Source organism: Gorilla gorilla, chromosome 15, assembly GCF_029281585.2.
Source record: "Gorilla gorilla gorilla isolate KB3781 chromosome 15, NHGRI_mGorGor1-v2.1_pri, whole genome shotgun sequence".
NCBI lineage: Eukaryota > Metazoa > Chordata > Mammalia > Primates > Hominidae > Gorilla > Gorilla gorilla.
The window spans coordinates 17,671,229-17,734,903 of record NC_073239.2 but is presented as its reverse complement, the minus strand read 5'-3'; the positions used below and the strand labels follow the sequence as shown (position 1 = coordinate 17,734,903).

The following is a 63,675-nucleotide window of genomic DNA, read 5'->3' as shown; positions in this document are numbered from 1 at the left end:
AGAAATGTGCTTGTCCTCTCAGGGAGCCACTGTTTAGCCAGCCCCTCCAAGACAGGTTCTGTGAGGCTTGGTTCAGCCCCATTTACCTAGAAATTAATCATTAAGCCAGGCTGTTCTTCATTAAGAAGCCAATGAAGTCGGTCTGCCATAGTCCCAGAAATATGGCTTGTGAAAGACTGCTTGAGTTACTCCAAAAAGAAACCAAATCATAGGCACTTAGAATACCCTGAGAAAGCTCAAGAAAGGGGGGAAATGGCATGAACACTTGGCAAAGAAAGCTCAGCAATTTTCTTTTTAATTATTGAGATAAGAGAGTGAGTTTGGTTTCATTTAGCTGTTCAAATAGAAATCTATTTAAATATTTAAACAGAAAAGCCTTCTGATCTACCATCCTGCCCTCCTGTAACAGCTATGGCCTCTCCACAGAGATAAATTTTATAGTGGATTTGATTTGAGAAACTTCTGTTTTATGGGTTAGAAATTGATTTCAAGAGCCTTCAGCAGAGTAAAATACACACAATTGTGTATTTGCTTTGGGGGTAAGTCCACACTCCCTTGCAGTACAAACTAAATCTCCTGCTGGTAAACACTAGGATGTTTGGTGTTTGAATTGCTTCTCTTTTAGAGATGTGGTCCTGATAATCTCTTTCACAAACTATTAAGGGCCCAAACCCACCACGAATGCCTGGCCCTTACTTCCTGGGCATCATCCTGCGCTGTGTTTCTTCATTCTATTTGGACAAATAAAATTCAACAACATCAAACCAACAAATATTTGTTATATGCCTACTTGTTGTCCCCAGTGAAAATTTACTCTCCCAGGTGGCTCCTGATAATCAGACAAATCTTGCTGCTTTCTTCCATAACCAAGCCCATTCCAGAATTTAAAGATTTCTTTAAATTATACACCCTTCAAGAAGCAATTCCACAAGACGGGGAAAGGCAGCCTGTCACAGCATTTAACCCATCAGACATTTTATGCTTCCAGTGTTTTACTCTGCCTAGAATGTCCAGCCCATTTTTTCTTCCAGCAAAATCCTTTAACCTTAAAGGTCTAGCTTGATTCTCAACACTTCAGCCTCCCCTGAAGCACCACCTCTCTGAAGATGTAAGTTTCCCTTCCCTGATCATCGTTTCCAATTTCCTTGTTCCTACTTCAGGCAGAGCTCTAACATTGTATTACAATTTTCTGTTTACCATGTCTGCTTTTCCTCTTTAAACTATGAGTTCCCAAGGAAACAGACTGTCTCACAAAATAATATTCCCAGTACCTACTGTTCAATAAATAAATACTGAGTGAATGAATGAATGTAACAACCCCTAGAGAATCCAATTTGTCTGTATATTTTTATATGTACAATAAAAAGATTAACAGATCCAAAAAGACAGCATGAGAGCTTTATCTCAACTCTTCACAATATGTGATAAAATAGAATCAAACAAGTACTGTTTTAATTAATACCTAACAGAATGGCATTTATTAATATTTCTGTAGAGAGTAGTGTGAAAGCAGCAATTTTCACTTTGAGATTTCTCATGGGGAAAAAAAAATCAGCTTTTCAAGAAGAAAAGTAGATTTTCCTAGCAGCTCAAACTTCCTTTCACCAAATTCTGTTAAATCGAAACAGCTAGCCAAAAGCTGTTGCACATTTTGTCACCCCAAAGAATGTGATTTTTTTTTCTTGCTACGTTGGTGTGAGCTTTCCCACATTGCTTTATTTGACTGTGTGTGTGCCATTGGTGGCTGAGAAAAGAAAATCTCAGATATCATTCCTTGATTCACCAATTATAAATTTTGTAAAAATTTGTAAAAATACAAATTGTAAACTTGTATGTTCCTAGTTAATTTAGCATTTTATTACTTTAAATCATAGTTCTCTTCCTTGGGAAGCTAATGTCTCCTTAATTATGAATTGTGCTTTTCCCCTAAACTATTCCCTGTTATTATTCCTGAACATTCCACACATAAATTCATTCTCTGACCTTTTAGATTAATCCCTTTGCTGTTTAAGATCAATTCTGTCTACTTCCTGGTAGCCAGCAAGCCTGTTGGAAAAATATATTCATTCTTTCAAGTCCACAGTAGCACAAAATGCATTCCACAAGCTAGTATAAAACCATTTACAAACCAGAGGCTCCCAGGCTGGTAATTCAGCAAAGGTCCAGGCTGTCACTAATCCATCACGTAAACTGTTCACCTGTGAAACCATAGGTTCCGTATATGGAAATACAAAGCTAAGTCATTGTCCTCATAATTCAGGTTTTTTCAACTCTAACCTCATTACCTGAATATTTCAGATGAATGTGGGGGTTAGGTCAGCCTGAACAGTACAAGTAGAGATGGTAGGTTAATATCTTTGCAATAGCTAATGTCCATCTTTCATAGGCAAATCAGTATACTCTGCCCAGATTGACACTTCTGTTTCCAACTTAAAGATTTGTTTAACTGATCCATCTCCAAAAGTCTACGACTAAATTCAACCCTTAGGCAGTTTGAACATTTACAGTTTTGTTGAACTTAGCAAAATGATCATTTATGTTGTGCATACTCCAGTTCTCAAGGCTGAGTTAATGTTAATATCACCTTGATGTGCTAAGATCTCCTAATGATGTGGTACCCAAAATCAATCTTCTTGTGTGCTGATTAGAGATTGATGTGAATTGAGTTATGACTTTATTCATGATAGACACAAGACAAAGCTTTGGTGGTTTCAAAAAGGAAAAGACCAGCCTTGACAACATGGTGAGTCCATGTCTCTACAAAAAATACAAAAATGTGCCAGGTGTGATGGTATGCACCTGTAGTCCCAGCTACTTGGGAGGCTGAGGTGGGAGGATCACCTGAGCCCAGGAAGTCAAGGCTGTGGTGAGCTGTGATCAAGCCACTGCACTCCAGCCTGGGCAACAGATTGAGACCCCACCTCAAAAAAACAAAAAGGAAAAGATTTTAGAATATCAAATATCTTTTATCTCCTAAGTTAGATGCATAGGCTAGCTTTTACTCACAAACAAGGATGAATACACTCTACCCGTGCATCTGTGGCAACCAGACACTATAGTTCCAAGGTAGAATTATTATATAAAGTTGAATTTCTTTTTTCCTAAGCTGCTTGGGGTTGTAAGTAGAACAAAAACCTATATTCTGAATTTAGAAACTGGAAAAGCAGGTGTGCTAAAAAACAGAACATGATGGACAGCATAGCATTAATCTTGTTTTTGGACTTATTTCCCTCATGGAAAATTTCTTCACAAAGAGAGATTTACTGAGGGAGAGTCCAGTCCCCATTGTGCTATAAGAAATTCAGGAGCTTAGATAGAGAGAGGCCATGTAACAAAGTTAGGATATTTGGTTGTGATGCAGGGCAGGGGGTTTAGGAGATCTAAAAATCATATTAAAAATTTAAAACACTTTGATTTATCATATATTTGATATATGATTTATCAAATTAGCAAAACATTTACTTTTAATAATGCTTGAAGCTAATACTGCAGCTACTGTAGTTATGAATAATTTAAATTTGAATTTACATGTTTAATCATTTCTGTCTAAAAAAATAGCAAAATGCAATGTTAGGTTGACTGTTTCTCTGATTTCCATGTAAATTACCAGGGTTAGTAAATTTGCTTGTCACTTAACAGAGTCTAGAATTATTTAATTACTGAGTATTTCTTCCTATTTTTTGTATTTCTCTTATAAGGTCTTCTGGAAGAAAAACTTTGTAGTAATATAATACCTGGCTCTTTTGACATATTGGAGTAAAGATTACATCTTTAAATCTAATAAAAAACAGATTATTTAAACAAAAATTAAACCTTGAATCCAACTATCTTATTTCAAATGTTTGTTTTCTTTACTTTTACTGTTAATAACATCGTCTTAGAAGCTTAATAAATTTTCCTTTGTGTTTTGCTCAGTGCATTTGACATATTTGTTTTAGGTAAGATCTCTTTCAATTTAGTTGAGATTCCTGTTCTTTAAAGGAAATGGGCCAGGGAAAGGTGAGAGGGGAGTAACAGAGCTGTCTGAGGAATTGTAGAACTTGAGATGATAAAACAACAGGTGGTCAATGAGTTTTATAAACCTATACCTGAGTACAGACAAGAAAAGCTGTGCTCTAGAAGAAGACAAGCCCAGAGGTCATCAGCAAGTTGTGCTGTCTCGAGAGTTCTGTGTCAAGGGGGAAAATGTTCTCAGATACCAAGAAGCTGACCCAAGCCAAAGACCACACTTAGACCAAACTTTTATGACACATGGGCTTCATCCTGTTACTATACTTTTCCCCTCACTTTTCCATGAGGTACCACCAACATGTTCTCTTATTCACTTATGTATTCATTTAGCACATGCCTGTTGAGCATGAAGTGTGTGCAAAGCACTGGGCCATGCACTAACGCCATAGGCATGGCTAGCCCAATGCCTGTACCTTGAGCCCCTTATGGAAGTCAGCAACCTGCACATGCTCAGACCCCTACCCACACCAGGAAAAAGCACACTGTCTCCCTCCAAGTGTCAACATCAAACAAAAAAGTTCCACAGAAACCACTTAAAATCAGAAGACAAAGTTGAAGCCGTATATGTTGAAGTTGTTGTTAGACTTGCTGCCTGTTTCTCTTCAGACCAGCAGTTTAACCTTCATTCTGGTAATCAACCCTTTCTTTATTTAGTTCAATATCATGGTGCCTGGACCAGGACTTATATTTTCATAGCTAATTACAAATATACACATATTTCCTTAAAGGTATATAAAATTATTATCTTGGCCTAGATAAGTTTAAAACCCTTTGTGCTTAAATTCCCCTATGGTTCACTGGAAGTGCTGTAGCCAGTGTCCTCAAGGTAGTGAAGAACCATGATGGGCAAGAGTAGATGCAGGAGATAACACGTGCAATGATGAAAATATCTTTGTTTCCTTACCCTGCACCAGGCTTTGTGCCATGTGCTGGGGCTACAAAGATAGATTTGACCACAGGATGAAAATAATCACAAGTTAAATTCCTGCCTCAAGTTTCTCATGCTTTCTCAAAGCACACAGACACATCGACACTAACCATGCAATCAAATGGACATATAAAGACACATATGAACTGGATACTGCAAAACGGAAGCATTACAAAATTGATCTGAAAACAGAAGAGGAGTCAGAGAGAGTTTCACAAAGTAGGCGACAACTAACTCAAATCCCATCAGACAAGTGGGAGCTTTCTAGATAAAAAGAGTGGAAAGGCATTCAAAGCAGCGAAATAGCCTATTGCATTTGGAGAATTGGGGAGCAGTTTGATGTGGCTACAATAAAGATGTGGCAAGGGATCAGGCTGAAAGGTAAGCAGAGATAAGATCCCAATGAGCTTTGAATTCACCACTAAGGATAAGCTTGAGTTTGGGGTTGGAGAATTACATAATTAATTTGGGTATGAAGCTAGAGGTATAAATTGGGAGTCTTTGATTTATGGGTTGAATTTGAAAGTGCAATACATTATATAGAGCTTGTGAGTTAGAAGAGAGGCTGAGAATCTAACTCTTTTGAGCACCGTCATTTAAGAAGCAGGAAGAGAAATAAGAGTCCACAGAGGAGTTTTTAAATGAGCAGCCAGAAAATAAGAAGAAAATCATAAATGAGGAAGAAGGCACAAAAAGGGAGTTTTGAGAAGGAAGTCTCTAGCAGTGCAGTGAAGAGGTCAAGTAAGATGAAAACATAAGATTCCAATAGACTCACCAAGCAGATGATCCCTGGTAGAATAGGAGAGAAGTCAGATTGCAGGAAGCTAAGATAGAAATAAGAGATGAAGGAGTGAAGACAATTCAGCCATGCCTCATAAAGAAACATAAGGCTAGAGAGGACCCAGGAGCCATGAGGTTTTGTTCTGAAGATAAATGAAACTTAAGCATTACACCAGGGGAGAGGAAGAGGTTCAAAATATGAGACTTAAAGAAGGTCACTGCAGAATTGAAGTGTCAAAGGCAGTAAGAGCAGACAGGACTGCAATGTCAGCAGAACATTGGACTCTAAGAAAAAGAGAAGAAAAGAAAAACAGGAGCAGTTGAAGACTATTCTAAAAAAAAAATCAGTGTTCAGTGAACAGTGTTTATTCCTCCTAGGTCTGGTGAGAAGAAAGGTCTAGGGTAAGAGACATTAGGAAAGTCATAAAAGTTGGAACAACTTGGCATAGGAGATAGCAAAGGAAGTTCAACAAAGGCACTTTGGAGGATCACTGGGTGGTTTTGAGGGTCTACTTAGGATTAGAGATCCTACCTTTTTCTAATGACATTAATCCACATTGCTCTGGGTTTCCAAGAATAAAAGGAGAGATGAATTGATCCGGGTTTGGGCATCGCATGGCAAATGAGCAAGAGAGTTGAAGGTGCTAGCAAGAGAAGCTTAAAAGATGCAGGTGGAAAAGGGAAGGAAATTAATCTAGCTGATGTATGTTACTCAGAAGGCAAAGGGAAATGTCAAGGAACTAGAAGTCTTCACAAATTCAAAGAACAAAGAGGATGAAACTTAGAAAGTGAGACAACTGTTAAGGACAAAAAGCAGTAGTTCAGAAATAGATGAGTTCCTAGTTCCTAGTGGTGACCAGATCCAAGGTGTGAGCATGAAAGTGAGTTCTGGGAGCAGAGTGAAGGTATAGACATTGGCATTGAGATAAATGAACTCCAGGCTACTGATTGTGCATACCAACTGTATGTTTCTCAGGGCTTTATTTATTAGGTGCCAAGCATAACACCTCTAACAACCCTATGAGATAGAAACTATTATTTTCATCATCCTCATTTTACAGATGAAGAAACTGAGACACAGAAAGATGAAGCAACTTGCCTAAAGTCACACGGCTATACTAGAAGGACTAGGGATTTAAGCCCAGGCAGTCTGGCTCCAGAATTCTTGCTCCCAACACTACACTACACAACTTTCCCCAGAATGGCACAGTAGCATCTTGGAGCTATAAGCAGCATGGCTCAAATCAGGAGATATTTTTTAGGAAGGTGGAAGATGAATGATCACCTAAAATATAACTAAATGCCCTCCCTAATATCTGCAGCATTAGTACTGCATTTATTGAGCTTCCACTATGTGCCAGTTTGTGCTATTTTAAAACAATTGATCCTAGTATAGCAGCTATAGAGCTAGGATTTCATTTTGTCTGTATTCCTTCCCTGGAATTTTCACAAAAGGTTTTTGTTATTTAAAAAAAATGATAGCCTGGTATTCAGCCTGCTCGGTAGTAGGATCTTAAGTTGAATGATTCTATAAAAATCCACTGTCTAGCAGCCAAATATACTCATCTGAGAAATAACTGAACAATTCACAGTAGACTCAAATGGTGCTGCATCCACCGGAATAACCAGCTGGTGATAGTTTACTTTACAGCCCACCTACAACAAAACTGAGAAGTTGCACCTGACACTAGTCAACCTGGCCATCCTAGAACTATCTATACTGCAATATCTTAGCACATCCTAAGGAAAATATTTAGAGATCACACTCATTTTTTAACTCAGATTTTAAACACTCTAGAATACTGCAGCTATGTGAAAGAGCTCCTCCTCACTCAAATATTCAACTACATCAAGTTGCTTTTTTCCGTTTTCAACATTTTCTGAGAAATTATACCAAGAGTTGTGGCTTAACTGTCAGCATTGCATAAATTTTCTAGCACCTGGGTTATCGGTGGAAGTAGGATGTCAATATAATGTCATAACATACTTTATTCAATATTTGTGGTAATAAACTTCAGAATGAATTATGACATACCATAATTTTTCTGTGTTAATAAAGGATGGAGTTGCCTGTGTTTAAATTTTATAGCCTCCTTTTAACAACAGTTACAATTTCATTGGTCTTCTTCCAAAAATATTTGTAGGAAGTATCTTATCCCGTCCCACCCTCCATCAGAAAATACTAAAGTCAAAATGTAGCCATAGTAAGCTAAAAATGTAAAGTTAAGAATCATTATTCTCTACAATGTGAATTATCAGGACTTGCTAATCAGCCATAGGAAATGCAAACACTGGCATTGAAATAGGAATTTTTGGAAGGCAGGATAGCCTAGAGGCTTCAGTTTGAATTTCTTCATTTGTCTGAATATGTTTCCTTGTCCATAAAATAATGACTTCTTCCCACGATTTTTGTGAGAATCACATTTATTCAAGCATTTGCCACACTGCTTAATTTAGCACAAAACTAGATAATATCATTTATCTTTTCGTCCTTTTCATTTGACTTCTCAGCAGCTCTTGTCCCAGTGGCCCTCGTTCCTTCTTGATACACCCTCTTCTCTTGGGTTTTCTCATATTTTCTTTGTCTTCTGATATCTTAAGGACTCCTTTGCTGGTTCTTCTTCATCTATGCAATCTCTAAATGTCACATTCCTTTACAGTTCAACACTAAGTCCTCTTTTATTTTTCTCTCTCAGCTCTCTCACCAGGCAAACTCATCCTCTCGCAGGCCTCAAAGAGTACCTACCTGCCAAATTAACAGCTCATTTCTCTCCTCTTAGTTTCAGACTCATGTATCCTTTGTAACTACTTGATATCCCAACATGGAGATCTTACAGACATCTCAAAGCCTCACGCTCAAAACCAAGTCAGGGCCGGGCGCGGTGGCTCAAGCCTGTAATCCCAGCACTTTGAGAGGCCGAGGCGGGAGGATCACGAGGTCAGGAGATCGAGACCATCCTGGCTAACACGGTGAAACCCCGTCTCTACTAAAAATACAAAAAATTAGCCAGGTGTGGTGGCAGGAGCCTGTAGTCCCAGCTACTCAGAAGGCAGAAGGCTGAGGCAGGAGAATGGCGTGAACCCAGGAGGCGGAGCTTGCAGTGAGCAGAGATCGCGCCACTGCACTCCAGCCGCGACACAGTGAGACTCCGTCTCAAAAAAAAAAAAAAAAAAAAAAACCAAGTCAGAGCTGACCCCTGAAGGCCATGCCTGCTCAGACTTGCCCTTTCTCATGCTCCCTCTCCCTGGAAATGCTCCACCATCCACCCAGTAGCTCCAGGCCGCAATCTGAGCATCATCTGATTCTGTTCTTTCTCCACGTCCATACCTAATCCATGCCAAGCCCTGCCTATGCCCTATAAGAAGATCCTCATGTTCCCTTTCAATTCTAAAGTCTCGGCTTCTTCGAGCTGGCATTCAAAAGAATTAGCACATTTCAAAACCCTCTACTAAAGTGTATCTTAGAGATTATTTATAAATGAAGGGTTTGATCACAACTATAAAAATGTTAATAGTTTAAAGGCAAAGAATATTCCTTAGAACACTCAGTGTTACTAAGTTTTAAAAAAGAGATACATGGTAAAATAAGTTTGGAAAATGCTAGATTAAACAGAATTAAGCAGGTTTTCACTGTTGTCATTGCTGTTTTAACTCCAGACTTCTCAGAGTTTTTGAACAATCCTCATGAATCCATAAGAGGAACATGATCCGTGTGTCATATATTCACCACCTCTGGTTTATTGTATCAAAAGGGGCCCAGAGCCAAATTCATTCTTATCTGGGCCACCCTCAATTTCCCTAAGGACTGCCATTCATTTTATATCTTGTTTTCATCTGGAACTCCTGAACTCCTGTTCCTTTTCACATGACATTCCTCTTCTTCTTGGCATCAGCTGTAGGGTAAATGTGAAGTTTACCACATATCCTTAACTGCTCTTTATTTCCCACAAGAGCACCAAACAAGTTTTCATAAAAATATCAGACTTTCCCAAGGGCTTGGAGAGGCAAGGAGCATTACGTCATAGCAATTCAAACACCTTAGAACCAAAGATTAGATATCTCCATTCTTAAAAATCCTCTCCTCCTCTCCACCAGAAACTCTGATTGGCCACCATTGTCCATTTATTCCAGAGTACTGATAGAGTGCCTAATCTCTCTCCTTCTTACTCCCTTCCCTCTCTTCTCTACTCTTCTTGGCTTTTCTCCTCTCTCAAACTATACAGTATTTACTTTCAATGCATATCAGATTGACTATTTATTTGATTCCTTCTTCTTTTTCAATCCAGCCAATCTACTCCAAACTGCTTACCAAGTCATTTTTCTAAACAAAGCACTTCCTTCAATAGAAAAACTGCAAGATATGGCTTCAGCTACCAACCTAAAATAATTCAGCATCTTATAGTCAGCAATTGAGTTCTTTTGAAGGGAAGTGTCTTTGCTTAGAAAACTTTGATTGTGACATCCCTTTATTTCAGAACATATTCTAGAATTTCTGTTTCATAGAATTCTTCTTGAATCACAAATTTAAAAAAAAAGAAAGACAAGACAGAAACAAATTGACATCTCAGGGTAGGTGGATGTAAAGAAAAATCAACCTGCTGCTTATATAATTGTCATGCAACCCAGGACCTCATGCCATGCCCTTACCCATCCCTGTGGGTACAGGAGTTGTCTCAACAATGATCAGACCAGCAGTTTGATAGCAAAAAATACCCTACTGATTCTCTCCTCTTTTCTCCCACCTCATCCTCATGCACACACATGCATACAAATGCATACACCTTCCCAGGTTCTTCCCACAGGGCTCTCTGGAAGTCTGCTCAGCAGTGTCTTAAACTCCTGCATTACAGCAGGTTGTTGCCTGAGGTCCCAGAATCACTCAGGTCTGGATAGACCACAGCCCAGTGTGCTCAATGCCACTGTGTTCCAGAATATGTTGCTGAGACATCACTCAAGGCCACCACGAACTCCGCTGCACCTCTCCTATCCGCTGGAGTTGTTGCTGGCCATGTTGTTACCCTCCCCAAATCACGCACTTTGACTGTGATTGAGCATCAGTCAGCACTACAGCTTCTGCCCCTTGTACTTCCTCCTCTCTGCCAGTGCTCAGCTTCTCCTCAAGGTTCTGATATACCTCCCTCTTCTCAACATTGCCTGCTCTTAAAGGAGCCCCTAAGCAGACCTGCTTTTTTCAGCTGCTATGACCCTTTTGGGATTTTATGCTGAAAATTCTCTCTTCCCAGAGGCATGTGTGCCACCAGGATGGCTAGTCCCATGGTCATTTTCTCAGGGCTGCTATAGAGCAGGGAAACAATTCATGGGCCAAATCTAGCCTGCCACTTGAGTTTGTAAAGTTTTATTGAAAAACAGCCACACCAATTCACCTACACATTGTCTAGGGCTGCTTTCTACTGCAATGGTGGAGGTGAATAGGGTGACAGATAAAGACCTTGTAGCCCACAAAGCTTAACATATTTACCTTTTGGTCCTTTTCAGTAAGTATGTTGATCTCTGCTATAGATGAAACAACAGAACTGTATGATTCCTCAATTTAGCCAGCATAATTTGAGGAGGACCCCCTTGGTGCACACAGACCCAGTAATCTTATCTGGAAAACTAACAGGATAAATGAATCAAAGGATAAAACACTATTCTAACACATGCCCGGGACACTATAGGCCATTCTGATCATGAAAATTAAATAAACAAATAAAACAAATTTTTTTGGGGAGGGAGTCTCGCTCTTGTTGCCCAGGCTGGAGTGCAATGGCACCATCTCAGCTCACTGCAACCCCTGCCTCCTGGGTTCAAGCATTTCTCCTGCCTCAGCCTCCCGAGTAGCTGGAATTACAGGCACCCACCACCACACCCAGCTAATTTTTGTATTTTTAGTAGAAACAGAGTTTCACCATGTTGGCCAGGCTGGTCTCTAACTCTTGACCTCAGGTGATCCACCCACCGCAGCCTCCCACAGTGCTGGGATTACAGGTGTGAGCCACTGCACCTGGCCAAAACAGGTAAAAATTTAAAACTGAATGGGAATAATAACCCCAAGATAATGATTCCGACTATCTGTGGGTAAAGGGAAAAGAACATGTTCAGGGACGGGTAGAGAGGATTTCAACTGTATTTATAACAAAGATTTCTTAGATTGAATGGTAAGTACAAATGGATTCATTTCTTTCCCTATGTTACATATCTTCCAGATCTATTCCCCCTTTCTCTGTCCTGCTCTGAGCCACAGGAGGCTGGCTATTTGACCTCACCAAAGGGCTCTTTTGCCTCCTGTTTTCTGACTGGGTCCAGCAAATAGACAACTGCAGCAGGACAGGGAAGAAAGACAGGGTATTTATTCCCCCAACTTCCTGCACACTGAATGTGACCCTTGAATGAAAGCCACAGCTCTTGGCAGGAGACCGCCACACAGCCATCTCTGACTCTAGTAACTGCTTCCTCCCCAACTCCTTGAATTAGCCATCTATTGCTACATAACAAGTGACCCCCAAGAACTGCAGCTTAAAACAGCAATCTTTTATTATCTCAAAGTTCCTGGGTGCTTCTTCCTCAAGGTCTCTCGAAAAACTGTAATCAGGGTATTACCTGGAGCTGTATTTTCACCTGGCTCAACTGAGGGAAGATCCACTTCCAACTCACTCATATGGTGTTGACAGGATTCATTTCCTCACAGATTGTTGGACTGAAGCATCCCTCAGTTTCTTCTCATGAAGGCCTTCCCATAAAGCAGCTCCAATCTTGGCAGCTGGGTTCCCTCAGAGCAAGCAAGACAACCAGACAGAAGCCATTGTTGTTTTGTAATCTAATCTCAGAAGTGACATCCTATTACTTTTAGCATGTTCTGTTTATTAGAAGCATATGACTATGTTCAGCCTACACTCAAGAGGGAGGAAGTACCCAAGGGCCTGAACACCACACTCACTGCGTGGTGGGAATCCTAGAGATGGTTTACCACACTCTTTCAGGCCTAGAGCAATAACCAGCTGTTACTAGTCCTAGGGTTACTGAAACATTTCAGATTTCCCTAAACTCTGGTAGACAGTTCCTCATTAAGCTCCCTGCAGATTACCTCAGCTTTCCAGGACCCTGATTTGAAAGTGTAATTAAAGTACACTCACAACAGGAAAGTGGCTGCAAACTAAGCTTGGAAATGAGGACATCAAAGACTACTGTACAGAGAGTTTGAAGGCCACAAGGGTAATATTTAACTCAGGGCTGACACTTCATTTTTCCAAACAGCTCAGTGTAAAAAATAACAGTAAAAATAGCCTGAGAAAGGTTTTAAACAAGCAGAAAGTAGAGATGTCCAAACAAAAGGAGGAAGAGAGAATGAAGTTCAAGTAAAACTTTTCCATTGTAAATAATTCCAATCCTTCCTTGGTCCTAATGTGAGAAATAGAATTCATTCTGATAGAACAGGAAAAGATAAGAAAAAAAAATGGGGAACTAGAAATAAAGATAAGCTAAAAGCAATAATGAAAATTAATTGTAACATCTGGGAAAATTTAGTTGACCTTTCTGGGAGCAGAGACAAAAATTTCACTAAGACTAATTACCTTATTTTCAACTTTGACTTTATATTAAGTATGAATCTAGAGGGTAAAACAAATATTTACCTTTAATGAAATCATTTTCAAGTAATAATACATTTATGTCTCTCAGACAGGTTGAAAACTTTTTCCACCTCTAACGTTTTTGCCAGTACATAAGATTTTTATCAATCACTGCCATACTTATTAACCTGAACTTCAGTACTAATGTTAAAATAATTTACATTTTTATTAAAATCCTGGTGTCTTAGAAAATTATTTTTACCTCAATAGTATCTACCATGCCCTGAAAAAGAAATAGTAGGCAAGACTTTACATGTTAGCTCAATAGCTATAGATATTAATAGGATCCCTTGTAGTTCAGAGGGGAAAACAGAACAGAGCTAGGGTTCCCACTCTTCCCGTCAACTCTTCTCCATCTAAGTATAATTCACCAAGCCAGAGTGGAGGCAACTCATTTCTGGGATATCCATCCATTAGATAAGAGATGCAGACATAATAGCCAAGAAATAAGTCTAAAATGCATGGAAGTTTTTATCCTTAGTTATTGAATGAGTTATGTATTTTCTAATTTTCTGCTGAGCCTAGAGAAAACAATGACCAATCACTTTGGAAAGATATTGATGTTTATGAAGTATAGCCTCTGAATATCTCATATGGAAAGGAAAGACTATATTTAAACCAAGGAAAAAATTTTACATGAGTACAATTTTATTGCTAGGGACTAACTTTCATATATAATGATTGCTTACACATAAAAATTCATCTATGACATTAAATACCAACTATATAATTCAATTAACTTTATTTTTCCCTTATAATTATCTGCAAAATTTATTCTTTTACAGTGAACAAATTCTTCCCGCTCTTCTGAGCAACCATCTCAAAATATAGTAAGTACTGGCCATTTAAATAAAATAAAATTCCCTAAGTAAGCTCATCATTGGTAGTGATGACTCACTACTCTGTTTATAAGTAGGTTATAGTTGAGTAAACACTGTCAACACAAATAAATCACCTCAGACCATTATGTTGAGAAGATCATGGTTGTATTAACTGGTTTTCATGTATGCCTCATTACTTCTTTTTCTGGATTATTCATTGAGAGGGAGCATGATCTATTTAATTTTTTTAATGTCACGAAAGTAAAAGATGTGTGATGGGCACAAAAACTCTCCTGTGAATGTTAATGTTAACTTTCACTTGATTGAAAAACTGCAGTGTAATTTTTACCTGAAAAGAAACTTTGCCTTGAGTATAATACCTTCAAATTATGTAGAGCTTTTGTCCCTTAGAGTTCACATCTCCTCAATACCTAGAGAGAGATAACTGAGCTACAGAATAATAAGCTGATATATTTGAAAGAAAATGCTGGTACATTTTATTTAATCAAAAGATTTTTAAAATGACATTATCAGCTCTTTCAGACAAAAAAAATGACTTCTTTGAAATTGGACATCAAACAAAAATTATACAGTGAAATTCCATTATAACTTGATAATTTTTTTAAATATCCACTCCTTCACCGAACATATATTGGCTCACCAAATATTTACTAAGCCCAACTATCATGTGCTAGGCACTGTGCCAGGTACTGGGAATACATAGATAGAGGACATAGTCTCTAGCCTCATGATACTTAGAGTCTATAGAGAAAAAGGCAAATAGATTACTAAAATATTCAGAAATAAGGACTCTAATAAAGGTGTACATTCCGTGATAGTCTCTCATTACTGTTGCAATGGAGTTGTGTTGTAGTCTTTTTTTTTTTTTTTTTTTTTTGAGAGTCTCCCTCTGTCGCCTAGGCTGGAATGCAGTGGCACAATCCCAGCTCACTGCAACTTCAGCCTCCCGGGTTCAAGCAATTCTCTTTCTCAGCCTCCCGAGTAGCTGGGATTACAGGTTCCCACCACCACGCCCAGCTAATTTTCGTATCTTTAATAGAGACAGGGTTTCACCATCTTGGCCAGGCTGGGTCTTGAACTACTGACCTCATGATCCACCTGCCTCAGCCTCTGTAGTCTCTTTTAACAAGAGCTAAGACATTTCTTTAAAACTCTTTTGGTAATGATCTTACCTTGGAGGTGAGGAAAGAAAAGGTATCAGTCTATGTTTGGGGGATTTTCTTATATACCATTAATACCCTTGTTTGAAAGAAACAATATGCTGATGTCCTAAAAATCTGATGAGAGAACACTGAACTGATGAGCAAAACTTGACAAAAATAAAGTTTTGATAACCAAACTCTACCTCCTCAAGCAATTAGAAAGAAATTAATCAATCGGAGATAAGCCCACTCCATTCTACCCTGCAGCTCAGTGTTAACAACAGCCTTGAGGTTAGAGGACCAGTGAGGAGTTTATGAGTGTGTGCATGGAGGAGGCGAATGGGGATCTCTGTGAAGTCTGAGTCCCAGTCACAGAGACATTAAATCTCTCCCATTGAGAACACCTCTAATCTTTTCTCCTCTAACATCCCTACATTGGAATTTTCAAGGTGTGGGACAGAGATTACACAGCCAAGTCAGCCTCCTCTCAGCTGCTTTCATTCTGTGAGAGAAAAGGCCCCAGCTGACCCTGAAAGTTTATAGTCCTGATCAGGATGGGCAAACAAGAGGTGGATCTGTCCACAACACCAAGTCAATGAGTTGTTTCATGCCTTTGTCAAGGAGCTGGTGGAAAGACTGCTGAAATTGGTCAAAATACATAAATATTTAGGTTGGTGCAGAAGTAATTGTGGTTTTTGCCATTACTTTTAATAAACTACTAATAAATTAGTAACCCCTTAGAAAAAACTTGACCAGAAGTCATTCTACAACAGGCACTTACCACATTGTAAATGTATTCCTGTTATAGGGTAGGGACTGTTATAAACTGAAGGTTTGTGTCCCCTCCCCAAAAAAATTCATATATTGAAATCCTAACCCCCAAAGTGATGGTATTAGGAGGTGGGGTCTTTGGGGCATAAATAGGTCATGCAGGTGGAGCTCTCCTGAATGGGATCAGCCTTATAAAAGGAACCCTATAGAGCTCTCCATGGTCTTTCTGCTACATGAGAATACAACAAAAAGATGGCAGTCTGCAACCTGGAAGAGGGCCTTCACCAGAAGGGGACCGTCTTGGCACCCTGATCTCAGACTTCCAGCCTTCAGAACTGTGAAAAATAAATTTCTTGTTGTTTATAGGCCACCCATTCTATGGTACTTTGTTATAGAAGCTCAAACTAACACAGGGGCCAAGTCTTTTCATCATTATGTCCCCAGTGTCTGGTACTAGTTTGTTTTCCACTACATGAGATGCTTCAGAACTTGATCGTGTTGAAATGACTGAATGAGTGAACGGTTCCCTAAGGGATTTATACTAAAGTCAAATATTGGCTTCCGGTTTCCTTATTTTATTTTTAAGCATAGGTATATAAGACAAGTGAAATAAAGACCAACTTCACTCTTTCAGCAGAAATGGGACAGGCTAGAATCCCTTCTGACCCAACTAGCCATGCTATTCTGAAATGACCTCAGGTTTCCTGTACACTTCTCTAAGTGGTGAAACATGCTCAGCATCTACCAGGTCCCAGATCCCATGAATGACATTAATTGTTTCCATAAGGTTTATTCAAAAAGGGGAGTGGAAATTGGGATTCTTCTCTTTACTACTGGCATGTTATAATGAATATGAATTATATGAATAAGTGGCAAGGTATGGCTCTCGGCATACTCTAATGGTCTACTATAAAATCAATAGGAATATGGCCAGAATGTGACAACATGGAAAATAATAAACTTCTAATTGACTCAGTTTTTTCACCTTTGCCCTGAGAACCATGATGAGCCATGAAATCCCAGAGTGCCCACGCATCACTGCAAATGCTACTGGACCAGGGCATCTTATTCTTTTTTTCATTTCCTCCCCTGTCTTCTAACCCCAACTCCATCCTAGGACCTAAGACAGTTTCCAGAGCACAGTAAATTTCAAATATTGTTCAGATGACTGGCATTTCTTCATAGCTAATATGTTATGGGGGAAATAATATCCTTAGAAATCCTCATACATTGAAAATCTCAACAGGCCAAGAAGTGATAATTCAGATGAAGTCTACACTGAAAAACCACAATAGAGAGAACCAAACATCTCATTATCTGAAAGTAACTGCTTGAGTCTGCTATAAATGTATTTTTGTAGGGTTTCCTTAAAACTTTACTGCATGACATTTTAAAATTGAAAATAAAGCTATTCTAAATCATTGAAATTCAACTGCCCACTTGCTCAAAGAAGATATTTATACAGTTATTTGTTTCTCCAATAGGAATAACTGGCTCACTGCATGCAGTATTCAATTCTTTTGATGATATTTCAGTTTCCAAGTATACCTAAAAAGTAGAATGATCTGGCATTTTATTGAATTCTTTGATTCTATATAGGCTCATATGAGTATCAACGTTTTTTTTTTCTATACTGTAGATATCATTCATATTCGCCAAGGTAAGAAATTGGGTTAACCCTAGTTCACTTTTTTCTTCAAAAGTGATGTCTTTTAAATATCGGGACAAGAAATCTATATTTGAGTTTGTTATTCAGCATGGCTTATAGTTTCTATTCAGAATTCTACTTACAAATAAATCAATTCTAATTTTCTCAAAACCAAAATTACTCCAGAAAAAATTCAGCAATAGCAAACATTGATCCAGCATGAAAACTGAAATAATTTAAAATTTATTACTTGATCTGCTCTCTCATACATTCAATATTAGAAATAAAATAATTCTTAATACTCTTCCCCAAATTCTATGCTAGTAAAATTGAGTTGCTTCATCATTTTTTATATCAAAGATTCCTTTTTTACAAACAGTTATACAAGTCAGGAATTGCTTCTCAAAAACTACATTATGTTTTATAATGATTTAATAACCACGTAATCAAAACTCTCCCAACTTTTAGTCAATATTATTTATTTGGTGAAACTCAATGAATTTTTTGTGTTAAGTTAAACATAGCTTAAGCTTCTTTTATAGATGTTACTTTGAATCCATCTGTTATCATTAGATTGGGAGGGAGGAGATAGACTTTAAAATACTTTAACTTTAGCATAATGATTAATTCTACATTTTATTAAATCCTAATAACTTGCAGATATGTTACCTAATGTGTATGTTTATGTATATATTAAATGTCCCTGACATACATAGGATGCATACATATCTCTGACATACATACATATTTTAACTCCATTTTATTGATGGAGAAAGTGAAAGACTAATGGAGTTGTAAAAATTAGTTTGAAATAAGAGGAATAGGATCTGGGTTTCTCCCTCCTATTCAAGTGTGTCTCTTCTGGTTATTAACTTTTGGAGATATAGATTTTTAAATGAATTACATTAATACATTTTTAAAACCAAAATTTGTCTGTTATTATAGCAACTTGAAGTACAAAGATGTTAGTAATTTTCATTTGTTCACATTGTTCAATCGCTGTAAAGATCAAGTTTAGAACAGTGTATTCAATTCCTTCGAAAGCACACACTGATGACACTGACCAATATGGAGAAAGAAGAAACTGCATTTGTAGTGATGACTGCAAACAATGAGCACAGATGGAGAAATACTGAGTATGGGACCTAAAGGGAGCTATTCAGGTAGAGATGTTCATCAGATAGCTCTATTTATGGACTCTTACTGTGCATCAGTTTATTACAAAGGCACTTGGGACACAAAAACAAATCCCAGTAAGGAAACAAAGGACGGAATAGGTGTCAGTATCTGTCAGAGTCTGGTTAGGGCATAGAGGTCACACTAATTACTTTTAATAGAAAAAAATTTAGTGTAGATAGTTATATTGAGTAGAAGAAAAGGCAAAGAGAGAACTCTAAGGTATCACAGAGATATCACCTGCAGAAAGCCTCTTCTACCCCTACAATTGGGAAAACAAAGTGAAAGGTTGGGATTATTAAAATTTAGAAGGTTTAGAGGAGGTGACTCATACGCCTGAGACCCAGACATCTAAGAAGGGGCACTGCTCACCTAATGTGTCTGATTCTGCCAGTGTTAGAGAACCTAAACTGCAAAGTGCATTTGATTGCTGCTATTGGATTCAACTGCCACTGCCAGGGTGAAGTGAGGCAAGGCAGATCCTAACAAAATTAGGAAGTACACATAAACTCAACAGAAAAAAGGAAGTGCATTTTCCCTCCACCAGCTGTGCAGTCTCCCTGGAACCCCTGCTGAGAAAGCCTAAGATGAGATAAATGGCCAGGCAGAGATCTGATTTACAGAGTGCCAGCCCCAGCACCACAGAGCAAGCTATACAAGGATATGGGTTTGGAGCTGAGAGACATCACAGCTCAGTAACTGAAGCAGAATGATTTGTCCCAATTGAGGGGAAGGGGTTCAAAAAGGTTTTGATAAATAAAGTTGAATTGAGTCAAAGAAGCTACAATTTATTGAATAATTAGAATGTGTCAAGCATGGTATTAAGCACTTCAAGTTCATTAGTTCATTTAAGTTAATCCTCACCACAACCATTTGAAGTAGATATTATTATCCCAAGTTTATAGATAAGAAAATTGAGGTTCAAGGAGGTTGTGTGACTTGACCAAAGCTATATAGTTAGTAATTTGGGATCCAGGACTCAACCCCAGGTCCATCTGCCTCCAAAATGTAAGCTCTCAAACATTATAACATACACTCTCTTGAAAGACTGGTAGGTGTTTAATAAATAGAAACTGAGCAAAGGACATCCCAAGCAGAGAGAAAGCACAACCAAAGTCATAGAGGTAAGAAATAGCCTGGCAGAAGTAGGAAACCAAAAGAAATTCCACAGTTTAAATCTAACGTAAAAAGGAATACAGAGGCCAGGCACAGTGGCTCACGCCTGAAATTCCAGCACTTTGGGAAGCCGAGGCAGGCGGATCACCTGAGGTCAGGAGTTCGACTCTACTAAAAAGAAATACAAAAAAATTAGCCAGGTGTGGTGGCGTGCGCCTGTATCCCAGCTACTCAAGAGGCTGAGGCAGAAGAATCGTTTGAACCCGGGAAGTGGAGGTTGTAGTGAGCTGAGATCGCACTCCAGCTTGGGCAACAGAGCGAGAATATGTCTCAAATTAAAAAAAAAAATAAAGAATACTGAGTAAATGGTTCATTGGATAGTTCATCAGAAGCCAGTGCAAGGAAGACTCAATAGAGCATGTTTTCATGGATCCATGTTTTCATGGATCAGCTTTATCCTGAGGGCAGTGGAGAGCCATTGAAAGGTTAAACAGCAGAATAGCCTAATACATTTTGTACTTTTTTTAAGTGTTCTTGCAAATCTGTGAAAGGCTTATTGAACAGATATCAGAATGGAAACAAGAGAGCTAGTTAGGAGACTTTTCCCAGAATCCAGAGAACATATGAGAGCAGCGTGAATAAAAGCAGTAGTGATGGTGGTGGACAGAAGAGAATCAAGAGGAGAGATGCTAAGAAGGTAGAAGGTATGAACTGATGACACACTGTAAGGGATTTAAAAGACAAGAGAGAGAAAGCAATGCAGGGCAATTCCTGATCTTCTAACTGGGGGACCAGGTGAATGATGGTGCCTTTGATCAAGTCAGGAAAAGTTTGGAAATAAGGCATTTGGGAGAAGGAGATATTAAGTTTTATACATGTGGAGTTTAAGATAGAAAATACAGGTTAAGATATGCAATCAGCAGTATGATATAGATTGCTGGTGTTCAGAAAGGAGGTATGGGCTGGAGATCAAGGTCATCATTTTTAGTGATTAATGTCTTTATCTGCCTTTTCTGGAAAATACACAAAACCAAGGGGCTAAACATTAGGAAAATCTCTTTTAACCTTGAAAGTATTAAACTTGGATTTGCAGCAAGCTAAAAAATCCAGGAATATTAGAAGAGAGTTTTTCAAATCTATTGCGTATAATTGGTACAAAAATTTCAACTAATTGAGAGAAAAAATAGAAAGACACAAACGTCAACCAGAAATATAGCATCCTCAGCATGCTCCTTGAATTTCACTTTTAAATAAATTTAGAATTGTTCTTATTGCATAAAAAGTCTCATCGATTATTTTAACAGATATCCCAAACCTACTCCTAATGTACTAGATTGCTAGATATTTCTATTTGTATATATTAGAATGTGGGAGTATTTGTAATAAATCAGGTAACTCAAGCAAACTGTACCAGAATACATTATCTTTTTTTTAAGACAAGGTGTAGCTCTGTTGCCCAGGCTGGAGTGCAGTGGTGCAATCACAGTTCACTATAGTCTCAACCTCCCAGGCTCAAGCAATCCTCCCACCTCAGCCCCGACAAGTAGCAGGGACTGCAGGTGCACCTCCAAAACGGCTAATTTCTTTTTTTTTTTTTTTTTTTTTTAGAGACAGGATCTTGCTATATTGCGCAGCCTAATCTCAAACTTCTGGGCTCAAGTAAACTTCCTCCCTTGGCCTCCCAAATTGCTGGGATTACTGGCATGAGCCACCACACCTGGCTCATTATCTTTTTTTTAATAATACTTAGCCCTGATTCTTCATAAATTGCTACATAGGATTATAATTATCGATAAAAATAAGAACAATCTTTTCAAGTAATAATTAACATAAATACTTATCCACTCAAAAAGACAATTTTTATAGCTATAGTAGTATTCAATCCCATTTCTCACTCTTAACAGAATCCCTAATTTCCAATCATGTACTTAGGGGATTGGCTTAAGCATGTCAGCAAAATTACAAGCTCTGCCACAGTTATTGATTCAGGGATGGTGAAGGAACCCAAGCCTAAACAAGTCAATGCAGTATATAACACTCTCTTGGCATGCTATCTAAGTCAATCCAAGGAGAGTGAGTCTCAGGACTTTTGTTTGATGGTTAGAAGAGAAAAAACAGTATCACAGGAGGCAAATAAAGAGATAGGAAAAAACTCATACTTGGTGATATCACTGGGTATTCAGACCACCCCTAGATTAAACCAACATTAGATAAAACCACCTCCAAATTCCAGCCTATCTCTTGTTCAAGTCAGTTTGAGTTGGGTTCTCTGAAACATCACCAACTGTTTCATTTTCTGCAATGAATAGAATGGATATTACTTATCAGGGTTTTTTTCTTCTATTAAGAAAGGTAATTAACAAAACTCCACTATGTAACTTCTTGAAATCTATCTGAAATGATCACAAAAAAAAATTCAAGTAGTTAATATCCTAAAATTAAGAATTTTTTTTAGGCCAGGCATGGTGGCTCACACTTGTAATCCCAGCACTTTGGGAGGCTGAAGTGGGTGGATCACGAGGTCAGGAATTTGAGACAAACCTGGCCAACACAGTGAAACCCCATCTCTACTAAAAATACAAAAATTAGCTGGGCGTGGTGGCAGGCACCTGTAATCCCAGCTACTTGGGAGGCTGAGGCAGGTCAGCCTCCACTTGAACTCAGGAGGCAGAGGTTGCAGTGAGCCAAGATCACACCGCTGTACTCCAGCCTGGAAAACAGAGCTAGACTCTATCTCAAAAAAAAAAAATTATTTTCATTAAAATTGCCTATGTTTATCAATAACGTAATACAGATTAGAATATTCCACAGGAAAAAAATTAACAGTGATTAAACATTTTTATTTATACAGAGATTTTATTTCTAGGTTAGTATATTAAATGTTACTTACAAGTAATATCCATTGTTACTGAAAGATAAAATTAAGGTTCTATACTTTCAAACCTTGAAAATTTTATTTCAAGACCTCCAGTTCCAATCACTCACATTTATAGACTTATATAACCTTATTAGGTTACCTACCTCATACGCTGTTTGACTTTGGACAACATAGCATCCAATTCTCTGATACTAAACTCAGCACAACATCCTATCTTGCTCTGAGGCGGGCAGAGGATTGGTTTTGCTAGCAACACCCAATAATAATAAAGGGAGACCTTACACCTCAAACACCATATTTCTTCTCTGTGGCTTCTCTCATGATACTGCCTCTTCTTCTGTCCATTGCACTCCAACCCAATCAATTTAAATAGGCAAATAAGCTTACCAACCTATTTGAAATTTCCAGATGGGAAATAGGAGCAAATGCATGTAGTTGAGATAATTCACAAATACTGCCTCCCCTGACTTAGCATACTATAGATTTAAAACATTAATCAGTCCCTTCAGAGACTCATTTTAAAAATTTGATAAAGAAAACACTACATAACAGAAAACAACTAACAAAGTGGCTATAGCAAATCCTTTCCTATAATTACTTTACATGTGAATGGATTGAACTCCCCAATCAAAAAAAATAGAATGGTTTAATAGATTTAAAAAATAAGACCCAATTATATGCTATCTACAAGAAACTCACTTTATATTTAAGGACATACACATGCTGAAAGTGAAGCAATGAAAAAAAGATATTTCATGTGATGGTTACTAAAAGAGAGCAGGGGTGGCTATACTTACAACACACAAAATACACTTTAAGTCAAAAACTGTCACAAAAGACAAAGAAGGGCACTGTATAAAGATAAAAAGGTCAATCCACCAGGAAGGCATAATAATTATAAATATATGCACTCAACATCATAGTACCTAAATATATAAGGCAAACATTGAGAAAACTGGAGGGAGAAATAGCAATATGATAATAATAGAATACTTCAATACCTCACTTTCAATAATGAACAGAACATCCAAATAGAATATCAACAAGGAAACGAGAGCTTGAATTACATTATAGGCAAAATGTACCTAAGAGGTGAATACAGAATATTCTACCCAATGGCAGCAGAATACACATTCTTCTAACGTGGATCTTTCTCCAGAATAGATCTATTGTGATATAAGTCACGAAAAAAGTACTTGGTGCAGCAAAAGCAATACTAAGTGGGAAATTTAGCACAATAAACACCTACATTTAAAAAAAGAAAGATCTCAAATAAACAACCTAACTTAACACTGCAAGGAATTTTAAAAAGAGCAAATTAAGTCCAAGTTAGGAGATTAAGAAAATTTTTAAACTAGAGCAGAAAACACAAGAAATTAAAAATAGACAAAATAAGAAACTGAGTTTTTTTAAAGATAATCAAAATTGATAAACTCTTAGCTAGACTAACTTAAAAAAGGAGAGGAATCCAAACAGATAAAATCAGAAACGAAAGAGGCTTTCCAAGTGATGCTACAAAATAAAAAGGATTATATGAGAATACTGTGAATAATTATACACCAAAGAAATGGATAATCTAGAAAAATGGATAAATTCCTAGAAACACAAGCTGTCAAGACTAAATCATGAAGAACTGGAAAGCCTGAAAAGACATAACTAATATGGAGATTGAATCAGTAATCAAAAACCTCCCAACAAAGAAAACCTTGAGACCAGATGGCTTCACTGGTGAATTCTAACAAACATTTAAAAAAGAATTAACATCAATCCTTCTGACCATTAAGGAAGGGGGAACATTTCTAAACTCATTTTATGAGGCCGACATTACCCCGATACCAAAGAACAGCAGACACTATGACAAAAGAAAACTGTAAGCCAATATCCTTGATGAATATAGATGCAAAAATCCTAAACAAAATACTAGCAAACTGAATCCAACAGCACATTAAAAGGATCATACACCATGACCAAGTGGAATTTATCCCTGGGATGAAAGGATGGTTCAACATATGAAAATCAATTAAGGTGATACACTGCATTAACAGAAGAAAGAATAAAAATCACATGATCATCTCAATGTAGAAAAAACATTTGATGAAATTCAACACCCTTTCATGATAGAAACTCTCAACAAATTAAGAATATAAGAAAAGTACCTCAACATAATAAAGATCTTACATAAAAATCCCACAGTTAACATCATACTCAATGGTAAAAAACTAAAAGCTTTTTCTCTAAGCTCAGGAAAAATGCCCATTCTCACCACTTTTATTCAACATGGTACTAAAAGTTCTCACCAGAGCAGGTAGGCATGAGAAAAAAATAAAAGGCATCCAAATTAGAAAGGAAGAAGTAAAATTGTCCCTGTTTACAGATTATATGATCTTATATATAAAAAATTCTAGACTCAATTTAAAAACTGTTAGAATAAAAAATTCAGTAAAGTTGCAGGATAGAAATACAACATATAAAAATCAGTTGCATTTCTATACACTAAAAACAAACTATCCTAAAACAGAAATTGAGAAAACAATCATATTTAAAATAGCAACAAAAAAATAAAATGCTTAAGAATAAATTTAACTAAGGGGGGGAACGACTTATATAATGAAAACTAAAAAACACTGATAAAAGAAATTAAACATGACATAAACAAATGGAAAGACGTTTGATGTTAATAGATTTAAAGACTTCACATTGTTAAAATGTTTGTACTATTTAAAGTGATCTACAGATTCAATGCAATCCCTATCAAAATCCCTTGGCATTTTGTAAAGAAACAGAAAAAGCAATTCTAAAATTTATATTGGAACCACAAAAGACCACAAATAGTCAAATTAATCTTGAGGAAAAAAGAACAAAGTTGGAGGCATCATACTTCCCGATTTCAGAAAAATATCACAAAGCTAGAGTAATCTAAATGTCATGGTACTGGCATAAACACAGACATATTGACCAATATAACAGAACAGAGAGCCCAGAAATAAATCCACACATATAAGATCAACTGATCTTTGGCAAAAGTGCCAAGAATATACAATGGGGAAAGGACAACCTCTTCAACAAATGGTTTTAGGAAAACTGGATATCCACATTCAAAAGAATAAAAGTCAGGCTGGGTGCGGTGGCTCAGGCCTGTAATCCTGGCCCTTTTGGAGGCCAAGGCAGGTGGATCACTTGATGCCAGGAGTTCAAGACCATCCTGGCCAATATGGTGAAACCTCGTCTCTACTAAAAATACAAAACTTAGCTGGACATGGTGGTGCCTGCCTGTAATCCCAGCTACTCCGGAGGCAGAGGCAGGAGAATCGCTTGAACCCAGGAGGCAGAGGTTGCAATGAGCTGAGATTGCACCACTGCACTCCAGCCTAAGCAAAATAGTGAGACTACGTCTAAATAAATAAATAAATAAATAAATAAATAAATAAATAAATAAAAGTGGACTCTTATACCACACAAAAAATCAACTCAAAATAGATTAAAAATTTTAAACTAAAACCTGAAAATGTACAACTTCTAGAAGAAAACATAGAAGTAAAGCTTCATGATATTGATCTTAGTAATGATTTCATGGATATGACACCAAAAGCACTGGTAACAAAAACCAATATAAATAAGTCAGATTACATCAAACTAAAAGTTTTTGCACAACAAAGGAAGCAATGAACAGTGTGAAAAGACAAACTATAGAATATGAGAAAATATTTGCAAACTATATATCCAATGAGGGTATACAATCCAAAATGTACAAGGAACTTCTACAACTCAATAGAAAAAATAAAAACCTAATAATCCAATGTAAACAGGGGCTAGGGAATTGAATAGACATTTCTCCAAAGAAGATATACAAATGGCCAATAGGTGTATGAAAAAAATGCTTGACATCACTAGTCATCAGGGAAATGCATATCAAAACCACAAAGAGATATTACACCTGTTAGGATGACTACTATCAAAAAAAATAAAAGACAACAAATATGGCAAGGATGTGGAGAAATTGGAACATTTAGCACGCCATTAGTGAGAGTGCAAAGTGGTGCAGCCACTATGGAAAACAGTATAGTGTTTCCTCAAAAAATTAAAAATAGAATTATAATATCATCCAGCAATTTTACTTCTGGGCACTTATTCAAAATAATTTAAATCAGAATCCCAAAGAGATATTGGCACTATCACATTTATTGCAGCACTATTCATAAGAGCCAGGAGATGAAAATAACCTAAATGTTTATGGACAGATGAATGAGTTGATAAAGAAATACGATACGTAGATATAATGGAATATCATTCAGCCTTTAAAAAGCAGGAAACTCTGCAATATGTGACAACATGGATGAACCTTGAGGACATTATGTGAAGTGAAATAAGCCAGTCACAGAAAGGCAAACACTGCATGATTCCACTTATGAAGTAACTAAAATAGTCAAATTCATAGAATCAAAAACGAGAACGGTGGTTGCCAGGGGCTAGAAGGGGGAACAATGTGAAATTACTAATCAACAGGCATAAAGTTTCCATCGAGCAAGACAAATAAGCTCTAGGAATCTGCAGAATATCATTGTACCTATAGTCAATAATACAGTTTTGTATACAGAAATTTATTGACAGTAGATCTCGTGTTAAGTGTTCTAGCCACAATAAAATAAAATCTTTTAAAAAGAAATCATTCGTGGCATAACTACAATGTGCAAGACTTTGTGCTAAAGGCTGGGTGGACAAAAGATGTATTAGATGTTGCAAGGCTGGGCTATTAAATACCAAGTACTCTAAGACACTATTTCTAAAATGTGTATGGCTGCTGCCAATGATTCCTGTGTGCCTAATTTAAACAAATCATCAGGATTTCCTTAGATGTAGATAACATCAGATGAACTTATCCAGATATTCTACATTGTTTCCCATTCTAATAATCAGACACTTTGATTAACATTCAACTTTTATTAAAAAGCAGAATTCTGATACTAGGGAAAATTTACAAGAAAAGCCAACACCAACATGCAAATATATTTATCACTAAGCTAATATGGCTATGTCAGTCTAAGCATTTGTTTTCCTTCATAACCGGAAACAGTGGTTTTCAACCTGTGGTCTGTGGAACCTCATGCTCCGTGAGGTTACTTGAGGGGTCATAGTACGAATGACAATCACATGAGGCTTGGACCTCATGCCTGCTTCAAATTGCAGCAGCTCTATTTTTATGTATTTCATAAATGAAAGGGGTGCAGAGGAAATGTGAGGAGTCATGTAAAATTTTACTTAGAAGAAAGGAATTTACTGCTGACAAGGTTTGAAAACTTCTCCCTTAAAAGAATAATATTGGCTGTGCATGGTGGCTCACACCTGTAATCCCAGCACTTTGGGAGGCCGAGGCGGGCAGATCACGAGGTCAAGAGATCGAGACCATCCTGGCCAACATGGTGAAACCCTGTCTCTACTACAAATACGAAAATTAGCTGTGCATGGTGGCGCGTGCCTGTAGTCCCAGCTACTTGGGAGGCTGAGGCAGGAGAATCACTTGAACCCGGGAGGCAGAGTTTGCAGTGAGCTGAGATTGCACCACTGCACTCCAGCCTGACGACAGAGTGAGAATCCGTCAAAAAAAAAAAAAAAGAATAATATATTTGTTTTACCCTATAAAGTTGCTCCTGAACAATTCCTGACTTCTTGGTTAACTATCTGTCACCTATTCTAGTTTGCCTCCCAGATTAAAGGTAGGAATCGCTTCTTACATATCCTACTGGTACTATTGAACTACTTCCTTTCCTAAATTGATGGCTCCTACTAAGGAAAGATGCCTTTAATGTATCACAGAGTAGGATAGACTCCGCAGGGCACTTGGCCCTCTGCATTGTATCTCCCCATCTCAAGACTGAAGCCCAGAGGGAGCCTTCTCTCCCAGCCAGCTCCAAATTCACCTACTCATTACCCCTCCCAGTCAATGTTTGGCTTCTCCATTTTATAACCCAACCTCCTGCTAAGTTTCTGTAGCTTCTTAAAGGAGAGAAACTATTTTTTCCTCCATAGAGTCTAAAATCATAATACATATATAACAATTTTAAAAGAAAGCCCCAGAAAGAAGTCTACTGACATCCTGTTCAGTCTTATATTTCCTCAAGTCAGAAAAGTCAGACTGCAGAACAAAGGGACTTAAGCACATGGGAGAGTGTGTCTTGATTTCACTTTGAAGAACTTTGTGCTAAGTCAAATCCATGCGCTAAATAAAGGGTTACCAAGGAGTAGTTGTCCTTGATCTAAAATTTGTAAGTCTTTTCAATTATAAAAATCAATTTTATTTCCACTGAGTCTAGTATTTTAGTCATTATGTGAAAGCTATATATAATTATCCTTTGTGAATAAGGCGGGGTAAAAAGATTTTAAAATTTGGATCATACTTATAATTGGTTATTAATATGCACATAGGGAAAATCTTTATGCATGTGAAACTTTGTCAAAGACTTTCTGCAAGTATATTGAAGAGCCACAATATGACATTGGGTAAAGATGCAAATTAATTTTCAGGCATGTGGAGCCATTAAGAATGAGAATGAACATGCCATGAAGAATTAAAGGAAATTAAAAACACTTATGACTTTTTAATCTGTACAAAGCAAACTATAACATTTTATCATCATAAAGCAACTAGTCTTCATAATATTTAAATGCTCACATAAGAATTAGACAGAGTGAAATTCCCGAGAGTAACTATGCATGGCTTTGCCATTTACAAAATACTTTTCTGATCAATCATTTCAGCTAGAGAATAATCCTTTGCCCAAGAAAGGTATCTCTATCCTCAATTTACAATACCCAGAGACATTTAGTGATATGCCCAAGATCACATAGAAAGATAAAGAGAGAGAATGACAAGCTGGTCTTCTGACTTCCGCTACATCACACACAGTATCCTGCAAGGCAGTCCACATAGCAATGTGCTTGTACCTGCACACTAATATAAACACATGCTAATGCAGGCATACACCTGCTCTCCTTATACCTCACCCCTAAAATAACCAAGAAAAATGAAAATTCTATTGTTTAAAATAGCATTTGGATACTACATGTTCTCACCTATAAGTGGGAGCTAAGCATTGGATACACATGGACATAAAGACGGCAACAATAGAAACTGGGGACTACTAGAGGCCGGAATACAGGAAAAGGGCAAGAGTTGAAAAACTATTGGGTACTATGCTCAGTACCTGGGTGATGGGATTATTTGTGCCCCAAACCTCAGCATAATGCAATGTATCCATGCAACAAACCTGCACATGTACCCCTGAATCTAAAATAAAAGTTGAAATGATTTTTTAAATAAAGAAAAATTATAGGAAAGCACAAAGAAAAATGGTTTTGGAGAAGCTTTATTATATAAAACTATAAACTCACATAGCTAAACTTAATTTTATTATATATACATTTATAACAGTCTGCCAGGTATTTCTGCATTTTTACACACCTCAATTTCACTACTAGACCACAAACTCTTTGAGAGAAAGGACGATACTTTATATTAAAACATACTTTTGGACTCAGAGCATTTAACAAAATGCCTGGTATATAGTACACATATAATATGCGGGGTGAATTCAGGCATAACTATACCACAAATTTTAAGAATAAAACAAATTTAACTGTTTTTTGCAAAGTAGTCAACTGAAGCAAAGCCATTGTGTGAATCAACCAAGATAAGTTAGTGGCAGAGTCAGATCTAAACTCTAAAATCTAGACAACAATGAATTTTTGAGACTTAGAAGCCATTTTATAGGCTATTTTACCCGTCACCTTTGTTTTAGATAGATTTTGTTGGCCAGGCAAAGAGGCTCATACCTGTAATGGCAGCATTTGAGAGCCAGGCGGGTGGATCACTTGAGGCCAGTAGTTCAAGATCAGCCCGACCAACATGGTGAAACCCCATCTCTACCAAAAAATACAAAAATTAGCCAGGTGTGGTGGCACAAGCCCATAGTCACAGCTACTCAGGAGACTGAGGTGGGAGAATCACTTGAACCCAGGAGGCAGAGGTTGCAGTGAGCTGATATCATGCCACTGCACTCCAGCCTAGGCAGCAGAATGAGATCCTGTCTCAAAAAAAAATTTAAAAAGACAGCTTTATTGTGATTACCATGTCAAAGCCCTGAATCAATGTACATCATATATACACACAGACACACAGACACACACACACACACACACACACACTACTTATATTGAGCCGCTGCTAGCTTCTTAATAAAAATGTTATCTGTAAATAAGTGGAAGGATGCCATCAGCAAGTAGCCCAGTGACACCAGAAAGATGCTGATTTGTGTGGCTCAGGCGTCAGGCATTGACACCAAATGAGATTATCAATTGCTCCTCCAGCTCCTTCGAGTCCCCCCCACTGATATGAAAAGCAGACAAGTCACATGACAGACCACTGACATCCACATCATACGCCAGAAAGAACCATAATAACTTGCCGCCATTAAGACAAGAGTACATTGAGGTCTAACTTTTCCAGAAAGTCCCATCAGCTTCACTCACAGCTACTGTGGAGGAGAAACACTCCCTTACACTAAAAACCTCATTATAATTCCACTTATTTCATTTTCCTAGAATGATACTGGTAGGCATCTGGACTCAGATTCTGAGCCAGGCCAAAGAGTGAATGAATCAATGAGCATTCTATCCAGCAATAAAGGAATCGTATCCCTAGACTTTATGTTTAAATCCTGTTTATATTATATTCTGCAATTACATACAAACCCTATCGTTAACAGCTTTTTAATAGTTTGAAATTTCATTTAAAGACAATGAGTAGCTTGACTTTATTTCTGAGCACACAGCCATAACAGCCATTTCTATTTTTTAAATTCTCTATTGGAAGTTTCTAAAAAGTTCTTTGAGATTATTTTCAATGCTATATTGGATTGTGATTGATTTCTATTTTTATTTTATCCTGTCCTTCCACTTTTTAACCTATTAATGAAGAATCACTATAGCCTAAGTGCCTTAAATGAAACCATACTCAGTATTTCTCACAAGCTCTCCTGACAAAAAGTTTGGCTGTCTCTATTTAAGTAATAAACTAGCAAAGAGGTGAAGGAACTAACAATATTAGTAAATTAATCCTTCTCAAACGCAAATGTGAACAAATGCCACTTCACTGCATACATTACCTCCTTATTAAAATTATGTCAAAGACGGTTTTGAAGACCATCCAAGATCTTTTCACAGAGTTCAGTTCAAGCAATTTGAACTGTAGTGTATAATTCCACTGCCTTTGTACTGTATGGCAGTCGTGTACACTTTGTCTCGTGGACCTCACATAAGAAGATGTTTTGGAAGAACCACATTTTTCAGATATTTCCTACCAAGCTCAGCACATTGAAATAGACTGAATACAAGAGAGAATGAAACTAATTTAAAATTTTGGGAGAGAACTGCACATAAGCAATATAATTTAAGAGTTCTACTGAACATTTACAGACCTTCCCTTAATGCTGGATTTGTCTCTATTATACCTAAAAATTAATTTGTTAACAAAGATATATCCTATGCTATTCCACAAAGACTTTTTTCTCCAAAAGGAAACTTCGAAATACAAGAAAGGAGAGTGTGACTATTCACTAATATGACAAATGGCAGAGTGGCATTCCAAACAAGCATAGCTATGATTAATGTATGTGCAAACATCCATTCAATAGAAAAGTCTCTACAGTACCAAATAGAAATCCTGACCAAATCATGAGCTGTTATGACAAGTCCTCATTATTTTTACAACCCAGGAAACTGTTACCCAGTTGGAATCTCAGTGGTTTGGCCATGCCTGCTGGTGGTAAAATAAGGACAGATAATCCCTGAACAAAATATTTATACTATAGTGAGCACCTTATCTAAAAACGACTTCTCTGAGCTCTGACAGCTTTATCTATATTACATAACCATGCAAATCACAGTTAGTTGGACTAAGGATGGATGCTTAATCCAATAGCATAAACATATTTCTTCAACTAAAAATTTGGTATTGGAATCAAGTAGCCAGTCAGCAACATGCAAATGTGGGGACTGTGGAGCACCTCAGAAAATGAGTCAGTGGGAGGATGGAGGAGCAGGGAAGAAGAGAAGGGAGGTAGTGGCTTTTCAGTTTTTCCAGCTCCTTTTCTGAGGCCCTAATGCATTCCTGATCTCGAGATATGTGTCTGTCTCCTTATAATAAATTCCCCTGTGTTGCTTACTTCTTGAGTTGACTTGTTATCTAAAACCCAGAATCCTAAGTAATGATACATCTATACATTAAGTTACTCTTATATTTTACTTACACTTTCATAGGTCTACAGCTTATCTCTTCATCCAAAGTATAAGGTCCCTGAGAGCAAAAACTATTCTCTATACTTGTTTGCACTCATACACCACATACACAATACCTTGAATAGAGCAAGCAGACTTCAAATATTTGCTCACCCATTATGGCTCTATGTTGACATATTTTTTCATTTTTATTCAGAAATATTGTTGTTAATTGCATTATCATGAAAGTTTATAATTATGATCCATCGCGTGACCTACATACAAGCACACATGTTGTTTTGGTGGTGTTTTCTCAGCATTTGCAAACACAAGGAATTAACCTCCTGGTTCTGTTTTCCAACTTTTGGATGACAGATTGTGTTATGTGCTGTTCCTTGTATTACTTCTGCAACTTGTCCATGTTGAAAATGCAAACTAAGAAAACTGAAGAGCAGCCCATTAGATACACAGTTAAACAAGTTTCTCCGGGGAGGCAGTCAGAGCCACACACCCTGAGAAAACAGTTTATGTAACCAAGTCAGAAAAATTTCAGCTAAGATACATGGTTTGTTGAAGAGCAGATGGTGGGAAAGAAAAGGGTTAGCTTTAGTAATCGTCCACCTTTCTTTCTTAAAAGGTCTTTCTAGCCTATAACCAAATTCCCTCCTTTCAGCATTGCCTCTCTGAGCCATTTGGGGTGGACCCCTGACAGCCATATGTGTATTATTTAACCCCAAAGTGACTAGGAGCAGATCTCTTTGCTTCTTCAGTTGAGGTCCTCATATTCATACCTTCCTATGCCCAGTAACAAGTCAATGTTCTCATGGTTTCCCCCGTGGATCACAGCAGCAGTGTCCCAGCAGTACTCTTTAAATTCATCCCATTTCTTTCCAATTCATTCTCCGTAATACTACCAGTTCTAAAGCCATCTGTTTCTACATCACTCCTTTACTCAAGAATCAACATGTCTTTCAGAGGCCAAAACTGATCCCTTTGCCCATTTGTCCTACTTTCCCACTACTGCTCATTTATCTATTCAATAATGTGTATCAAAGACCTGATAGGGGCAGGCATTGTGCTAAGCACTAGGAACACTATGAGAAACACAGACAAGTAAACAGGTTGTAATGCTGTGGTGATAAGTCATATAATAGAGATAATCATACAGTACTAAGATGGCACACAAAAGGCACACCAAATCCTGTCTGAACAGCAAGAAAAGGTTTCCTGGGCAAAATGAAATCCAAAAGGCAAGTAGTTATTAGGAACATGGTGATGAGCAAGAAGAAATATGTGCATATGTGCATGGGCCGAGATGCAAGTGGCAGCAGGGGAGATGATGAAAAGTAGATGAAGATAGGTGGAATCAAGAAGACTTGGTAACAGATTGAATACGGGAGCTGAAGGGATGTGAGTGGTAAAGGGAGAGGGAGGTACCAAAAATGACTACCAGGTACCTAGCATGAGAAGTCACATAGACAGGAGTGTCTTATAATTAAATGGAGAAAAGTGTTTGATAAGAAGATCATAAAGTCTAAAGAAAACTTGTGCTTAATATGGCTTCTTGGATATGGGTAAGAACATTTTCAAAGTTGAGTTCTTGTGGACAGATCAATATATTTATAGAAAGGATGTACACGAAATAGTTAACAGTTGCTAGTTCCGTATGGTGGCCTTTTTATTTACCTATATTTTCTAAATGTTTGGTGTGAACACATAACACTTTATAACATAGCGATATTTTAAAGTATTATAAAGGATCTTAAAACATATGTATAAGCCATGATAGATGAAATAGGAGCATGAGACAAGATTGCAGCAAAATGTTACAATTTTTCTATGTTTCTGGGACAAATATGATCCTTATTTCTTCTTTTAAAAATAAAAGAATTGCATATTTGTAAAAATACAAATGATGTAGCACCATCTGGTATTGAGAATGAACTCATCTGGTGAAGTGTGGCAAAGCAATATTTCAAGGCTCACAACCTCTACTCGCATGTTCCCTACAGTGTTAACTTTCTCCAAACTGGAGAAAGCAGTAGGCAAGACTGAGGCTTATGGCCCTCAACATAACTCATCAATAGTGCTGAGAAATTAAAGAAAAATTATTTTTCATAAAGATTATAAACTTAATTATTTGAATTTGAGCCTTACTTCTGCCCTAGGTCTTCTGACTCATATAAGTTATTTTACCATTAGAGTTCTGCAGGGGTTTTTTAATTTATTCATTATTTTTTACCTTCAACTCAGAGAGCTTGAAATGACTACAGACCTCTAGCTCCCCTTTAAAACTGAGGAAAATGCCTTACACTTACCTTATAATATTCAGCATTTGGAAAACTAAGTAATGATGTTAAAAAGTCATTATCAGATAATAGGGATGAGGAAGAGATAACAAGCATCTGCTGATGAACCAGTTTGGCATCCATAGCAAAAACTGCTCACCTGCTCACCAAACAGCCTTCATATTCTTCCTGGCTGCAGGACTATCCTGCATTTAGTTATATGGCTATTTTGATGAGAATGGTCGTATTGGAGATGGAGAAAACTGATGGACTAGTTAGACAAAATCACTGAGGCTCTGTGGCAGATTGAGTATGAGGAGCCAGGAGACAGGGAAGTATCAAAAACGACTACAAGATGTCTAGCATGAGCAGAATGGACAGGGTGTCCTAAGGACATAGAGAAAAGTACTAGACTGATAAGGGGATCATAACATCTAAAGAAAAATTTTGGTCAATATGACATCTTGTGATGGGTGAAAACAATGGAATGTGAATAGAAATTGTGTTTGTCATTTACTTCCCTGCTTCATAAAAATCTCCCATGTGCCATCCCTCATTCTCTTTCTCCACTCACTGGCTAAAATAAATGCAGCTGATTAGAACACCTTGTATTAGAGTCATAAAATGAAAAGAGACTGACTTCCCGAATGACTACATGGAAAGTGGACTACTTTCCTATCACTGCTATAACAAATGATCACAAACCCAATGGTTTCAAACAAGGTAATTTATTATCTTACAGTTCTGGGGATCAGAAGTCCTAAAATCATGTTGGTAAGGCTGTTTCTTCTGGAGCCTTAAAGGGACAATCTGTTACCTTGCCTTTTCTAGCTTCTAGAGGCCAGTGTCATTCCTTAGCTCATGGCCCCATCCTACACCAGCAGTGCCACATCTTCTAGTCTCTCTCTCCGTCCCTCTGCTTCTGTCATGGCCTGCCTCTGTGTCTCTAATACCTCCCTCTTTGTCTTTTCAGAGCCCTTATGATTAGATTGGGCCCACCCAGATAATTCGGGATAATCTTCCCATCTTGATATCCTTAACTTAATAACATCTGCAAAGTCTCTTTTGCAATGTAAGGTAACCTATTCACAGGTTCTAGGAATTAGGATGTCTTTGTGGGGAAGGTCATTATTCTGCCTACCACAGAAGGTATTTTGGACTTCACATGAGTGAGAAAAACTTCTGACTGTGTTCATTCATTAACTTCATGAGGCTTGTCTCTTACTAGCTGATATGACTAAGCAATAGTATCTAAAATACAGTAAACCATAAAACAGTAAACATCTGTCCCCAGCTGAATTGTAGTTTAGACAGCAACCACCTCTTCCTCCACTTTGTTACTAACAAATTGTCCTCCACATAATAACATGTAATGATACTCCAGCAATGTTTACTAATGATAAGGGCATCATGGTACAATAGCTAGAAATAGCCTAGGGGTCATTTAAAATCTTATTTAGCAAACAGCTTCAACCTTTTCCAATATTAAAACTTCAATTAGAACTTTCAATACCTAAGGAAAATTTTGCTCATTTATTAATACATCTTACCTTTTTTTGCCTGAATTATTTAAGATAAAGGTGCTGCCAAGAAATGAAGTGCCACAAAAAGAAGCAAAGACATAAGAAGATACTGGTGAGACCAATAACTCATGGATAAAGTTTAAATAATCATATATTTAAAGTTCATTTTTCTTCATTTCATGAAATGTGGGGCTTGGAATTATTACCCAAAGGTCAAGTTGACCTCAGTGTCCATGGATTTTACTTTCTGTAAACTTTCTATTCCAATTATGATTGGATTATCTTCAAACACTGTTTTTATCAGAAGAAAACTAAAAGATGAAGATGATTAATGTTCCCCCTAGATATTCATCAGCAACAATCTCCTTATTACTCTAATGACTGTTCACTAGAAAAATATTTTAATGCACTTTCATGTTTTCATGTTTTCCAATTTAGAAAAGTAATCAGACTTTAATGTGAATGCATTTTTAACATTTTTCCATGCTTTAGGGATGCTGCTTTTAGGAGGAAAATGTAATGAATGTTTTTAGTCGTACAAAAGAGGTTTGCCCAGAATCTGTGGTTTAATTCAACTTTTCAGTGACAACAAAATAAAAAAGACTAAATGCATCTATCAGCTAGGACTCCTCCCTTCTCAACATGGCTACCTATTGTTTAAATATATTTGAAAGATAAAATTCATTTAGGGAGACAGGAACAAAAATAAGTTTGCCAGGTTAATTTTCACAAATTTTCCCACACAGATCTATACAGATAGTTGCCATTCTTCTGAGAACTCCTGACCCCATCCCTCCAAGACGGTTCTCGTCCTCAAAACACACTTCACCACATCCCACAGTTACATCCCCTTCCCCTTTCTCTAGTTTGTTCTCATGTGCCCTTCAGGTTTTCAATGTTTTCTTAATGTCATCAGTGAAAATGTCACTACTGAAGAGATTTAAATGCCATTTGTCTATGCAGGCCTTTAACTTCAACATAAACAACCTGTTTTCCATAAGTTTATCCTCAGATTTAAACTGAACAGAAATCAAAGAATTATTTTTGTCCAATTTTTCTTTTCCTTGATTTAACTCATAGTCTCAGAGAGGATGCTCCAACTGCCTCACCATCTCCACATCACCTCACTACCTACTAAAGTGTCGTAACCAAACCTCAGTAATATTCTAATAATGTCTTTCTCTGTCCTAGTCTAGAAGATAGCAAATAACAAGGGCAGGCAGATTTAAAGACTGGAATAAGGCATGTGATAAAGGCTTCTGCACACAATAAAGAATTGATCTGCAGATGTTGACTGGTTCTTGAGAAAGAAAGAGTTGATGCAGAAAATAAATCATCTGAGGGAAGGGTTTTCTCCCCCTAACCAAGATATTGTATAATGTCTCAACTGATATCCATAACCTTAATGAAGTTACCAGGAAATGAAATATTTAATCACGTTTTATATTCTACCATTAAACATGCTTCATGGACACACGTGAGCAATTATATAATATCACACTTCCAAGTTTTCCATTTTTAAAAAAACTCATAGACAATTAAAAACTACTCTTCAGATCACCTATTTTGTCAATGCAGCTGTTAACTTCCTTCTCGCAAGAACTACTCCCAAGGATGTAGGACAATAGACTTTATTCTAAGGACTTCAGAATTCTTCACTAAAAGGCGCGATTAAGGACTAAAACTATTACTATCCAAACTAATTAGAGGGAGTTATGGTCTAATTTAGTTCTATGATATGAAGCTATTCTGAGTTGATTTTGTTGGAAACACAAATTCTATTATATTCTAAATTCAATTGCACAATTCCACAGCAAAGAACTGGGTAATCCGTATAGCTCTTCAATTTTCTTGTGAAGATTCAAAGTTTTGCTTATTTTGAGTTATGAAATGTGAATTATTTCAGTGAATCAACCTCTAATTTCAAGGAGATTTGAGGAACAACTCTTTAATTAATCTTTATCATGCTTGCTTAAACTTTGCCAGCCATCTCTCTCCCAAAAGTAAATTAAAGTGAGGGGAGAAAGAATCTCAATGACCTGCCATAACACAGCTAGCTACCTGACAGATAAGTCTTTATAAGACCCATCATCCTGAAGAATGACATAATTTTGGTTTCAAGCACTATGCGTGCTCAGAAAAAGTTACAAGGCAGTGCAATCAGAAGTCAGAGTAATAATTTGTGTGTGTGTGAATAGACTGCGTAGGTAAATATTTACATCTGATAAGTAATGAATACTCATTATTATTCATATTTAATAGTTTTCATGCCTTAAAAATATTTCTTTACCCAATCAGATATTCAGCTTCTCTGTAATTTTTAACTATTACCAACACAGAGCATATTAACTTTTACTACCATTTTATATTTTTTCATTATTATTATGTTTTCAGCTACAATTCACAATGCAACCACCTAAAAACCAAGACTTACCAGTTCCAGTAAATGTCAGTTTAAAAAGGAAAAACAAAAGATTCAAAGTTTTGCTTATTTTGAGTTATGAAATGTGAATTATTTCAGTGAATCAACTTCTAATTTCAAGGAAATTTGAGGAACAACTCTTAATTAGTCTTTATCATGCTTGCTTTTTCTTTTCTTTTAGCCACCAGAAAACACTGGGAACAGAAAAAGACACAAAGTAAATAGATTGGTAAATATTTCTTTTTTTATTTTATTTTTTTGAGACGGAGTCTCGCTCCGTCGCCCAGGCTGGAGTGCAGTGGCGCGATCTCGGCTCACTGCAAGCTCCAAGATTGGCAAATATTTCTATTCTACGACTCATAGAAGTAGCTGCCATCATGTATTCCCAGATACAGTGCAAAGTACTTTACATGTCTTATCTGATTTAATTCTTTTAAAAACTCTCTAAAAATGTTCTGTGTTATCTCTTTTGATCAATGAGGAAACTGAGGCTTAGAAAGGAAAAGAAACTTGTCCAAGTCTCAAAGCTAGAGACTGACCTATAGTTTAAGTCCTGATTTGTCAGGACAAAATGCTTAATTCCTATTACATGTTGCCTGTATATGCAGACATAGGACCCACTGCAAATTGGCATGTGATACCTGCTCATGTGCTATGGCAGAAATACTAAGATGCCTAACTATGATTCGTGCCACCCTCCCATAGCATAATATTGATGTAGATACATAATATTGATGTAGGGTATTGTCCAATCCCCCTTACGTGTAGGAGCGGCTATGATATAGATAGGTTGTTACCAAGAAAATGTGCCCAAAACTAATTTGCCACTTTCAGGCCTGTCCTATAAAAACTTCCCAGAAACTCTTCCATGTTCACCAGCCATCCCATTTGATGTCAACTGGAGTTGCCAGATAAAATGCAGAGCACAAATTTAAATTTGAATTTCAAAAAACTAAATTATGTTTTAGTGTAAATATATTTCATGCAGTATTTGAGACATATATTTACCAGGAGCACTGACATTCAAGTTGCCAGATTAGCATATAAAAAGCATCAAAAATGTAAATGTCCCAAATATTTCATGGGATATACTTGTACTAAAAAGTTTTCTGTTATTTATGTAAAACTCAAATTTAGCTGTGTGTCTAGTGTTTGTATTTGCTAAATCTGGCCGCCCAAATAGCAACACCTCTAGTTACACTGGCAGCAGCCACATGCTAAAGGCAGTAGAGCGACCATCAACACAGATCTGATGACTGCAACCAACGGTACCCCGCCTTTGAGCTTTACATTAGGGAGAAATAAAGTTGTACTGTGGTAAGCCTGTTAGGTGTGTGTGCTGATTAATACAATACAAACAATACTAGTGTGACAATATTAATAAAAGTGCCAAGAGTTTATCATTCAAGTCTTAAAGGGAAGCAGCACGGAGAGTATAAATCGTTTAAATTTGGAGTCATGCCAGCATGTCCTGGGTTCCAATTTCTGCTGTTTCACCTCCTAGCTTTGTGGCTGTAATTTCTCTAGCTTTGATTTCTTTACCTATAAAATAATGAAGTCCATGCTTTCTTGAAACGATATCTTTAAAAAATAAATAACAAATGCAAAAGAAACCTAGAATATTTAGCATATAAATGCATAATATACTAATACTATTACTGATTTTTATCATTAAAAAGAATAGGCTAATTTCCCATTTTTATGTTTATTGAGCTGCAAAGTGATGAATTTATGCCTTTTTAATGAGAGTTCATTTTATTGTTCATAATTAAGTCCATACGGCTCACTTTTATAATTAGCTATTTTTTATCTCACTGTCTTTGAACTCAGTAATTGACTTTGCCAGCAGATTTTTAAGCTGAGATCAGTCTTTTCCCTGAGTTTTCCAATCAGACTAGCACTGCTGTTTTCACTCATGGACCTCAGTGCAAGGCCAGTAGGCACTCTGGATGGTCTGAAATCTGCCTTTCCTCCTTGTTGCTGAGCACATCTCAAATTGATCAGCTCAACAGGTAGAATTCAAAAGTGTCTTTCATTTGAAATTAGACAACCACCAAATCACCCTATTACAATTAAAACTGAGAATGCTCAACACCATAAAGCCCAAGACTGAGGCACAGTATTCCAATATGCACATTACCATGCGTTCAGAACCTAACTGCTTCCAAGCACAAAATGTTTGGCCCTTTCTGGCTTAGACAACTTGCTTTATAGAAGAAAATTGAAGCCTAACTTGAAATACTTTTTTTAAATGGTATTTGTTGAAACATTTTCATCAAATTTGTTAAGTCTTGAGGTGCTCAAAATTAAGCTATGTTTTCAGTGTCAACCTATTCTCATAAATCTCTTCTCAAAGAGAAAACCAAAAATGAAAGTGAATCTCTGATCTCTTACTGATTTGGAATAAATCACTTTGTATCACTTTCTAACCTTGGCTACAAACCACAAAAATAGACCATTTAACAAAGGGACTCTTGACCTGAGATATGCAAACTTCCTTAAGTTGTAGACAAAACTCTGCATTTGTGCATAAATATGCTTTTCTCAGATTCCAAAAGGGATTCAGAGGCCTATACAGGTGTTCCACAGGGTTTCTGTCATTAAAAGCAACAATGGCAAGGTTTTTGGGGGGAAAAAGTCCATAAATAACCAACATTTTCCCCTTTAAAATAACATTTTGAAAGCCCTCAGTTATGAATAGAGTAATTTTAACTACTAGTAATGCAGATCCAAAGAGCATACCCATAACCCAGGGTGCCACATGGCTGGGCACACTAGCTGCCAGAGGGCATGTGGTCACAAAACAGTTATAGAGTACTTTTTTTAGCCATTTGCTGCTTAATTTACACCCATAATGGACTATGGGTTAAACTCAGGATGTTTAAAGAGCATGCCATTAATACCCAATTTAAAGAGGCACTGAAAGTGACAGTAATTCTTAAACATCACCTCAAGATGTTCTTTTCCAGAACTCTAAATTGTATTCATCTGATAAAAATTCTTATATAGCACCTCAAGACATATTCAATACTTTAAAAATAAAGTTAAGAAGATGAAATTGCCTGGCAATTATGTTAAATTTCTCTTTTAATTCATTGAAAATAATACTTAACCACACCTGTAAGATGTTACAGAAAAGTGCTTACAAAATAGCAAGAATAAAATTTTTTGTATCTCATCACAGGGAACCAAAACACAAAAAGATACAAAATAAAGCAGCTGCTTTTTATTTAAAGTGTAAAGTGCAAGAATTGCAAACATCAATTTTTTTTAATGTTCTTCTACTTTTGATGTCAGCAAAGAATTAAAATGTAATCTCCTTCCTTCCTGCTATCTAGAGGCCATGTGAGGAGGATTCTGAGACAGGCATCAAGTCAGGGGAGGTGGTGGCTGAGTAATGGTGGTGTCAGAGCCTGAATGAGCTCCCACTGATCAAGTCTATGACAATCTGAACATCAAACTAAATGATAATAAGGGGAAGTGGCTAAGATGGCCAACTAGATGCAGCTTAGGTGTATGGCTCTCAAGGAGAGGAACAAATGGGGTGAGTAAATATGGCACCTTCAACAGAAACATTCAGGTACTCGCACTAGTACTAGTCAAGGAAACAACTCAAACCATGGAGAAGACCTCCAGCCACCCTCACTAGTGTTCTCTGGCAGACAGATTTGAAAGCTCCCTAGAACAGAGCTCCCAGAGGAAGGGGCAGGCTTCCATCTTTGCTGTTTGGATGACTTAGCAGTTCCAGCCTTTGGGCTTTGGAGAGCCCAGGCCAACTGGGGCAGGAGTGGTACCCCAGCACAACACAGCTGCTCTAAGAAAGCATGGCCAGACTGCATCTTTAAGTGGGTCCCTGATCCTGATTCTCCTCACTGAATGGAACCTCCCAACTGGGGCCTCCAGCCACCTCCACCAGTGTTCTCTGGCCTACAGAAATTAGAAAACTACCTGGGACAAAGTTCCAAGGAGCAGGGGCAGGCCACCATCTTTGTGGTTTGGGCAACTTAGCAGTTCCAGCTTTTGGGCTTTGGAGAGCCCAAGCTGACCAGAGGTGGAAGCAGTACCCCAGCACAGCACAGCAGCCCAAACAAAACTGTGGCCAGACTGCTTTCTAAGTGGCTGCCTGACCCCATTCCTCATCACTGGGTGGAGCCACCTAACCAGGGTCTGTAGCTATACCCACCAGTGTTCTCTGGCTGACAGAGGCTTCAGGCCTCCCTGGGATGGAACTCTCAGGAGGAGAAGCAAGCTGTTGTTCAGGCAACTTAGCCATTTAGACAACTTAGCTGTTTAGGCAACTTAGCCGTTCCAGCATTTGGACTTCAGAGTACTTGAGGTGACCAGGGGCTAAAGTGGCTTCCCAGTACAGCAAAGCTGCTCTACAAAAACATGACCAGACCACTTTTTTAAGTGAGTCACTGATCCTGTTCCTTCTGACTGGCTGAGACCTCTCATCTGGGGTCTCCAGACACCTCTTAAAGGTGTGTTTAAGCCAGCAGGAGGTCCGTACATCCTTTGGATGCAGCTCCCATAGGAAAGGGCAGGCCGCCATCTTTGCTGTTTTGCAGCCTTCACTGGTGATACCTCCAGGTACTGGAAAATCCAAGGCAAGTAGGGACTGGAGCAGACCCCCAGCATTCCACAGCAGCTCTATGGAAAAGTGGCCAAGTTGTTAAAAAGAAAAAAAGAAATCCAAAGATCAGCAAACTCAAAGACTGAAAATAGATAAGCCCACAAAGATGAGAAAGAATCAGCACAAGAACACTGAAAACTCAAAAAGCCAGAGTGCCCTCTTTTTCCAAATGACCGCATCACCTCTCCAGCAAGGATTCAGAACTGGGATGAGGCTGAGATGGCTGAAACAATAGAAGCAGAATTCAGAATATGGGTAGGAAGGAAGTTCACTAAGCTAAAGGAGTACATTGTAACCCAATGCAACGAAGCCAAAAATCATGATAAAACATTGCAGGAGTTGACAGACAAAATGGCCAGTATAGAGAAGAATGTAACCAACCTGATAGAGCTGAAAAACACAATAAAACAATTTCTTAATGCAATCACAAGGATTAATAGCAGAATAGACCAAGTGGAGGAAAGAATTTCAGAGCTTGAAGACTGTGTTTCTGAAATAAGACAGGCAGACAAGACCAGAGAAAAAAGAATGAAACAGAATGAAAAAAACCTCCAAGAAATATGGGATTTTGTAAAGAGACCAAATCTACAACTGATCAGTGAACCTGAAAGAGATGGGGAGAATGGAACCAATTTGGAAAACATAATTCAGGATATTATCCATGAGAATTTCCCCAACCTAGCTAGAGAGGCCAACATTCAAATTCAGAAAATGCATAGAACCCCAGTAAGATACCCCATGAGAAGCTCATCCCCAAGACACATAATCTTCAGATTCTCCAAGGTTGCAATGAAGGAGAAAATGTTAAAGGCAACTAGAGAGAAAGGCCAGATCACCTACAAAGGGAAGCCCATCAGACTAACAGTGGACCTCTCAGATGAAACCCTACAAGACAGAAGAGATTAGGGGCTAATCTTCAACATTTTAAAAGAAAAGAAATTCCAATCTGGAATTTTATATCAAGCCAAACTAAGCATCATAAGCGAAGGAGAAATAAGATCCTTTTCAGATGAGCAAATGATGAGGGAATTTTTTTTACCACCAGACCTGCCTTACAAGAGCTCCTGAAGGAAGCACTAAATATAGAAAGGAAAGATTATTACCAGCCACTACAAAAACATACTGAAATACACAGACCAGTGACACTATAAAGTAACCACATAAGTCTTCAAAATGCCCAGTTAACATCATGACAGGATCAAATCCACACATATCAATACTAACCTTAAATGTAAATAGACTAAGTGCCCCAATTAAAAGACACAGAGTGGCAAGCTGGATAAAGACCCATAGGTATGCTGTCTTCAAGAGACCCATCTTACATGCAATGAGACACAGAGGCTCAAAATAAAGGGATGGAGAAAAATCTACCAAGCAAATGGAAAACAGAATAAAAGGAGGGGTTGCAATCCTAGTTTCTGACAAAACAGACTTTAAACCAGCAAAGATCATAAAGGACAAGGAAGGACATTACATAATGGTAAAGGGTTCAATTCAACAAGAGGAGACAACTATCCTAAATATACATGCACCCAACACAGGAGCACCCAGATCTATAAAGCAAGTTATTAGAGATCTTCAAAGAGACTTAGACTCCTACAAAATAATAGTGGGAGACTTTAACACCCCACTGACAATATTAGACAGCTCACTGAGACAGAAAATTAACAAAGATATTCAAGACCTGAACTCAGCACTGAATCAAATGGACCTGAAAGATGTATACAGAACCCTCCCAAAAACAGAATATACATTCTTCTTGATGCCACATGGCATTTACTCTAAAATTGATCACATAATTGGAAGTAAAACACTCCTCAACAAATAAATGCAAAAGAACTGTAATTCATAATAAACAGTCTCTCAGACCACAACACAATCAAATTAGAACTCAAGATTAAGAAATTCACGGCCAGGCACAGTGGCGTGAGCATAATTCCAGCACTTTGGGAGGCCAAGGTAGGCAGATTACCTGAGGTCAGGAGTTCAAGACCAGCCTGGCCAACGTGGCAAAACCCCATCTCTACTAAAAATACAAAAATAGCCAGGTGTAGTGGTGGGCGTCTGTAATCCCAGCTGCTTGGGAGGCTGAGGCAGAGAGAACTGCTTGAACCCAGGAGGAGGATGTTGCAGTGAGCTGAGATTAAGCCATTGTACTTTAGGCTGCATGACAGAGCAAGACTCCATCTCAAAAAAAAGAAAAGAAAGAAAGAAATTAATTCGCTCAAAACCACACAGCTACATGGAAATTGAACAACCTGCTCCTGAAGGACTTCTGGGTAAACAATGAAATTAAGGCAGAAATCAAGAAGTTCTTTGAAACTAACAAGAACAAAGATACAATGTACCAGAATCTCTGGGACACAGCTAAGGCAGTATTAAGAGGGAAATTTATAGTGCTAAATGCCCACATCAAAAAGTTAGAAAGATCTCAAGTTAACAACCTAACATCACCACTAAAAGAACTAGAGAACCAAGGCCAAGCAAATCCCAAAGCCAGCAGAAGATAAGCAATAACCAAAATCAGAGCTGAACTGAAGGAGATAGAGACATGGAAAACTATTCAAAAGATCAATGAATCCAGGAGCTAGTTTTTGGAAAAAATTAATAAAATAGATAGACCACTAGTTAAACTAATAAAGAAGAGAGAAGATTCAAATAAACACAGTCAGAAATGACAAAGGGGATATTACCACTGAACTCACAGAAATACAAATAACCATCAGAGAATATTATGAACACCTCTATGCACATAAACTTGAAAATACAGAAGAAATGGATAAATTCATGGACACACACACCCTTCCTAGAAAAAAATGGATAAATTCCCGGACACACATACCCTCCCAAGACTGAACCAAGAAGAAATTGAATCCCTGAGTAGACCAATAACAAGTTCTGAAATTGAGGTGGTAATAAATAGCCTACCAATCAAAAAAAGCCCAGGTCTAGACAAGTTCACAGCTGAATTCTAGCAGATGTACAAAGAAGAGCTGATACAAAGGCTAGACACAGTGGCCCACACCTGTAATCCCAGCATTTTGGGAAACCAAGGTGGACAGATCACTTGAGCTCAGGAGTTTGTGACCAGCCTGGGCAACATGGCAAAACCCCATCTCTACAAGTAATACAAAAAATTAGTAGAGCATGATTGTGTATGCCTATAGTCTCAACTACTTGGGGGGGCCAGGCAGGAGTTTGTGACCAGCCTGGTTGACAAAGTGAGACACTGTCTCAAAAAAAAAAAAAAAAAGAAGAAGAAGAAAGAAAAAGAAGAGCTGGTACCATTTCCATACATCTTCTGAAATCTAGGCAGGGGGTCTCAAACCTCAGTTCTTGACTTCTGGGCACCCACAGGCTCAAGACCACATGGAAGCTACCAAGGCTTGGGGCTTCCACCCTTTGAAGCAACAGCCCAAGCTGTACCATGGCCCCTCTTAGTCAGGGCTGGAGTGGCTGGGACACAGGGCACCAAGTCCCTAGACTGCACACAGCACAGGGACCATGGGGCTGGCCCACGAGACCATTTTCTCCTAGGCCTCTGGGCCTGTAATGGGAGGGGCCGCCATGAAGACCTCTGATATGCCTTGGAGACATTTTTCCCATTGTCTTGGGGACTAACATTTGGCTCCTCATTACTTATGCAAATTTCTACAGCCAGCTTCAATTTCTCCTCAGGAAACCGGTTTTCCTTTTCTATCAAATTATCAGGCTGCAAATTTCCCCAATTTTTATGCTCTGCTTCCCTTATAAAACTGAATGCCTTTAACAGCACGCAAGTCACCTCTTGAATGCTTTGCTGCTTAGAAATTTCTTCAGTCAGATACCCTAAATCATCTCTCTCAAGTTCAAAGTTCCACAGATTTCTTGGGCAGGGGCAAAATACCACCAGTCTCTTTGCCAAAACATAACAAGAGTCACCTTTGTTCCAGTTCCCAACAAGTTCCTCATCTCTATCTGAAACAGCCTCAGCCTAGACCTTATTGTCCATATTGCTATCAGGCTTTTGGTCAAAGCCATTCAACAAGTCTCTAAGAAGTTCCAAACCTTCCCACATTTTCCTGTCTTTTTCTGAGCCCTCCAAACCATTCCAGCCTCTGCCTGTTACCCAGTTCCAAAGTCACTTCCACATTTTCAGGTATCTTTTCAGCAGCACACCACTCTACTGCTACCAATTTACTCTATTAGTCCATTTTCTTGCTGCTGATAAAGACATACACAAGACTGGACAATTTACAAAAGAAAGAGGTTTATTGGACTTACAGTTCCACATAGCTGGGGAGGCTTCACAATTATGGCAGAAGGCAAGGAGCAGCAAGTCACATCTTACATGGATGGCAGCAGGCAAAAAAAAAAAATGACCCTGTTCAGGAAAATTCCTGTTTTTAAAACTGTCAAATCTCATAAGACCCATCGCTATCATGAGAACAGTATGGGAAAGACCCACCCCCATGATTTGATTATCTCCCACTGGGTCCCTCCCACAACACATGGGAATTATGGGAGCTACAAGATGAGACTTGGGTGGACACACAGAGACAAACCATATCACATGGAATCAACCTATATGTCCACCAACAGTAGACTGGATGAAGAAAATGTGATCAATATACACCATGGAATACTATGCAGTAATAAAAAAGAAAAAGATATGTCCTTTGCAAGAACACAGATGGAACTGGAGGCCATTATCCTTAGCAAACTAATACAGGAACAGAAAACCAAATACTGCATGTTCTCATTTATAAGTGGGAGCTAAATTATGAGAACACATGGACACACAGAGGGGAACAACACACATGGGGCCTTTCAGAGGCTGGAGGGTGGGAGAAGGAAGACAATCAGGAAAAATAACTAATAATTAAATAACTAATGGGTATTAGGCTTAAGATCTGGGTGACAAAATCTGTACAACAAACTCCCATGACACAAGTTTACCTATGTAACAAACCTGCATTTATACCCCTGGACTTAAAATAAAACTTTTAAAAAATAAACAAATGATAATAGCAGATTATAGCCCATTAAATAAACTAGGAATTCATGAGTTCAAATTACATAAACAAACAAATAATTATTCCTTACATAAGAATGCTAATTACTGTATGCAGAAGGAAAGGTAGAATTGGAAGGTCATTATCTGGCAACTATTATAGTAGTAGTTGATTGAAGAAGAAAGCATCAAATGATGCTGAAACTGAGTGAAGGTTTGATGACAACCAACATGGTCTCAAATTATCTCCCCACAAAGTGCTGTTAACTGCAAAGGGGAGATGAGTTACTTTGCAGTCAGAAATGTTGTATCACTGGGCACAGTGGCTCATGCTTGTAATCCTAGCACTTGGGAAGCTGAGGTAGGCTATTTTCTTTTAGTAATTTCATGGCTTGTGGTCTTAGATTTAAGCCTTTAATCAATTTTAATTTGACTTTTGTATATGGCAAGAGATAGGGGTCTAGTTTCATTCTTCTGCCTATGGATATCCGGTTTTCCAAGCCCCACTTATTGAAGAGACTGCCTTTTCTCCAACATATATTCTTGGTACCTTTGTTGAAAACGAGTTTACTGTAGATGTATGAGTTTGTTTCTGGGTTCTCTATTCTGTTTCATTAGTCTATGTGTCTGTTTTTATGCCAGTACCATGCTGTTTTGGTTACTGTAGCTCTGTAGTATAATGTAAATGACAAGTTAACCAGTGCAGCACACCAACATGGCACATGTATACACATGTAACAAACCTGCACGTTGTGCACATGTACCCTAGAACTTAAAGTATAACAAAAAAAAAAAGAAAAGAAAGGAAGAGAGGAAAAGGAGGAAGGAAGGAAGGAAGGAAAGAAGGAAGGAAAAGAGGGAGGGAGGGAGGTTGTATTAAAACGAGAAAATTGATTAGTTCACAAATTATGCATTAAAAGGCCCACAGTTTACTAGATCTACAAATTCCTCAGAACCCCTAAATACATTGGCTTTTTAGAATAAGTATTAAATACACACACACACACGAACACACACAACCCACAATACAACTGATGTGGCCTTGTGGAAGGAATACGTAAAGCTATTTGCATTATAGTGCTAATTTAGCTTTTCTTTACATTAAACCTTAATAACCAGAATCTGCTTCTTTGTAACTTCTGTCCATTTATCCAGTTTCCACCCAAGGAGATAGAGCAAGTCTCATTGCTCAACTATTCTAAATCTGCCACCACGATCCCCTAAATCTTTTCCAGGCTGAACACTCCAGATTTCTTCTACTCTTCCTTAACTGATAGGACTTTAGTTCTCTTGGCTGCTTTTCTCTGAAGTATCCCATTTTGTCTGAGACAGTACTGTGACGGTACTATGATACCTCTGAAACAATAGTATGGTACCAGTGTCTGAGCAGAATGGACTGGCACTCACAAAACCAGATATTGTATTTTCAGTAGTGCACCCAAGGGTGATACTATTTTTTATTTCTTTTATGGAATTCCCAGCTGGAGATGCAGTCTGGCATGTGCTATGAAAAAAATCACCAATTTCTGCACTTGATTAGTCTGCCCGTCGCTATGCCTCAGCCATTGTCAGCCACATCGAGTTATTCGAAAATGCATTGCAATGTATTTAGAGTTATGAAGTCCTAGAGTTTGTACTTCACTCTGTAAATAAATTATTATTATGCCTACTAAAACTTTTTAAAAGCAAATTCTCCTCACCTGCTCTTCTTTTCCCAAATTAATGAGCTTTCCTGAAGATATTTAATCTCAGAAGTTCATCCTACAGTATGCAAGATTAGTCACTGCAAGGTAATGTTACATTTCATATCTGAGGTAAGATTATTTGGAGCTGTTGCAAAATTTAGAAGATGAACTGATTTAGTATTATTTTTAAGATAAGAATCAAACAGAAAAATCTTTGCTTCGGACTGAATTAAGAAACGATATACAAACTAGCAATATGACAACATCAAACCAACGTATCACTATATCATTTTAATTATGTAAGAAATAAAACAGCTAATGTTTGTTTACTGTTTCATATGTGCCAGGGATAATTCTAAATGCATTATGTCTATCATCTCATTTAATCCTTAGAATATGGATGAGGAAATGAAAGCCCAGACAAGTTGCCATGTCACACAGCTAGTGGGTATCAGAATCAAGATTTGAAACCAAGCTGTCAATGTTGAACCCATACCACCTCGTGGTTCTCATTAGCTGCAGTCAAAGACACTCTGGCTGGAAAATCCAGTGGCAGTGAGGACATAGAGTGTGTGGAAGCAGGCTTCCTGTGCTACTGGCAGGACTGTCAGCTAGTACAAGCTTTCCAAGGGAAATCTGGCATTCTGTTTCAAAAGCCTTACCATTTATTCTGCAGAAATTGAACAAGTGTCAAAATATGTCTTCTGTAAGGTCAACTGAGGAAATGTAAACAATAACAAAAAAATTAAAATGACCTACTGTTCAACACAGGCGATTTGGTAAATAAATGGTGATACATCATAGAATGAGGTTATTGCACAGCCATTAAAATTATGATTTAGGTGTGTAAAGACAAAAAAGGTATAGACACAGCTCAGTGAAAATTCATGTATAAAACAGAATCTAAAATGTGTTATTGTTTATAAAAATGTACACATAACATTTATATATATATACTAATTTTTAAAAGCTCAGAAGTATATAGACTAAAATGAAATCAAAAACGTATTTCTGCAGTTATATTAACAGTTGTTTTTCCATTGTAATTACCTGTATTTTTTCACTTGTCTACATTAAGCACGTATTATTTTAGAGAAAAATACAAGTTTAATTCCTATTTTTAATGATAGATTTAAAAATAATGACTAATAAGATACATACTATCTATTAAATAAGAAAAGAATAATTCGAAACAGAATAACGTGATCTCATCTTTGTAAAATCTGTACAGTTTATTTTAATAGTATAGTATATTATAAAAGTACACTTTTTATATTTAAATATATTACATTATAAAAATGCTGGTAAGTTCAGCCTTATCTCCAAATAGTAAAGGATGGATTTTATTTTACTTCATTTTGCTTATCTATATTTTTTATTGTATACTGCTTTTATAATTAAAATGTGTTAATTTTAAATAATCTATTATTAGTAATGAATATTAATGAGTTGTATAAAAAAGAGAGTTCAAAAATTACATAACCACAGCAAAAAAAAAGTACTAGCATTCAAAATGGCTTAAAGAAATATAAGTTGTTAATTCTCACCAGCACTCAGAGACTTGTCCACCACCGTTCCCAGGAAAGATTAAAATTAAAGCACTTAACATAACTTGAAAATATGAGGATCCCAGCAAGCAACCCTGAAATGCTCTTAGTATAGCAGACACAGGGAAAGCCATCAATGTGTTTCTTTCTGGAAGGTTTATTTTAATGACAAACGGAAACATTATAACTTACATTGTATCTTTCTTATCGTGTGAAAGGAATTAATACAATAATAGCCTTAGTACTTATTAAATTATACCCTGAAATTTCTCCATAATATAAAAGTTAACTTTTCAATCAAATGTGTAAAAATTGGATATTGTACATTCGTGTAATCATAATTCTATGTTGTACATGCAAGAAAATAGTCAAAACAGGGAGGCACAACATGTCAAAATATTCTAATTTAATGCCAGTATAGCTCAATATGTTCTTTCCAGTAGCTCTGAACTAAATTGATGAACAGCAGGCTAAATGAGGAAAAAGAAGAGCTAAATGCATGCTGAACAAAGCTTATAAAAGGAAAACAATTTGCTGTCAAATAGCAAGAAAGGATGTGCTATTTAAGGTTACATCTCAGACAAGGATCACTAATAAAGAACCAATCATTTTCACAACCTTAGGGCAATTACATTATTTTTAAAAAGATAATCATATGAGGTAATGAAAAAATATTTAACAATGATAATTAGAAATGTAGAATTACTTGAGTCTCATTTTATTCTAATAAAATATATGGCAAATCTGTCTACCCTTAGGAATGAGAAATAGAATGGCAAACAATGAAAGTATTTAAAATGATGAGAGAAGAGACAATCCTAACAGGAAGACCCACAAAAACCATGGTGACTCAATTTTATACAGGCTAGATGTGATCAATACTCTTCCCAATCATTTGATTAAATGATTAAAGGGGCAGGGCAGTTCCAAGATGGCCGAATAGGAACAGCTCCACTCTACAGCTCCCAGCATGAGCGACACAGAAGCATTTCCAAGTGAGGTACCGGGTTCATCTCACTGGGGCTTGTCGGACAGTGGGGGCAGGACAGTGGGTGCAGCGCCCAAGTGTGAGCCGAAGCAGGGCAAGGCATCGCCTCACCCAGGAAGTGCAAGGGGTCAGGGAATTCCATTTCCTAGCCAAGGGAAGCAATGACGGACAGCACCTGGAAAATCGGGTCACTCCCACACTAATACTGTGCTTTTCCAAGGGTCTTAGCAAACGGCACACCAGGAGATTATATCCCGTGCATGGCTCGGAGGGGCCCATGCCCACGGAGCCTCGCTCATTGCTAGCACAGCAGTCTGAGATCGATCTGCAAGGAGGCAGCGAGGCTGGGCAAGGGGTGCCCGCCATTGCTGAGGCATGAGTAGGTAAACAAAGTGGCCAGGAAGCTCGAACAGGGTGGAGCCCACCGCAGCTCAAGGAGGCCTGCCTGCCTCTGTAGACTCCACCTCTGGGGGCAGGGCACAGCTGAACAAAAGGCAGCAGAAACCTCTGCAGACTTAAATGCCCCTGTCTGACAGCTTTGAAGTGAGTAGTGGTTCTCCTAGCATGGAGTTTGAGATCTGAGAACAGACAGACTGCCTCCTCAAGTGGGTCCCTGACCCCTGAGTAGCCTAACTGGGAGGCATCCTCCAGTAGGGGCAGAATGACACCTCACACAGCCGGGTATCCCTCTGAGACGAAGTTGCCAGAGGAACGATAAGGCAGCAACATTTGCTGTTCAGTAACATTCGCTGTTCTGCAGCCTCCGTGGCTGATACCCAGGCAAACAGGGTCTGGAGTGGACTTCCAGCAAACTCCAACAGACCTACAGCTGAGGGTCCTGTCTGTTAGAAGGAAAACTAACAAACAGAAAGGACATCCACACCAAAACCCCATCTGTACGTCACCATCATCAAAGACCAAAGGTAGATAAAACCAAAAAGATGGGGAAAAAAACAAAGCAGAAAAGCTGAAAATTCTAAAAATCAGAGCGCCCCTCCCCCTCCAAAGCTACGCAGCTCCTCGCCAGCAATGGAACAAAGCTGGATGGAGAATGACTTTGATGAGTTGAGAGAAGAAGGCTTCAGACAATCAAACTTCTCTGAGCTAAAGGAGGAAGCTCAAACCCATCGCAAAGAAGCTAAAAACCTTGAAAAAAGATTAGACGAATGGCTAACTAGAATAACCAATGCAGAGAAGGCCTTAAAGGACCTGATACAGCTGAAAAACATGGCACGAGAACTACGTGACACAGCACAAGCTTCAGTAGCCGACTTGATCAACTGGAAAAAAGGGTATCGGTGATTGAAGATCAAATGCATGAAATGAAGTCAGAAGAGAAGTTTAGAGAAAAAAGAGTAAAACGAAACAAACAAAGCCTCCAAGAAATATGGGACTATGTGAAAAGACCAAATCTATCTCTGACTGGTGTACCTGAAAGCGATGGGGAGAATGGAACCAAGTTGGAAAACACTCTGCAGGATATTATCCAGGAGAACTTCCCCAATCTAGCAAGGCAGGCCAACATTCAAACTCAGGAAATACAGAGAATGCCACAGAGATACTCCTCGAGAAGAGCAACTCCAAGACACATAATTGTCAGATTCACCAAAGTTGAAATGAAGGAAAAACTGTTAAGGGCAGCCAGAGAGAAAGGTCGGGTTACCCACAAAGGGAAGCCCATGAGACTAACAGCGGATCTCTCGGCAGAAACTCTACAAGCCAGAAGAGAGTGGAGGCCAATATTCAACATTCTTAAAGAAAAGAATTTTCAACCCAGAATTTCATATCCAGCCAAACTAAGCTTCATAAGTGAAGGAGAAATAAAATCCTTTACAGACAAGCAAATGCTGAGAGATTTTGTCACCACCAGACCTGACCTACCAGAGCTCCTGAAGGAAGCACTAAACATGGAAAGGAACAACCAGTACCAGCCACTGCAAAACCATGCCAAATTGTAAAAACCATCGATGCTAGGAAGAAACTGCATCAACTAATGAGCAAAATAATCAGCTAACATCATAATGACAGGACCAAATACACATAAAACTATTAACCTTAAATGTAAATGGGCTAAATGCTTCAATTAAAAGACACAGACTGGCAAATTGGATAAAGAGTCAAGACCCATCAGTGTGCTGTATTCAGGAAACCCATCTCACGTGCAGAGACACACATAGGCTCAAAATAAAGGGATGGAGGAAGATTTTCCAAGCAAATGGAAAACAAAAAAAGGCAGGGGTTGCAATCCTAGTCTCTGATAAAACAGACTTTAAACCAACAAAGATCAAAAGAGACAAAGAAGGCCATTACATAATGGTAAAGGGATCAATTCAACAAGAAGAGCTAACTATCCTAAATATATATGCACCCAATACAGGAGCACCCAGATTCATAAAGCAAGTTCTTAGAGACCTACAAAGGGACTTAGACTCCCACACAATAATAATGGGAGACTTTAACACCCCACTGTCAACATTACACAGATCAATGAGACAGAAAGTTAACAAGGATATCCAGGAATTGAACTCAGCTCGGCATCAAGCAGACCTAATAGACATCTACAGAACTCTCCACCCCAAATCAACAGAATATACATTCTTCTCAGCACCTCATCACACTTACTCCAAAATTGACCACATAGTTGGAAGTAAAGCACTCCTCAGCAAATGTAAAAGAATAGAAATTATAACAAACTGTCTCTCAGACCACAGTGCAATCAAACTAGAACTCAGGATTAAGAATCTCACTCAAAACTGCTCAACTACATGGAAACTGAACAACCTGCTCCTGAATGACTACTGGGTACATAACGAAATGAAGGCAGAAATAAAGATGTTCTTTGAAACCAACGAGAACAAAGACACAACATACCAGAATCTCTGGGACACATTTAAAGCAGTGTGTAGAGGGAAATTTATAGCACTAAATGCCCACAAGAGAAAACAGGAAAAATCTAAAATTGACACCCTAACATCATAATTAAAATAACTAGAGAAGCAAGAGCAAACACATTCAAAAGCTAGCAAAAGGCAAGAAATAACTAAGATCAGAGGAGAACTGTAGGACATAGAGACACAAAAATCTCTTGAAAAAATCAATGAATCCAGGAGCTGGTTTTTTTAAAAGATCAACAAAATTGATAGACCACGTGCAAGACTAATAAAGAAGAAAAGAGAGAAGAATCAAATAGACACAATAAAAAATGATAAAGGGGAGATCACCACCTATCCCACAGAAATACAAACTACCATCACAGAATACTATAAACACCTCTATGCAAATAAACTAGAAAATCTAGAAGAAATGGATAAATTCCTGGACACATACACCCTCCCAAGACTAAACCAGGGAGAAGTTGAATCCCTGAATAGACCAATAACAGGCTCTGAAATTCAGGCAATAATTAATAGCTTACGAACCAAAAAAAGTTGAGGAGCAGATGGATTCATAGCCGAATTCTACCAGAGGTACAAGGAGGAGCTGGTACCATTCCTTCTGAAACTATTACAATCAATAGAAAAAGAGGGAATCCTCCCTAACTCATTTTATGAGGCCAGCATCATGCTGATACCAAAGCCTGGCAGAGACCCAACAAAAAAAGAGAATTTTAGACCAACGTGCCTGATGAACATTGATGCAAAAATCCTGAATAAAATACCTGCAAACCAAATCCAGCAGCACATCAAAAAGCTTATCCACCATGACCAAGTGGGCTTCATCCCTGGGATGCAAGGCTGGTTCAACATATGCAAATCAATACACATAATCTAGCATATAAACAGAACCAAAGACAAAAACCACATGATTATCTCAATAGATGCAGAAAAGGCCTTTGACAAAATTCAACAACGCTTCATGCTAAAAACTCTCAAAAAATTAGGTATTGAAGGGACATATCTCAACATAATAAGAGCTATTTATGACAAACCCACACCAATATCATACTGAATGGGCAAAAACTGGAAGCATTCCCTTTGAAAACTGGCACAAGACAGGGATGCCCTCTCTCACCACTCCTATTCAACACAGTGTTGGAAATTCTGGCCAGGGCAATGAGGCAGGAGAAAGAAATAAAGGATATTTAATTAGGAAAAGAGGAAGTCAAATTGTCCCTGTTTGCAGATGACATGATTGTATATCTAGAAAACCCCATTGTCTCAGCCCAAAATCTCCTTAAGCTGATAAGCAACTTCAGCAAAGTCTCAGGATACAAAATCAATGTACAAAAATCACAAGCTTTCTTATACACCAATAACAGACAAACAGAGGCCAAATCATGAGTGAACTCCCATTCACTTTTGCTTCAAAGAGAATAAAATACCTAGGAATCCAGCTTACAAGGGATGTGACGGACCTCTTCAAGGAGAACTACAAACCACTGCTCAATGAAATAAAAGAGGACACAAACAAATGGAAGAACATTCCATGCTCATGGATAGGAATAATCAATATTGTGAAAATGGCCATACTGCCCAAGGTAATTTATAGATTCAATGCCATCCCCATCAAGCTACCAATGACTTTCTTCACAGAATTGGAAAAAACTACTTTAAAGTTCATATGGAACCAAAAAAGGGCCCGTATTGCCAAGACAATCCTAAGCCAAAAGAACAAAGCTGGAGGCATCACACTACCTGACTTCAAGCTATACTACAAAGCCATAGTAACCAAAACAGCATGGTACTGGTACCAAAACAGAGATATAGACCAATGGAACAGAACAGAACCCTCAGAAATAGTACCACACATCTACAACCATCTGATCTTTGACAAACCTGACAAAAACAAGAAATGGGGAAACGATTCCCTATTTAATAAATGGTGCTGGGAAAACTGGCTAGCCATATGTAGAAAACTGAAACTGGATCCCTTCCTTACACCTTATACAAAAATTAATTCAAGATGGATTAAAGACTTACATGTTAGACCTAAAACCATAAAAACCCTAGAAGAAAACCCAGGCAATACCATTCGGGACATAGGCATGGGCAAGGACTTCATGTCTAAAACACCAAAAGCAATGGCAACAAAAGCCAAAATTGACAAATGGGATCTAATTAAACTAAAGAGCTTCTACCCAGCAAAAGAAACTACCATCAGGGTGAACAGGCAACCTAGAGAATGGGAGAAAATTTTTGCAATCTACTCATCTGACAAAGTGCTAATATCCAGAATCTACAAAGAACTCAAACAAATTTACAAGAAAAAAAAACAAACAACCCTATCAAAAAGTGGGCAAAGGATATGAACAGACACTTCTCAAAAGAAGACATTTATGCAGCCAAAAGACACATGAAAAAATGTTAATCATCACTGGCCATCAGAGAAATGCAAATCAAAACCACAATGAGATACCATCTCATACCAGTTAGAATGGTGATCATTAAAAAGTCAGGAAACAACAGATGCTGGAGAGGATGTGGAGAAATAGGAACACTTTTACACTGTTGGTGGGACTGTAAACTAGTTCAACCATTGTGGAAGACAGTGTGGCGATTCCTCAAGGATCTAGAACTAGAAATACCATTTGACCCAGCCATTCCATTACTGGGTATATACCCAAAGGATTATAAATCATGCTGCTATAAAGACACATGCACATGTATGTTTATTGCAGCACTATTCACAATAGCAAAGACTTGGAACCAAGCCAAATGTCCATCAGTGATAGATGGGACTAAGAAAATGCGGCAGATATACACCATGGAATACTATGCAGCCATAAAAAAGATGAGTTCATGACCTTTGTAGGGACATGGATGAAGCTGGAAACCATCACTCTCAGCAAACTATCATAAGAACAAAAAAGCAAACACCACATATTCTCACTCATAGGTGGGGATTGAACAATGAGAACACTTGGACACAGGAAGGGGAACATCACACACCAGGGCCTGTTGTGGGGTGGGGGGAGAGGGGAGGGATAGCATTAGGAGATATACCTAATGTAAATGACGAGTTAATGGGTGCAGCACACCAACATGGCTCATGTATACATATGTAACAAACCTGCACATTGTGCACATGTACCCTAGAACTTAAAGTATAATTAAAAAAATGATTAAAGGGCTAAATATGCCCAATACTAAAAGCTTTACTTGCTGTATTAGTCTGCTTTCACACTCCTATAAAGAACTCTTGAGACTGGGTAATTTATAAAGGAAAAAGGTTTAATTGACTCACAGTTCCTCATGGCTGGGGAGGCCTCAAAAAACTTACAATCATGGCAGATGGCAAAGGGAGAAAGCAAGGCCCTTCTTCACATGGTGGCAGGAGAGAGAAGAACTCACAAAAGCAGGGATAACTGCCTTATAAGCCATCAGATCTCATGAGAACGCACTCACTATCACAAGAACAGCATGGGGGAAACTGCACTTCCCACCAGGTCTCTCCCTAAACAACTGGGGATTACAATTCTAGATGAGATTTGGGTGCAGACGCAAAACCTACCTATATCACTTGCCTAAGATTAATGTGCACTCTTACCAGAAAACAGCCCGTTTCCAAAGTAATGAGTAAGTGGAACCAACAGAGGCTAGATTGGGCAACAATTTGGTTGCCTCATAAGCAAAGAAGAGAAATATTTTAGGACAAGCCTTCATGTTATATGGTTTCAAGGCAGGCGCTACCATTTTACCCAAGAAAAGCAGGGCTAGGGTACTGCACAAGCCCAGAAGCACAAGTCACATAGAACACAGTGATGCCTGGAGCAAAATGGTGACTTCATACCCTGGGATGCAAGGGAAGAGCTGACAAGACAGATCTAATAGAAAATAAATGCAGTAAAAGGTAACAATTTTAATGTCTTTACCTACAAAGGAAGGTACTTTCTAATGACCAGGCTTCATATCTCAATTCATAACATTGTTTAAGTACACAAGAAAGACTCTATGTGTGTGAAAAGTGTATTGTATTTTTTTCATATAAATTTTCAGCTGACACGCTCTTTCATTAGCTAACTTCACCATAGAAACGCAACTGTGTTAAAAGGCAATCACAGGGTGGATACAGACACGGGGCTGGTTCTACCCTTGGACAGCCAGCCACAAGATGAAGGTTGAAGGACAACAACAAGTCAACCCCAAGATCCCTCTTTAATATTTCCACCATTAGAATCCATGGAATTAAATTATACTACCTCTTAGAGACCCACGTTAAATGCAACTAGGAGACACCTGAGCAATTGCTCAGTTGAGATTGCACTCAGCTGCAAGTAACAGTGCCTCACTCACCTGACAGGAATTTACTTATTTCATGCCAGGAGTCTTGCAGGAATAGCTACAGAGCTGGTATGTCACTGAGGTCCCAGATTCTTCTATATTTTTGCTTTGCCTTTCTTGGTGTCTGACTTTCTCCCTTAAGGCCCCAGAATGGCCACTACAAGTTCTATCTGCTATTACAAAGCTGAATAACAACAACAAAAAGTAGCCTGGCAATTGCAGACACCTGACTGTCTTTTAAAAGCCCTATCTCAAGCCGAGGCAGTGGCTCACACCTGTAATCTCAATATTTTGAAAGTCCAAGGAGGGAGGATCTCTTTTGGCTAGGAGTTTGTGACCAGCCTGGGCAACATAGCAAGACCCTCATCTCAACTTAAAAACCAAATTTTAACTCCCTCTCCCATTGTTCCCAGGCAAGAGTAAGACTAACTTCTGATGCATATGATTACTCTCTCTATTAATTTTAGTTGTAGTCTAAGCATATATTGTTCCTCTATGGTAGCAATGACAAATTGCCAAAAATCATACATCCAGGAGGTGACAAAGCTGGATTTAAACCCAGATTGTCTGAGTCAAGCAGGAGGTTGAGACTCAAATGTTTATATTCCCTTTCTCAGATGAGCTGTGGCAATAGGCCAAAGCTTTAGCAAAACATCTATTTGTCTCCCAAAAGCTGAGAATAATTTCAATTAAACTGAAAGAAAAGGGGCAATAATGCAAATTCAAAACAGACACTTGGGTTACAAAAACCATTTTCTAGATCCAGGGATCCTCAGCCACAGGGCTTTAAAAGATTTTTGTAAATGTTAGTTGCTAAAAGCTTTTGTATGAACTATTATATTTTCCCATAGATTAAACATGAACAAATATAAAACATCATCATCAACTTAACTTAAAATACTGCATTCTCTTCACAATGTATCCACTGCTATAGAAAGGACCCTGTTTGATCACCACACCAGAGCGTAAATACTGTTCATGCTAAACTGCATTTTTCATATTAAGTAAATACCTGCTTATAACGTGATAGAAGCAATAGCAAAACAAAGAATACAAATAATGAGAGTTATTAGTGACTATTTCACCATAAACTAGGTTGAAGAACATAGTACTACAATCAAGCCTTCCTCATAAAGATAAAAAATATCCTTTAATAAGTTCGAACAACATACCAACACACAAAAACTACACAGACATGGTGACAGAGCAGGATTGTTGACATTCCCTTAAGTCAGCAAAAACCTGCCATCACGAAGTCTCACAGGTGGCAAGATAAGTCATGCCCTTCTGAAAAGTAAAAACAAGCCTAATAATTTTAAAGGTTAAAGAATAATAGGTTTGTCCTCTGTGTTTTAGGGATTTTTTGTTTTGTTTTTTAAAGCAATGGTCTATCGCTTGTTGGCCTCTTGACTAAGATCAAGTGTAAAGTAAATGGCCTATTGTTTTATGAGGCCACGGCTTGGGAAAGTTGAGACTTGGAAGTTGTGTTTTTGTTTTTGTTTTTACTTTGCCTTTTCTAAATCGAGAGGAAATTCATGTAACATAAAATGAACCATTTTAAAGTGAACAATTCAGTAACATTTAGTATGTTCACAATGTGTGCAATCACTACCTCTATCTAGTTTCAGAACATTTTCGTCACTCCAAAATAAAACCCTGTACCCATTTAGCAGTTATTCCCTGTTACCCCTACCCAGGCCCTGGCAACCCCTAATCTGCTTTGTGTTTCAATGAAGAACTTATGACATATCTATTTTAATAACTTTACCCAGAAGTTTTAAATATTTTAAGCCTTTCCTGTAAAATGGACAGACTTACTAAATAAAATGGACAGACTAAATCAGGGAAATAGTACAATTTAGACACAGCATTTCTAATGGAATGCTTCCTCCTTTTTTTCTTCTTTTAGTATTCTTACCTACAAAATACACACTGCCATAGACTGTGGATATAAACAACTGGTCATTTCACAGTAGTGAAAGGTGTGAAAGCCCCCAGGGTCATAAAAGCACAAAGATTCTCTGTCCTTCTGTGTCTGTGCCAGTTGTCTATTATTTTATTTGGCAGATCCTGACAAGGCCACAATATAGACTTTTAAGTGATATTCCTGGAACTACTTAGCTTTACAAATGTCAAACCACTCCCCAAAACAACTGTGAGCTAAATTGTTATCCATAATATTCTGCTCCAGAAAACAGTCAAAATAAAAGCTGCTACTTTATGGCTCAATTCTCCCCCAAAGCGTATGGGAAATGGTGGTTACAATAAAAAAATTACCTTTGTTGCAGTCCCCATATACAGATCATATTGTCGTATTAGATATAAGTCCATGTGAAGGGAATGAAAAGGAATATGCATAAAAGATGTTCAATCATTTAACAGACATTTATGATGTGCCAGCTAGGAACACAAGAAGAAGGCACTTGGAAGGATATCAGAAAATAATCACAAATACTTAAACGGTGCTTACTCTGCTCCAGGCACTGTTCTAGTGTATGTGTGTGTATTTATATATATTATATACAAATACATATAAAGAGTGTGTGTTAAATTAATTAATTCATTAAATGAGCAGATATATATGCTCATTTAATTTTTATAACAGTCATGCAAGAGAGCTTCTATTGTTATCATCCCCACTTCACAGAGAATAAAACTGAGACAGCATGGTCAAATGACTTGTCAGAAGTCTAATATCCAGAATCTATAACGAACTTAAATAAATCAACAAGCAAAAAACAACCCCATTAAAAACTTGGCAAATGATCATGGTGGACGGGAGGCAGGACCAGATTCCAGCTCCAACTCAGGTGGACAGAGCAACGTGTGGAGCCTCGCACTGTGAATTTTACCTCCAGAATGACACAGGAATAAATCAGGAATCCTGAGAGGACCCACAGACCCCTGAAGGAAGCAGACTGATCCTGCGGGACCGACCCGGGAGACACTCCAAATACTGTGAGTGCCCAAACTGTGGAAGTGGGAACGGGAGATACTCTGCCGCTGAACACACACCCCAACCGGGGAAACTGAAGGTCTAGTTCACGGGAGAAGATTCCAACCTTACCTGGAGCTGAGTCCATTTAGAGAGCTGAGTGAAATACAGGGGTAGAGGAAGTGGCAGGAAAGGCCCTGGGAACTTGCTGGGTCCCCAAGCAGGCCATTCCTGCCTGAAACCACAGGGATC

General features: G+C 38.0%; 1 long non-coding RNA gene across 1 annotated transcript; it reads left to right on the top strand.

Annotated features, from left to right (window-relative positions):
* The first annotated feature begins 10,276 nt into the window (after positions 1-10,276).
* LOC109023181 (uncharacterized) lies at positions 10,277-50,738 on the top strand. Its single transcript, XR_002002548.1, has 5 exons — positions 10,277-10,288; positions 14,133-14,177; positions 37,052-37,112; positions 39,604-39,651; positions 50,530-50,738. It is a non-coding gene; the product is annotated as an uncharacterized lncRNA (long non-coding RNA).
* Positions 50,739-63,675: the final 12,937 nt, after the last annotated feature.